This window comes from Phyllostomus hastatus, unplaced genomic scaffold (genome assembly GCF_019186645.2).
Source record: "Phyllostomus hastatus isolate PE091 unplaced genomic scaffold, TTU_PhHast_1.1 phas_contig_29, whole genome shotgun sequence".
Lineage (NCBI taxonomy): Eukaryota > Metazoa > Chordata > Mammalia > Chiroptera > Phyllostomidae > Phyllostomus > Phyllostomus hastatus.
Window position 1 is genome coordinate 9,477,562 of NW_025333835.1, and position 72,089 is coordinate 9,549,650.

The 72,089-nt window shown below is 33.9% G+C and overlaps 2 pseudogenes; both read right to left on the reverse strand.

Annotated features, from left to right (window-relative positions):
* Positions 1-20,959: 20,959 nt before the first annotated feature.
* Positions 20,960-21,075, reverse strand: LOC123818969 (annotated as a pseudogene).
* A 672-nt stretch (positions 21,076-21,747) lies between these two features.
* Positions 21,748-28,263, reverse strand: LOC123818687 (annotated as a pseudogene).
* Positions 28,264-72,089: the final 43,826 nt, after the last annotated feature.

The window sequence follows — 72,089 nt, forward strand, 5'->3', positions numbered from 1 at the left end:
ATAAAGATCAGGAGACAGAAATGTCTACTTTCACCACTCTTACACAACATACTACTGGAAATCCTTACCACAGAGAGCAGACAAGAAGAAAAAAGTCATCTAAATTGGAAAGGAAGAAATAAAACTGTCATTATTCACGGGTGAAATAATATTATATGCTGAAAACCCTAATACTTCACCATGAGACTACTAGATGTAATAAATAAATTAGGCAAATTAGCAGGATAAGCAGGATACAAAGTTAATATTCAGAAATTGGTGGCAATTTTTATATACCAACAGTGAATTTTCAGAAGGAAAAAAATTATTATTGCAACCAAAAAATAAGCATCTAGCAATAGTTTAGAATAAGTGTAACCAAGAATATAAAAAAAAATCTGTACTCAGAAAACTGTAAAACATTGAAGAAAGAATTTGAGGAAGAAGCAAATAAGTGCAAGTATATATCATGTTCAGAGATTGGAAGAATTAACATCACTAAAATATTTGTACTACTCAAAGAAATCTACAGATTCAAAGCAGTGCTTATTTAAATACCAATGGAATATTTCACAGATATAGGACAAGTATTCCAAAAATTACTCAATCAGGGCACATGCCTGGGTTGAGGGCCAGGTCTCCAGTAGGGGTTGTGATGTTTCTCTCCTTCTCTTTCTCCCTCCCTTCCCCTCTCTTTAAAAATAAATAAATAAAATCTTTAAAATATATATTTGAAAAAGGAGGCAAGAACATAAAATGGAGTAAAAACAGTTTATTCAATAAATGGTGTTAAAATAATTAAACAAGTACAGGCAAAAAATGAAACTAGATTACCAATTTAGACCATACAGAAGAATAAACTCAAAGTAGATAAAAGACTTAAAAGTGAGCTACAAAACCATAAACATTCTAGTTAAAATTAAAAAAAAAAACATATTGAAACCTCAAACATCTCTTGTAGCAATGTTTTTGCCAATCTATCTCTTAGCACAATGAAAACAAAAAGTAGACAATGGTACTACATCAAATTAAAAAGCTTCTGTACAGCCTAAGGAGCTGTCAACAAAATGAAAAGGGAACACATTGGATGGGAGAAAATATTTTCCAATGTGACATCTGATAAGGAGCTAATTTCCAAAATATATAATGGGGACATCTGTAATAGTGTAAACCCTAAAAATAAAGTATAAAAAAGTGATATTTGGAAACTTTAATATCTCACCCAATTTATAACTGTATATATATATTTAAAAGAAGATACCAAATTAACAACCAAAACTTCTACCATAAATGCCGAGGGGAAAATAAAAAAGAAGAAGAGCAGACTAAGCCTAAAGCAAACAGAGATGAAAGAAGAAGTAAATATTAAAATGGAAATTAATGAAATATACCAGGACCGGTACTGGTTTGTGGCCTGTTAGGAAATGGGCCACACAGCAGGAGGTGAACAGTGGGTAAGAGAAGCTTCCCTTGAATTACCACCTGAGCTCTGCCTCCTGTCTCCCTGCCATGGTCCCCCACCACCTGTGGAAAAATTGTTTTGCACAAAACTGTTCCCTGGTGACAAAAATGTTGGGCTGAAATATAAAATATGAGGTCTGTCCAGAATGTATCCAGCCATGTGATATGAAAAATAGAGACATTTATTGAAGAAGATACCAAATATAATAAACAGTGTATATAGGACAATGAAACTTCAGTCCCTTTCAAAGTAGGCACCTTGGGACCTTACACAGTTCTCCTAATTGCCATTAGCTGCACTGTCATATTTTCCGGAATCTCATAGATAGTCTGAAATCTCTTCCTTTTCAAAGGTGATTTTAGTTTTGGAAAAAGCCATAAGTCACAAGGTGGTCAAACCTGGGCTGTTAAGGGGGCTGAGTTACCTGGGTGATTTGTTGTTTTGCCAAAAAGCTCTGCACAAGACATAATTCATGTGTGGGGATGTTATCATGATGCCATTACTGGTCACCTGTTGCCCATAGCTGTGGCCTTCTGAAACATCTGAGTAGTTTGTTGAAGCTTAAAACAAAATTTTAGGCATATTTGTTGCTTTACCCACTCAGTCATTTTGAATGGGACAGCCTCTCAGTAAACATGCTTGCTCAATGACATCTACTGCTCTCAACGACTAGAAGAGTAAGGTCATCATTGTTCACACATGCACATTCCAGTCCACTCTTCTTGGCTGCCATGTTACATGGATGTCATACAAACCATTTTCATTATATTAACAATGGCTGGACTTTTTCTGGGCTGACCTCATATAGAAACAGAAAATTTAAAAAAATAAGTTGAATCCTTTAAAACAGTAAAAGACAAATCTTTAGTTATAGACAGACCAAGACAAACAAAAATACATTGAATTAATTTAATTCTACAAAGACAAAAATCAGGCCTAGATTACTTCCTTGGTGAATGATATCAAATATTTAACAAAAATTTAAATAGAAATAGTTTCATTCTTTACAAATTCTTCAAAATATAGAGTAAAACAACAGAAAAAATCCTAAGTTCTAAGAGGACAGTATTATTATGATGTCAAAACCAAAGATATTATGAAGAAGGAAAACTAACAACCTTATGGAATAAAAAATCCACACAGAATATTAGTGTACCAAATCTAGCAACACGAAAAAAAGGATTATGCATTGTGAGTAATTGCAGTTCATTCCAGGAATGCTATGTTGATATAACATCCAAAAATAAATTACTGTAATAAATATATATTACACTGATATAAATAAAAATAAATAAATAAATGAATACCATTGAAATAGATACAGAAAGCATTTCAACAATATGTAAAGAACTTTTATGATAAAAAACATTTTTATGTTCATGAACTGGAACACTTAATATAGTTAAGAAGGAGATAATTCCTAAACTGACCCACAGATTAATAGAACTCCCAGCTGGCTTTTGCAACCACCTTTTATGAGAGTCCAGAAATGAACCCTCACATCTATGATCAATTGATTTTTTTTTACAAAGCCAAGATAATTCAATTCTTAAAGAATAGTCTTTTTAACAAATGATCCTGGGCACTACTGATATCCACTTGCAAAGAATAAAGTTGAACTACTTCCTGACCATACACAAAAAATAACGTTAAATATATAATGAACTTACATTGTTATTTATATAATTTTAAATTAAAATATAGAAATAAATCCAGTCATCTTGATTTAGGTAAAACCTTCTTATATACGACACCAAAAGAAAAAGTGGCAAGAGAAAAATAAAATGAATTGTATTTTGTCAGCATTCAGCAAAGATGTGCTTTAAAATACAAGAAAGTGAAAATACAAAACAAAGAATGGAAGAAAATATTTTCAAATCATATTTATGATAAGAGATGTATCCAGGACATAAAAAAATCATTTACACTTTTAATAAAAAGACTTTTCAATTTCACAAAAATGTGTAAAGCATCTGAATAGACATTCCCCATGGGAAATATGCAAACTGAAGTTAACACCTAAAATTATCCTCAACATTATTAACCATTAGGAAAATGAAACTCAAAATCACAGTGTGATACCACTTTACACAAACTAGGATATTGATAGTTAAAAAAGACACATGTAAGAAGAATTGGTGGGAATGTGGAGAAACTGAAAACATTATAGACTGTATGTAGGAATGTATGATGGTGTTCTTTTGGAAAAATATTTGCCAGTCATTCAAAAAGACAGTTAGTGTGGAGTGGAGGGAGGTGAGAGGTGGTGGACCTAAGCAAAAAAGGAAAAAAAAGGACTCATAGACGTGGTCAACCGTGTCGTGATTGCTGGGGGAAGTAGGGTATATATGAGGACTAAATGGCAATGGAAAATATATAATAAAGATTAAATTTTAGAATTCAACATAAAGCTACTATATGATCCAGAGGTTTCATTCCTATGTATGTTCTAGAGAAATAAAAACATTGATCCAGTCCACCCAAAAACTTGTATAGCGATGTTATAACTGAATTGTATATAATAGCCAAAAACTGAAAATGAACCAAATGTTCATAATCTTATGAAATAATAAATATAACAAATTTTCATGAACAAAATAAATAAATTTCTGATACATACTACAGCATAAATGGACCTGAAAACATGATGCTAGAAAAAAGAAGCCAGGCACAAAAACTGCATAATGTATGATTCTGTTTATACGAGATGTTCAAATAGAAAATAAAGACAGAAAGTAGATTACTGATTGCATCATTGGTCTGGCGGGGCTGCACTGTGTTTCTGCCATCTGAGCCACCACTTATAGTGGAAAATTTGGAATCCTGTTTCACCCAATAGTAATTAGGTTTTCCTCATCCAGTCAGAACTTCCAAGAGTGACTCGATTCTGACCAATCAGGACAGTGTCTTTTGGACCAAGCTGAGAGGAGTCCAAATATGTATGAGAGGGAACAATGAGGAACCAGAGGTGTGGACTTTTGTCCCTATAAGCCAGCTCTCCACCAAACACTGGAGACTGGTTTCCCCAGCTAAGGATGCTAGGACTAGGGATGAAACACCAAAGACACCTCACTCATGACAGAGGAGAGCAGACCCAGTGCCAGAACAGAGAGGCGGATCAATGCAGAGTGGCGCAAAGCAGAGTGGAGCAAAGGAGAGGAAAACGGAGCTTCCTAACTGGAGAGGTGCCTGGTGCCCGGACTGCCTCACAGCTCTGCTGTTTTCACAGCTGCATTTTATTACGTTTGAGCTTTTTGCATTGAATAGTGTCCTTCCTCACAGCACCCCGAATTAGAGATTGCTGTTGACACTGAATTGGCACCAATGAACATCCATTGATACGTTGTAGGCTTTATCTTTCTTAATCCTAATAGAACATTCAGACAGGGAAAGATTTTTTTAGGTCTTTCATTATTCCATTGATATTTTTCAAGAGCATAAAAATGTGTAGCTTGTAGTAATAGTACATTCAGAATACCTTCTTCAGAATATAAATGGGGGGACGATGATTTTACAGGGAGAATTCTAACCAAAAAAAGTTAACCGATTAAGGTGAACATAATCAAAGATGAGAATGCTCTACTCAGCACATGTGATATGATGCACTGAGAATCATTTTACAGTGCTCTGTTAAAGGGTATTGCCAAAGTCTGCTCTTGAGAAAGAACTGCCATAAACAAATGGAAGGTCGTTCTGCAGAATGGCAGGCTTGTGTTGTCTGTTATTGTCAAGAACACAAAAGACAAGGAAAGACTAGAGAGAAACATTCTAGAAACTAGTAGATTTAGAAGACCTAACAACAATATATAATGTATCTTCTTGGCTGGGTCTCAAAACAGGGAGGAAAAAAGACTTTGTTAAGATAGTTGTTGGGATTTAAATGATTTGAGATGGTTTTCTGATAGAGAGTTTTGCATCATAGTAGGATTGAATCCTTGGTTCTTTGAGTATGTACTTCATTTAGTACATAAGTATGAGATATAGCATCTTATTTAAAATATATATTCTACTTCCACAACTCTTTCTATGTTTGTACTGTGAAAGGAGAAAGGAAAAAAGAGAACAAGAAAGGAAGAGAGAGAGAGAGAGAGAGACCAATGTAGATGGAGGGATAAATAGGTAGATAAATGATAGAGGAAGAGAGGTAAGAGAAAGTGGTAGAAAACAGAGAGACACAATATATTAACAATTGTGGTATCTGGGGTACAAGTATTGTAAGTGTTCTGTTCACAGTTCTGGCAATTGTTCAATAGGTTTGCAACTATTTCAAAATGGAAAAAAAGTAGGAAGTAACAACATTATTATATGATAAATTATAATACATCATGGAGTATAGATATGGGAGTGCAAATAGACAAAGTGTTTATCATATAATTAAACACTAGAGTGTTTAATTTTATAAGAAGTTGAAAATATTAGATATCTCAAAAAAGATGTGCATAAGAGAGTTTTCTAGTACATGAATGTGATCGAAATTGCCAAATTCTACTAAGATTTCAAAAGTGAAATAAAATCTGTGCAGGTAATAACTTGATATAGTTCATCTGCATTTCTCTTTTATAATTTGAGTTCTTAAAGTGCTTTATGCTCAAGAATCCAGGAATAGAGAAAAATTAAAGGAAGTTCTCTAATATTTCATCATAAAAGAGTATTATCTGACAAGTGTTCTTGAAAACTAGTACTACTGTGTGATATCTTTTATTCCAAAAAGAGTATGAGATAGGGAAACTTGATTAAGAAAGATGATATTTTTTTCTTTTTTACTGTATCATTTGTTTAATTAGAGTGTCTTTCTGACATATTTAAAAAATTGGAGTTCCTTCCTTAAAGAGAACAGAAGCAGAACCATTGTCTTTCTTTTTGTTGTTGTTGTTTAATCAACTTTTAGTTATCTTTTAATATTTAACTTACATTTCTCTTTCTCAATATTCCCTGGTATAGTCTGACTGAGTTCTGTATGTGCTGCCCTACTTAACCTGCATCTACCTCAGTAACAGCTCATACTTCATGGTTCTGACAATATCCGCACTTGTACATTGTAAGTTTCTCAAACACAGATAACAGAGACAAGCTCAGCTCAGAGGTTAGAATATGAGTGAAGATTTGTAGATATTGAAATCTCAAGGGATGAATACAGAAAAATGAATAAATTTAACACAATGCTCTGTTTGTAGCCTTGATCAAACCAATAAAAAAAGATGTTGGCTATATATCTGCACAAACAACTGAGCATATATAAGAGAAGGAAAAAATATGGAGACCTACTTCTTATTAATCAGGGCTTATTTAAACTAAAACAAGTTTTATGAAGTGTTAGTTGCACTTCCTAGTGTTTGATAATTCCTTCAGCCATAGACAGTGCATAAAAGAAGAAAAATAATGTTTTAAACAGTTAATGTATAATTTTGTGAATATTATCTTCTAACAGTGTTTCTAATGGTACTTCCAGGATTTGAAGTTATAATTTAGAATATACTGTAATAGATCATTGGGATTTGAATAAGAATGGCCTCTATGGTCATGAATATTCTGTATTTTTATAGGATTGTGGAATTCCATAGTCCTATAAAAATACAAAATATTCAGTTGCCAAAACTACTAAAATATAATACTTAAGATCTATGCATTTCATCTATGTAATTTATTTTTAATAAGCCCACAAAATATAACAAGAAAAATATTTTAGAAATTTGACCTTTCTCAATTCAATGGAGTGTATATCACATTCAGTGATAAAAGTTCCCACACATCTAACTTATGAAAGCAGGGGTGATAGATTCTTGTGTTTTTTTTTAAGGTTTCATTTATCCATTTTTTGGAGAGAGAGGAAGGAAGAGAGAGAGGGATAGAACATCAATGTATGGTTGCTTCTTGAGTGCCCCCTATCAGATACCTGGCCTACAACCCAGGCATTTTCTAATAAACTGAATTTTTTAAATGACAACACAATATATATTGTGTATTGTGTATTAAAATATATTTTTATTTTATATATTTTGTGTATTAAAATGCATACACCCTACATGTGATATATTTATTAGAAGTACATTTAATTAGAATCTTGATGTATATAATTTCAACACTCTAGAAGGTGAGATTGGTATTATAACAAAAGATAAATGAATTTTTAGATGTTTTCACTTTTAACTCTTATATTCAAAGCCACTAGAAAAAACTCCTCCATTAAAGATAAAATATGATAACATGAGATTATATTAGAAATTGAGATACAGTGCAAACATTTTCAGTTTTGTTAAATATTTGCATTAGGTGTCAAAACAATACCAGCAAAAAAAATAAATAATGAACACTGTAGTTCAATTGTTTCCCAAAGGAGAGTGTTAAAGAAATACAAATGAATTTCCTTTGAGAATAGAGTGCTACACATTTAAACAGAAAAAATCATCAACATATTCAATGTTAATGTTATCTCTGTAATCTCATGTATCATTCTGATAGATGGCAAAATTCCAGTCTAGAAAATAATATCATAAAGGAAATTAAAACAAGATGCCTTACTAAGGCTGAAAATTAGCTCTCAAGAATCCAAATACACAAAACTATTACAGAATATATTTTATGTAAGTAAATAGAAATAAATTAGAATGAAGTAAAATTTTGCTATTTTTGTCATAATTGTGAAAAGGTCAATTGAAATTAGTGGGTGACTTCAGTCATACAATATGTGGCATTTTCAAAATCTAAAAACTGTAATTTTAAAATATATCTTTTGATCAACAAATAGTTAATTACTTAGTTTTACAGAGAACCTAAAACTGTAGATGTTTAAATCTATGCAAATGCTTGTATTTTGTTGGTTAACTGGGGAGGAACAACAAAAGAAATTAGTCAGACATGTATTTGTATCTTTACCTTTTACTCCTTTATGTTTAGGCAAATTATTTTTTTTAATCTCAGAGACTCTACTTTTGATTACATAAAATGGAAATTGCAATTTTTATTTCACATGATTGAACAAAATATCAAATGAAAAATATACAGTTTTAGGCAAGTGCCTAGCTAAGAGTGGTAGATTAATAAATGCTACTTTCCTTTGCTCTTGCTATTTTTTTTGAAAATGCATAATAATGTTTGAAAATATTTATCTCACAAATCTTGAATATTGTGAATATGACTAAAATAATTTTATTTAATATTGTATTTATAGTTTTAAATAAATGTATTATAGATAATACATGTCAGAAGGACATGTCATAAGATAATACATGGAAAAACAAAGCTAAGAGACATTTATGTAGCATTTGCTTATTTGTATTCTATTTCTTCATTACATATTCATGAGTTAGTTCTTTTATCAGGAAACAGGATGATTAAAAAGGCATAAAATAAAGTTATGGCCTTTCATATCAACATTCACATTTAAACATTGACACAGTAAAGACAAAATGGTTTAATTCATGAACAAAAATACCAAAGTATCTAATATTATACATTACCAAGTTATATTTTCAGGGCCTCTGGTAATTTATTTTATACATTTTTATGGTTCCTTGAAATTCACTTCTGATTAATAGGTGCAACAAACTAACTTATCCTACTTGTTTAAAAAAATATTTTATTTATTTATTTTTAGAGAGGGAAGGGAGGGAGAAAGAGAGAGAGAAAGAAACATCAATGTGCACTTGCTGGGGGCCGTGGCCTGCAACCCAGGCATGTGCCTTGACTGGGAATCGAACCTGCAACATTTTGGTTCACAGCCTACACTCAATCCACTGAGCTACGTGGATTGTGATTATAGTATGTGATGGTTTGAAACTAGCATTTCCCACAGACTCATTTATAGAGAACTGGTTCAGTAAGGTGCATTTATATAAAATGTGCATTTGCTTTAGTTGATTAAGTAGTTGAATATAGATTATATCCTTTTATACAACTTCTATTTTCATTTGGAACTGAGATTTGCTGAACCAATCAAGGAATACTATTTAGGTAGAAGAAAAAATATTCAATAGCAAATACTCATATGTAAAAATGAGTTTATATTTCCACTGATACTTCTCTTGTCCAAATAACTAGTCTTGACTAACCCCTTTCTCCTCCCAAAATGTCTTAAAGTTGAGCATTTTGAGATACACAGTGTATTCTAAATAAATTCATCATCTCCAATCCTCTAAAATTTAACTATGTTTACTTTGAAAATCATAGAGATTTTCTTATTCAATTTGTTATTTTCATTTAACTTTTGAAACATGCAGACTGTGATAGCTTTCTTAAAATATGTGGATACTCAACTGATACCAAAAAAGTTATAGTTATATTCTTTGGGAATATGAATAAAGACTATTTTTGTTGAAATTTATTATTTAAAATTGCTTTCTGCAGAAAGATTACCAGAAATATTATATAAAATGACTGACTTTCTTTTCAATACATATATGCAGATAATGTTAAGAGTCATCATATATTTGTTTTTTAATATTTTCAAACATAAGATGATTTGACCCATTACAAATAGCATTAATGTGACAAATGATATGATACACTTAGCCTTCTTAATTCCAAGTTATGTTAGCAGAACACAATATTCTCCTGGAGTAGTGTATGTAAAGAGAAAACAAGCTGGAGTTTAATGAGCAAATATAGATTTGACTTCCCACATAATGTGACTGCATCACGTACATCAAATTTACTACCTCAGAGGTTAAGTTTTCTGCTCCATAAAATGTAGATTATGCTACCTATCTCTACTAGTTTATAGGAATACCAAAAAAGATAATATACTTAACACATTCCAAAGTGCTGTGCATTTGAGAATTAATGTAAATAAAAAGTCATGTTCTTTTAATATTCAAACACACACACACACAGAGATATTACACAAGTGGATTCCAGTTTAAACCTAAATTTACAACTGATGTGTCAGGCTTTCATATGCAAAATTTTCTGAATATATTCCCTATTCATGTTGAAGTATCCTAGCACCAGGAATCCACTGACCAAGAATGTAAAGGAACAGTAATCCAAACACATCAATCATTCTTAGTTTGCTATGACCTATGAATAAATAGAATTTTATCTTGTCTTAGGGTTTAATGTTATTATCAGTCTCTCATGCTTTTGCAAACAGCTAGCCACAATGATTATAATGATTCTGAAACCAACTATTGCCTTAGGAAAAATTAAAAAATTCCGCCATTGTAGAACACAATATTTGGTACCAAGAAGGACACAAAATTATTCCTATGGTGAAACATTATATCAAAAAATCATAGAAAATTGAAATTTCACAATGCAAATGTGGAAAATTAAGCCTTTTGAATAGTATAATAGACTACATACTAAAAAGCATTTTATTAGAACTAAAATAAATTATTATATTTATTTTATTACTTGCATTCAGTCAATCAAACAAATGATTGATTATCTAAATTAGATTTAGGGACTACTAAGTCAAGCATCACAGAGAGTTTTTCCTCTAGTTCAGTGATTTTTTAACTTTTTCTTCTCATGGCACACATATATTAATTACTAAAATTCTTTGGCACATCAAAAATATATTTTTTGCTGATCTGACAAAAAATAGGTATAATTTCAATTTATTCACATTGGACAGCTGTTGTTGTATTGGTTGTTGCCATTTTTTGAATTTGAGAATCTAAGGGAAAAGAGGTTGGTGCCCCTGACTAAATAGTCAGGTATTGCATGTTTTAAAAATTCTAGTGGCACACCAATGTGTCACAGCACATGGGTTAAAAATTGTTGCTCCAGTTCAATGGAAAGGGCAACCAAAAATCATACTAACAATGAGGCAAGGGATTTGATGAAAATGTATTCAATATCTGTAGGAGCAATGAGGAATAACTTCTTCATAAAAATAAAAAGATCCAAAACATCTATTCAAAAAGCAAACAACCAAAAAGCAAGTTTTTTATTTGAGTTTTAAATAGGAAGGATGCTGAATTAGAAAAAGAGGAGAAATCAAAGACTTAAACTTGCTGGAAAGAACAAAGGCTTGGCACAGATTGGTAAGTTAAAAAATGTTTTTTTATTTTTTAATATTCATGTTTGTTTCATTCTTTTCTGTTAAATATAAGAGAATTATATTTAATACCTCTAGATATATTGTACATAAGATGGTTATCATTCAGATATGCATAAGATATTTTATTTTTTTAATAATTTATCTGAGCTCACAAAAAGCATAAATCAATATTCTACATTGTAAAAACACAACAAAACAAAAAATCAAACATTACATTATTAAAAAAAAATACACAGGTTCACTGATATTGTAACCAAAAAAAAAGAACAAAGGTTTGGTTGTTTGTTGCCATGGAAGTCAAACTTGTGAGACAGATGCTGGTGTAAAAGGAAAGAGGTTTTATTCAGTCAGGTGCTACATAGTCTGGGAGAACAGTGGACTCCAATTTCAAAGTCTACCTTCTCCACAAGACCAAGACAAATGCCAGTATCTAGACTCCCTGCCAAATTTAAAGAGTAATCTTTCAGAATCCTCAAGTAGCATAGTCCACAACCAGGTAGTACAGCTTATCCTGGCTGTTGTTCATTTCAGGATCCCTTTTGGAAACTGCATGTAGATCCCACATGGCCACTGGGCCATGCAGCTGCCTGCATTGCAAGGTTGCATACTCTTGGAGGATAGCATGCAAACTCACCAGTAAATACATCACCAGGTGGGTGAGGGAGAAAGAGAAAGAGAAAGACTCCCTCTTGGAGGTCATGGGCCATGTGGCTGCTAAGGTCAGGTAGCCCATGGAGGGAACAGCATGCTGTGCAAAAGCAGGTCATGAGCAAGCAAGCCATGAGCCAGAAACCAAAAGAGTGTTTCTTTGTTCTGCTGGGATTATATTTTCTTGGGTATAGCATGAACCAGGTGCTTTTCCAAAATGATAAATTAACTTCCCAAATTTATGCATGCTATCAGTGGGTCCACCTCCCAAACAATTTCTTCTTTCCCCAGGCTAAACTAACAAGCCTCTTTGGTCTAATACTTCCCCCATAATGCATTTTGAGATCTATGGGGCATGTACTGGCCTTCTTCTGGCCCAACCTCCAATTTGGTAATGGGGGAGGGCATTTTTCCTACCCAATTATCTTGCTAAGTTTTTATATGATCAATTCAAAAATCTCCCTTTGTTTCCATTTTGACTGACGTGGGAGTCTCCCTGGCACTCCACACAGACTGTCTACTGGTAACAATATCTACCGGTAACAGAAATGGTGGAAAAGGGGGCTCCAAGATTTCTTCCTTCACTGAAACAAATTTTAGATAGGCAAAAACTGATAAAAACAATTTTGGTATGTCAAAATCTAATAAAAATTTATAGCCACTAAGGGAGTGCTTACTAAATAAACAACAAGATTAAGTTTAAGTAAGCAACCATTGTAACATATACGAGGTCTGTCCAGAAAGTATACAGCTACACAATATGAAAAATAGAGTCACAAGATACAATAAATAGTGTACATAGGACAGTGATGCCTCGGTTTCCTTCAAAGTAGGCTCCTTGGGATCTCATACAGTTATCCCAGTTGCCATCATCTCTCCTGTTTATATATATATATATATATATATATATATATATATATATATATATAAATATAATATTATATATAAATATATATTATATAAAATATAAAATGTATTTTATATATATAAATATATATATATTTTAAGATTTTATTTATTTATTTTTAGAGAGAGAAGGGAGGGAGAAAGAGAGAGAGAGAGAAACATCAATGTGCAGTTGCTGGGGAATGTGGCCGGCAACCCAGGCATATGTCCTGACTGGGAATCAAACCTGCGACACTTTGGTTCACAGCCCACACTTAATCCACTGAGCTACGCCAGCCAGGTTCCTGTTATATATTTTTGAATCTCATCAACATTCTCAAATCTCTTCCCTCTCAAAGGTGATTTTAGTTTTGGGAAAAGCCAGAAGCCACAGGATGCCAAATCTGAGCTGTAGTGGGGCTGAGCCACCTGGGTGATTTGATGTTTTGCTAAAAAACCCTGTACGAGACGTGATGCATGAGTGGACATGTTGTCATGATGAAGCTGCCAATCATCAGTTACCCATAAATAGCTGCAGCCTTCTGAATCATCTGAGTAGTTTTCGCAGGGGAATGTTCAAGCTTAATGTAAAATCTGATGTAGATTCATCACTCTACTCACTAAGTTATTTTGGATAGGATAACCATACAGGTTACATGCTCACTCAGTGGCATCTACCACCTGCCCCTGACTAGTACAGTGAAGTCATCATTGTTCATGCATGCGCATTTCAGCCCACCCTCTTTGGCTGCCAGGTTACATTGATGTTGAGCAAACCATTCTCATTATATTAACAGTAGTTGGACTTTTCCTGACAGACCTCATATTCACAAAACAACAGAGTCTCATATATGAAGCTCACATTGTCAGAACTAAATAAAAAAATAGCTTACAATAATAGTTAGAATACATCACTTTCAGTAATGAAGAGAAGATGTAGCCAGAAAATCAATAAAGGAATTAAGGGTTTGAACAGTATTGTAAATGAACTAGACCTAAGAAAACATACATAAAACTTTCAATTAAAAAATAGAATATACATTATTTTTAAAGGCACATGAAATGTTCTCCAGCATAGACCATATATCATTAAGCCACAAAGCAAGTCTTAATAAATCTAAAAAGATTTAAATCATATAAAGTGTTTTATAAGACCATAGTGACAGGAATCTAGAAATTGATTACAGAAGGGAAATTAGAAAATAACAATAAACCATTATTAAATAATGAATGGGCCAAAGAAGATATGACCAGGGAAAATTGGGCAGAGACAAATGAAAATTAAAAACACACCATACCAAAACTTAAAGGATACAGTGAAAGCAGTATTCAGTGGGAAATTTAGAATTGTTAATGCCTACATTAAAAGAACAATAAATTAATTACCCAGGTTTGCACCTTGAGAAACTAGGAAAAGAAGAACCAACTAAATCCAAACCCAGGAGATGTGGAAAAATAATAAAGATTGTAGAGAAATTAAAGAGATAATGCTAAAAAAACTGAATAAATAAAACCAATAGTTGGTTCTTTAAAAAGTTAAGAAAGTTAATAAAACTTTAGCTAATATGTCAAAGAAAAATAAATAGAAATAACTAAAATCAGAAATGAAAGTAGGTATATTACTACCAAATTTACAGAAATAAGATGCATTATAAACATTCTATAAACAGTTGTATATTGACAAATTAAATTCTTAAATGAATTGGATACATATCTGGTAACACAGACTCAAGAACAAATAGAAAATTTCTGTATCCTGTAACAATCAAACAAGTTTAATAGGTAATCAAATATATCAAAACAAAGAAATGTCCAGGAACAATGAAATGTTAACACTGTTAAGTACTATAAAAATTTAAAGACAAGCCCTGGCTGGCATAGCTCAGTGGATTGAGCACGGGCTGGGGACCAAAGTGTCCCAGGTTCAATTCCCAGCCAGGGCACATGCCTGGGTTGCAGGCCATGACCCCCAGCAACTGCACATTGATGTTTCTCTCTCTCTCTCTCTAAAAATAAGTAAATAAAATCTTTTAAAAAATTAAAGACAAATTAACAATTCTTAACCTCTTCAAAATATTGAAAAAGAGGGAATACTTGCTAACCCTTTGAGGTCAGCATTCCCCTGCTAACAAGACACATAAAAAAATCATAGGAAAAGACAATTTCAGAATAATATCCTTTATATTTATATATGCAAAAATCATCAAGACATGTCAAAATAAATTCAAATAGATTTTACAAAGATTATACATAATGACCTAGAACTATTTATTCCAGGAATGCAAGGGTAGTTCAACATAAGAATATAATCCATATAATATACCACATAGATAGACTCAAGGGAAAATACACATAATCATCTAAATTGAGTCAGAAAAGACATTTGGTTCTGGCCAAAATGGAGGCAAAGATATACACAATTTGCCTCCTCACACAACCAAAAGAAGTACATCAACAAATTCAAAAACAAAAAAAATAACCAAAACTGCCAGAAAATTGAACTGTATGGAAGTCCAACAACTAAGGAGTTAAAGAAGAAATATGCATCCAGACTGGTAGGAGGAGCAGAGACATGTAGCAAACCAGAGGGGACTCATGGCAAGGTGACAGCTGGAGAATAGGGTCAGGCAAGTCATCAGCTGGTGGTCCCACATTTGCATGTGGATACACCAGGAGGAACAATGAGGGAGCGAGATAGACCAAGCAATCCAGGATTCCAGGGAGGGGAAATAAAGACACAGATCCTCTGACTGAAAGAACCTGTGGGGGTTGAGGTGGCAGGAGAAACTGCCAGCCTCATAGAAGACTTCCTGGGAGAGACCCATAGGGTCCTAAAATGTACACAAAACCACCCACCCAGGAATCAGCACCAGAAGGGACCAATGTGCTTGTGGGTAGTAGAGGAAGTAACTGAAAGCAGGGCAAGAGCTGTTTGGCATTGTTCCCTCTCTGACCACTCCCCCACCCCCCGCACACAACACCACAAGGCAGCAATGTGGGTTGCTCCATCCTGGTGTATATCTAAGGCTCTGCCCCTTACAACATAACAAGCACACTGATACAAAAAAAAATATGGTCCCAATGAAAGAACAGATCAAAGCTCCAGAAAAAATACAACAAAGCAATGAAGGGATAGTCAACCTATCAGAAGCACAGTTCAAAACACTGGCAATCAGGATGCTCACAGAAATGGTTGAGTATGGTTGCAAAATAGAGAAAAAAGTGAAGGCTATGAAAAATGAAATAAAGGAAAATACACAAGGAACCAACAGTGAAGGGAAGGAAACTAGTACTCAAATCAATGGCTTGGAGCAGAGGTAAGAAATAAATATTCAACAAGAACAGAATGAAGAAACAAGAGTTTGAAAAAAATTAGGAAGGGCTTAGGAAGCTCCAGAACAACTTTATAGGCTCCAACATCTGAATCATACAGATGCCAGAAGGAAAGCGGAAGAGCAAGAAATTGAAAACTTATTTGAAAAAATGATGAAGGAGAACTTACCTAATCTAGCAAAGGAAATAGACTTCTAGAAAGGTCAGGAAGCTCAGAGAGTCCCCAAAAATTTGGACCCAAGGAACCTCATAATTCATTTACCCAAGATTAAAGATAAGGAGACAATCATAAAAGCAGCAAGAGAAAAGGAGACTGTTACCTACAAAAGAGTTCCCATAAGACCATCAGCTGATTTCTCAAAAGAAACCTTGCAGGCAAAAAGGGGCTGGCAAGAAGTATTCAAAGTCATGAAAGGCAAGGACGTACATCTAAGATTATTGTATCTGGCAAAGCTATCTTTTAGAATGGAAGGGCAGATAAAGTGCTTCCAAGACAAGGTTAAGTTAAAGGGACTTATTTAAGAAAAAGAAGATTAAAAATATGAACAGTAAAATGACAACAAACTCACAACTAACAACAACTGAACCTAAAAATCAATCAATCAATCAATCAATCAATCAAGGAACCCAGGAAACAACTAGAACAGAAAGAGATTCATAGAAATGACAGAAATGGAGATCACATGGAGGATTATCAGCAGGGACGGGGAGAAGGGAGAATGGGAGAAAAATTGCAGGGAATAGGAAGCATAAATAGTAGGTACAAAATAGACAGGGAAAGGTTAAGAATAGTATGGGAAATGGAGAAGTCAAAGAATTTATATGTACAACCCATGAACATGAACTAAGGTGGGGGAACTATGGTGGGAAGGGAGATACAGGGTGAAGGGGAATAAAGAGGATAAAAAAAATAGGACAACTGTAATAGCATAATCAGTATAATATATTTAAAAATAAATTATTTAAAAATATGCCTAGGCTCATATCAAACTATTTACATTTCTAGATGTTCTAATATGTGATGCTGAGAAAGTGTGAATAGGTAATAATATAGTTTATGTAAATATGTAAATAAGTCATGCAATGTATATAAAGCATACATCTATCAAATATTAAAAAAAGAAAAAGGAATTTGATAAAATTCAACACCATTCACAATGAAAGCACAGAAAGCTAAAGGACTTACTCAACATGATAAAGGAAACATGAAAAATATGTAACTAACATCATGATCAATAATAAAAGATTGAAAGCTTTTTCTCAAAATCAAGAACAAGAATAAAATGCCAACTTCTAACTCTGTTATTCATCCTTGCACTGAAAGTTCTAACCAGAATAATTCAGCAAGAAAAGGAAATAAAAATATTTGAACAAGAAGAAATAAGTAAAAATATCTCTATTCAAAAATATTCTATGTATAGAATATTTTAAAGAGTCAACAAAAAGATACTACAGATAATAAAACAATTAAAGTTGCAAAGTTCAAGATCTACATGAAAATATATTGGATTTGAGTTCACTCACAATAAACAAAATTGAAAGGATGTTGAATAAACAATTCCATTTACAATGGTATCTAAAGAGCAAAAATAACTGCAATTATATTTTTAAAAGTTGGTTAATACTTATATAAAGAAAACTAAAAAAAACACTGCTGAAAACACTTTAAGAATAAGGTCTGGCATAAGCAAGATGGAGAATTAGTAGTTTGTAACTCTCAAACCCCTAATGAAAGTCTATTTTAAGAAATACCCATGGGTAAGAATATCTTCAGGGAAGACTGGGACTCCATGTGAAAGTTTACAATACCCCATGGAACAAAAATAAAAATGTACACATATATGTAAATATACAGATACCATATGTATATATGATATTAAAGAGGATGAAAAGAATACTTTTCCTTTAGATGGTTTACCTTCTCCTAAGGTGGCAGAATTTACTAGCAAGAGAGGCCTCATGGCTTGCAATTTCTCCCACAGGATAAAGTAAAAGAAAAGTGAATTCCCAGCTCCCCTAGGCTTATGGAACACAACCCAACAAGCCTCTCTTCCTCACCCCATAGACAGCACTGAGTTGATTGGCACAACTGAATAGTCTGAGACCAGATAAGATCAGGAAAAAGGCTCAAGAGGTCGCAGCATGTGGTGCATGGAGCTCAATGACTGGCTGCAGATTTTAATAATTGGCTCATGGACTCCACCAAGAGCCCTGCCCCAAACCCAAAGGATGTCTTAACAGCAGAACTAGCTGCTGAGCTCCCTCAACATTCAGCAATAAGGAATTTAGCCTTTAACCATCCTATTATAATGGGTAAAATTATGTCCTCTCCAAAATTCATATGTGGAAGTCCAAAATTCCAGTACCTCAGAATTTGACCTTATTTGGAAATAGAGTCATAGATGTAAATTAATTAAGATAATATGAGCTTATATCAATATAGGTTGAGCCCCTGTTGCAATATGACTGGTGACTTAATAAAAAGGAATATGGATTCAAACACATTTCATGTACAGGGAAAACACCATGTCAACATGAAGACAAAGATTGAAGTGCAGCTTCTCCAATCCAAGAAACACCAAAGAAACCAGCAAAAATCACCAGAAGCTACAGAAAAGCATTGAACTGTTTTTTCCTCATAGCCCTTACAAAGAAATAATCCTGCTGATAACTTGATTTTGGGATTCCAGACTCCAAAAATGAGACAATAAATGAGTTGGTTAAGCCATGTAGTTTGTGGTAGCTTGTTACTGAAGCCCTAGCCAACTAATATAACTATAAACCACCCAGGTATTACAAACATATATTACATATTCCATCCAGTTATAACAGAATATACATTTTTCTAAATATTCAAGAACATTCTCCAGGATAGATCATATGTTAGGCCAAAAATATTCTTTAAGATATTTTAAAAGCTAAAATATATAAGTCAAAAACAAAAGAAAATTTTAAAAAAATCACAATCAGTAATTAAGAAATAAAACAACAGAGTACAAAGGTAAAAGATGATTAAAATCATCTCAGTTAATAGAGAGAAACATTTGAAACAATCTGAAGTGCTTCTGTGACAAAAACATTCAGAAAAGTGGGAAATGAAGGAAATGCCTTCACAAAGCTAAATGATCTTATGAACAAAGGAACCCCAACAATGTGAACTGTGAATTGTACAACATTGTGAAAATATAAAATATACTGAATGTTCACTTAGAAATGAAACCTTTGTTATATGAATTTCATCTCAATTTTAAAAACTATGAGGTAAAACTTACATTTTTCCATTTATCTATATTGTCAAATTTATGAGGTTTATAAGTGTTGCAGAAGTATAATATTAACCAAAACATTCAAATGTAGTATAAATGACTTGTGATGAAATGTAGGAAGCTTCTAATAAGGCACCTCTTCATTTATATGATAATGTACTTATTTCCTTATCATTTGATCTCTTCATTCTCATAAATCTGCCTTCTGAGTAAGAGTTCTTTAGAGCACTCATTCTCTTATATTTCTCTGATCTGTGTATCATCTATCACTTTTGTTGATATGTAAGAGAAAGATCATAGGTACTCTTATTTGATATATATGAATTGCACAAGTGTGTGTCTTTGATAATCAGGTGCTAAACATGTTGGGCAGAAAACTTTTGATTTAACATATACTGAATGCACAGATTTAATGATTTACTAAAGAAAACAATGTTTATGTTCAAATTAGTTATGAATGATGAGAAGCAATGAGCTTCTGGGAAAAAAAATCTATTCAAATAGTTATCCTACAAAGACGGTAAAAATAAAGGAAACCATTTAAAATGATGTTGCAAACCCTTCAAGAGGAGGTTCTTGTGCACAGACCACTCACTGCAGCCAACATAACCAACAGGAAGAAGAAAAAGAATGATTTTGAAAAGGAGAACATTTCTCATGTACAAATTTCATCTCCTGCTTAAAAAAAATACAAAAAAGGAGGGAAGCACTCTCTCTGCTGCAGCAGCAACACACTCACCACAGCAGGCAGCCAGCCTGAAACCATTCCAACCCCGTATTCTTGTTTCCTCCAATGAACTTTTGTTCATTAACAACCCTCCCCACTTTCCTTCTAAAACCTCATAAAAGCTAACCTTCCTTTTGTCTCTTTGAACTTTGCCCGTAGCATGCTACAGTTTGCCAATCCTGAATAGCAGTTTTTTGCTATTCTTGAATAAATTCCGTATGCTGGTAAAATAACTAGCTATTTTCTTCATGAGGTGACAAGTCACCTTTAGGTGAGCAACCTCCTACTTTTCTTGTTTTTTTTTAATCTGTCTTTCTGTTTTTCCTAATGAGTGTTTCTGTGTTATCTGATATGTCACTATCTAGACAGATGGTAGAAAATTGGAAGAAAATGGGAAGATAGTTGAGTGATATAGTCTCAATGATATGAAGACTGTTCAAGTGTCCTCTCCTAACTCAGGTTATATAGAAGATATAAATTGCTTCATTGATGGTGGTGACAAGTTATCAGTAAAAATATTACAAAACTCTATGATTCAAGTTGTTCCTTGCCTTCTCTGTGTTATCTTGGATGCCATGTTTGAGATTAACAGCTTAATTAATTATGATAGAAACTTACTCTTCACTATAAATATGTTTTGTTTCATTGTGGAATGTGTAAGGTAATAAATATAATAATGTAGATTCACCATATGAAATAATTCAGGGAAAACATTTTAAACTGATAAGAACAGATACTATACTTGATCTTAGCCAAAAGGCTGAGAAGCAATGGGAAAACACTTTATTTTATATAAATCTATATATGAACATATGTTTTTATCTATGGGAGAACTTGGTAATTTACATACAATATAGTGATAAAATATTTTAAATCACTTAAAACATTTATTAAAATTATTTTTAGGAATGGCAATAAATATTGAAATGCAGATTTTAACTTGTTCAAAAACAGGGAAAATATAAAAATATAAAGCATATGTACCCTTCACACATTTAAGTAGAAATGGGAAACTAACTTACACTTTTCTTTTATATGTCAGTGTTTAATGTTTCAGATCATATCTATCATAGGAAAAAAAGTCATGAAACACTAAAAAATATTAAATTAAAATGTTCATTCCTGCACTTAACAATTACTTCAGTGAAGAAATTTGCATTTTCAGTTGAAATGCATGAAGCATTTTGCAAATGACAACTTAAATAAAATACAAATGTCCTGAAGTAATTGTTTGGTTTCATATGAATGAACCACCTAGTGAATAGTTATGTTTTTTGTTTGGTTTCGTTTTATATTTTGTTTTTGTTTTTTTTGTTTTTTTCATTTAAGACAGGGGATACTTTATTCAAACCCATCAGAGAAATAGATGAGGATTTGTAACAAGGTGATGTGTTTTAAAGCACAGGCCAGTAAGTGTACATGAGTATATACTGCTACATGCAAACTAACTGATCAGACCAAAAATTTCAACATTTAAAACAGAATAAGCTTCCATGTAAAAGCAGCACTGCTGTGACACTTTAACTTCGGTATTCCTCTCTCCCTTCTCACCCTCTCCTTCAACAGAATCCACACCAACCTCCTCATAATTCTTCTCCAGGGCAGCCATGTCCTCATGGGCCTCAGAAAACTCTCACCCATGTACCAGTGGATAAAGACACACTTGGTATACAACAGGTCAAACTTGTGGCCCAAGTGAGCAATGTCTGTGGTGTTGCTCAACATGCACAGAGCTCACTGTATGTTGGTCAGGTATCCACCAGGCACTACAGTGGGAAGCTGGTAATTAATGCAACTTGGAAGCTATTGGGGCACCAGTCCACAAACTGGATGGTACACCTGGTCCTGATGGTGGCAATGGCAGCATTGACATCTTTGGGAACCACATCACCAGAGTACAACAGGCAGCAACCCATGATTCACCATGGCAAGGGTCACATTTCACCATCTGGTTTGCTGGCACAAAGCACACATTCATGATCTCTGCTACAGAAAGCTGTTCATAGTAGGTTTCTTCAGCAGAGAGGACAGGGGCATATGTGGCCAGAGGGAAGTGGATGCAGGGATAGAGCAACAGGCTGGTCTGGAATTTGGTCAGATTGACATTCCCAGCTCCATCAAATCTGAGGGAAGCAGTGATGGGGGACACAATCAGACCTATCAACCTATTCAGGTTAGTGTATGTTGGGTGCTCAATATTGAGATTTCTACAACCGATGCCGCAGATGGTCTCATTGTCAACCATGAAGGCACAGAGTGCCCCAGGGTGGTGTGGGTGGTGAGGATAGAGTTTTAGGGCTCAACTATAGCTGTGGAAACTGGGGGGGTGAGTAAATGGAGAACTCTGGAATTCTCACCATAATCGACAGAGAAACTCTCCAGCAGCAGAGAGGTGAATTCAGAACCAGTTCCCCAGCCAAAGCTGTGGAAAACCAAGAAGTCCTGAAGACCTGTGTACTGGTCAGCCAGTTTCTGAATTCAGTCCAGGAAAAGACCAATGATCTCCTTGCCAGTGGTGTAGAGTCCACAGGCATAGTTACTGGCAGCATCTTCCTTTTCTGTGACCAGCTGTTCAGGGTGGAAGAGCTAGAAGTAAGTACTAGTGAATAGTTTTTTATGCCATCTAAATTTTGAATATAAGACTTCAAAGGTAATGCCATTAAACAAACCCCAATTTCAGCATCATTTGAGTGATGAATTAAAGAATAAATTTCATGTGATATATGAGCAAACAATATGAGGAAACATTCATAAATACACATACAGAAATACATACACATGTCTATATCTAGCACGGTCACAATGTTCACAGTAGACGTGCTTCCTTCATGCTGCTTAAGGTTGTTTGCCCCACTCATTACCTCCACTGTGTCTCAGTTCTGCAGTTATTTTCTGTTTTCAATATTTATTTGCTTCATCTCCAATGACTGCTTTCCTAAGGCTGATAACATGAACAAATACTTTATAAAAACTAAGGACCTAATAAAATTGATTCAAATGCAAAACAAACAATGTGTGACACTTCATCTCCCTCTAAGGTCCATAAACATTTTCTCTATTTCTTCTCCTCTCATCCAGTTCTTGAACCATCAGAATTTAGAAATCAATGTTATTTAATATTGTCATTGTAATTTCTTATATAAGTGAGAACTGGTATGTGAGATAGAATAAACATACAAATTTGAAAATTTTCTCAAACATATCTGTCTTACCTATGATCTATCTGTTTACATACCCAAATACTTACAGTGTCAGATCTTAGCTTTTTCCTAGGATTTCAGGGGTGGTAGAAAGGTAAAGGTATCTTTTCTAAAAATAGCTGCATAATGAAAATACTTGTGTTCTTTTGGACTTCATATAAATGTTTAATATATTTTATAATTGAAAAGAATTTTTCTATGAAATTATTTAAAAGTATTTAATGTATCAAAATCTCCACATACAGTATCAGCTTTAATAAAGCATTTTAAGATTTAACAAATCTCAAATTTCTCCAATATATTGGATAATTTAGGTAGGATGATCTGTTAAGTTTTTTTTAGAGAAAAAACTTTGAATCTCATGCTGTAAAACTGGAATTTAAATGATATGTTTGTATCTGGAAAAGTAATGGCAGGGTTGTTCTTTGGGGCAATAGTTTAGCAGGTTTAAAAATGAAGTTGTGTATGTCTTTAATCATATCTTAGGAAGCTACATATAAATAGACTTAAATCAATGTAGTTTATTTAAAAGATGAAAAAAAAAAGATGAAAAAAAAGATGAAAAAAAATGTATGTTGAAATGAATCATTTATGCCAAGTAATCGGAAGATATTTTTCTTAAAACAAAGTTACTACATTTTGGTTGTACATCGAGCCAGTAGTTCTCAAGGTACATAACTTTTAAAATATTAACTGTCTTATATGACTAGAATATGTGAATGAGTAATTTATTTTTTACCAGGGATGTTTTGGTACTGTGTGTGTTTTTACTCAAACCACTGATGTATGTACAGATACTACTGGGTCTAACAAACTGAAGACTGTAGTTATTGAGCATAAGATATTATGTCTCTTAAATTTGTGTGTATAGAGGTCAGTCTTATTTTAATGGAAATAAATATGACTGCAGTCATTTTTTTAAATATTAAAGGTTTGAAGAGATATTACGTTGGTGAGAATGGTAATGTTCAAACTTTTCATTATGTCTATGTAGAAATAAAACATTTATTCAACCTATCACAAACCATTACTTTAAAAAACTATAAAAGGAAATCATAGAAAAATAAAAAAATGAAAGACATATATAATAAAATATTTTATTTCATAGTTGTCAACAAACATAAAATTGTCCTGTTAAATTGTTATCAAAGCATATAAATTCTTACTCTCAGTGTCTTGTGACTCTCAGTCTACTTGTGTCTTTAAATATGACTGAACAGTTTTCATAGCAGAATGGATACAATAATAGCACAGTCCAGGCATTTTTTTTCTAATCCAGGAGATATTACACCACATTTTAGGCCATAAAATAAGTTTTGATAAAATTAAAATAATTGAAAACATAAAAGTATGTGTTCAGACCAAAACTAAATTAAATTAAAAATAATAATTGAAAAATATTTGGAAAATTCACAAATATGTAAAAATTAAACATATTTATAGATTATTTATGAGTTAAAGTAGAAATCTAAAATACAATTAGGAAATAATTTGAGATGAATGAAAATGAAATGACAACATACCATAATTTATGGGATTCAACTAAATCAGTGCTTAAATGAAAGAGTACACAATCTTGAAAAAGAACACAGCTGAGAACCCTGTGATCTTACTTTGCTATCACTTTATCCTGTGGTATAAAACCTAGATGATATGTGTATAATGGTTGATTTTACTATTTTCTTTACTTTTGCGTTTGAAGGTGTTCATGATAAAATATTTTTAATAGGCAAACCCTATGACATTTTTTAATGTAAAAGGAGATTACATCTTGAATTCTGTATTTTAATAATTGACAATATATTTGTTTCTATAACGATTAAGGGTGTCTTTCTATGAAATGTTTAAAGAAATATTGTTACAAAATAAAGCCAGTAAAATCAAAGTGGGGTAAAGTACCATATCCTAACCTTGCTCATTTCTAAAACATGTATGTACAGTGTACCTTGGAAAAACAGCTTTTAAAATAGTGATCTATCTAGTCTTAGGTCACTGACTTTAATAGCTTATTCTCCATACCCAACAATATCGTGTTTTGTTTTATAATACTTTATACAGAAGTACTGTTTGTAGAATTTTCATTTAAATGCATGGTTGTCTTAGACTTAACACTTCAGTTTTGTGTCTCAGTTTTCATATTTGTTCATGACAGGAATATTCTAAAAATATGAATGCAATTTAAGGGCTAATGACAGTTATTACTTCCTTTTCAATATTATTTCCTGATATTTAGTGAGGTCTCAAAATATGCCTAAATTTCTGTGACAAGCTTTGAAATAAATATATAAAGTATAAGTCAAACTGTTCTTTCATCTTGGAAAATGGCTTTTATTAAAACACACTAGTTTTTTAAGTATTAAAGTTCTGATTTCTAGAAAAAATATTTTATCATTAAAGTAGATGTTCAGGTGTTAGCATGAAACTATGCATGATGTTCTCTTCAGGAATGTCAAGCAATCAAAAGAAATATTTACTTCTCTCAAGTGCTGCAAAAGGCTTATAACTACTTTCTTTCTGTGCCTTTCTCTTGAACTACCATTTTTTCTTGTTATTAGTTTCTCTTCAAATGACATCAAATGAACTCTTCAAATGACATCAAATAAACCTTTTTACATCAATCAACCACAGCAATCAGACAAGAAGAATAAATAAAAGGCATCCAAACTGGAAAGGAAGTAGTAAAACTGTCATTATATGCAAATAACATGATACTGTACCTACAGAACTCCAAAGATTCCACAAGGAAACTACTAAAACTGATATATGAATTCAGGAAAGTAGCATGATACAAAATTAAGACCACCTTTTTACACCACACAAAGTAACAAATTCAAATTGTATCAAAGACTTTATATGTTAGGCCCTAAACTATAAAAATCTTGGAAGAAAACATGAGCAGCAAAATCTTGGACATTGCTCATAGCAATATTTTATTAGATATAAGTCCCCAGGCAAGGGAAACAAAAATAAATAGATAATTTGGATTACATTAGACAAAAAAGCTTTTGCAAAGCAAAGAAAATCATCAACAAATAAAAAGAAACAACTCACAGAATGGAACAACATATTTGTCAATACATCTGATAAGGGGTTGATAACCAAAATTGATTAAAAACCTATAAAACTCAATACCAAAAAAAGTAAAAATATGAACAAAAGGGCCTGCATGATGTGGTTCAGTAGATTGAATGCTGGCCTGCTAACCAAAGGATAACTGGTTTGATTCCCAGTCAGGGAACATGCCTGGGTTGTAGGCCAGGTCTCCAGTTGGGGGTGCAGGAGAGGCAACCACACACTGATGCTTCTCTCCTTTCTCTCCCTTCCCCTCTCTCTAAAAATAAATAAGGAAAATATTTTTAAAAAATGGGCAAAACACCTGAATAGACACTTCTCCAAAAGGACATTCAGATGACTGATAGATATGAAAATCAGATGCTCAACATCACTAATCATCAGAGAAATGTAAATTAAAACCATGGTGAGATATCATCTCACACTTGTCAGAATGACTATCATCAATAAGTCAACAAACAACAAGTGCTGGTGGGAATGCAGTTTGGTGCAACCACTGTGGAAAACAGTAGGGAGATATTTCAAAAAAATAGAAATAGATCTGCCTTTGGATGCAGCTCTCCCATTTCTGGGAATATATATGAAAGAAACTACAACACTAATTCAAAAGAACATAACCACCCCTATACTCATTGCAGTGTTATTTACAACTGTCAAGATATGGAAGCAGTGCAAGTGTCCATCAGTACATGAGTGGGTAAAATAACTATGGGACATTTACACAATGGAATATTACTTGGCCATTAAAGAGGGAAATTTTATCTTGTGCAAGAACATTATACTAAGTGAAATAAGCCAGTCATAGAAAGACAAATACCACATGATTTCATTCATATGTGGAATCCAATGAACAAACTGAACTAATAAAGAAAATAGGGACAGATTCAGAGATAGATAGCTGGATGACAGGGGGAAAGAAGTTCAGAAAGTTGGGGGATAGAGTAAAATAGAAAAAGGACTCATGGACATTGAGAGCAGTATGGTGATTACTGGGAGGCTGGGAGTATAAGGGGACTAAATTGTAATGTAAAAATACAATAAAAAAGAAAACACAGAGAATAAGCCAACTTTAATGCAATGTTTATTCTTAGATTAGATTCTCAAAGAGAAAAAAAGCAGCTTATAAGGAAATTATTCAGACTCTTGATTCTATTGCAATATAGACTATATATTAGATGATATTATATCAATAAGATTGCTCTTAGAAAATCCATGAGAAAATATATAAAGATAAATGGGTAAAATTTCTGCAAAGCACTCTCAAATAGTTTATGAAAATATGAGATCTGTCTGGAAAAACTCCAATCATTGTTAATATAAAAAGAATGGTTTTTACAACATTGATGTAACCTGGCAGCCAAACAGAGTTGGCTGGAATGTGCATCCATGAACAATGACAACTTCACTGTATTAATCAGAGGAGGTGGTAGATGCTTTGGGGTGAGCATGTATACGGTGTGCCCATTGCATTCACAATGACTGAGCAAGTAGAGGAATGAATCTGCATCATATTTTGCATTGAGTTTGAATATTCCTCCATGGAAATTATTCAGATGATTCAGAAGATGCAGCTATAGACAACTGGTATTTGTCAATTTCATCACAACAATGCACTTGCTCATGTATCACATCTCATATAGAGGGTTTTTTTTTATGAAACATCCAATTACCCAGATGACTTACCCCATTATAGCTCAGATTTGTCAATTTGTGAATTCTAGCTTACCCCCAAACTAAAATCACCTTTAAAAGGAAAGAGATTTCAGAATATCAGTGAGATTCAGGAAAATATGACAGGGCAGCTGATGGCAATTGGGAGAGCTGTGTGAGGTCCCAAGGCGCTTTCTCTGAAGGGGACTGAGGCATCATTGTCCTATGTACAGTTTCTTGTTTCTTGTATCTTCTTCAATAAATGTCTCTATTTTTCATATCACATGGCTGGATACCTTCTGGACAGACCTCACATGTATATATCTAGTTCTATAATTCTATAGATCTCTAAGTCTATTTGTCTATCATAGATCTAGGTAGCTGGCAAGCTATAATCTATCTAGCTATCCATATTCCTAGAAAATGAGGCATATAGGAAAAAATGTAAAAAAAAAGAATGTGCAAAGTATATATAGATTTCTTGAAATATTATTGAATTTTCTATATTTAATATTATATCAAACAAAAAGTTTTCAAAACAAGAAAAATGGAAAGTTTTTCTAAAATACTTATAGCCTTGCCCTATGCTATTATTATTTTTAAAGATTTGTGGGTACATGTCTATTTCTTTGTTTTCTAGAAAAAGATACTGAAGACCATACATGAAATCCTGAGACAGTGAGTGAAAAATGGTACCAGCAAAGAACTGTTACCATATGTCCCCCTGTGATGTAATGTCTCATCACTAACCCTTCTCACAATTGTATACATTATTCACATTGTGGTTGTTTTATAAGATGGTTATGCAATATATTTATATTCTAGACAGTAGTATGTTGAGCAAAGAGAAATGGAGTGGGTCATAAAGAGATGGATTGGCCTGGCTGGTGTAGCTCAATGGATTGAGCACAGGCTGTGAACCAAAGTGTTGCAGGTTCGATTCCCAGTCAGGGTACATGTCTGGGTTTCAGACTATGACCCCCAGCAATCGCACAATGATGTTCTCTCTCTCTCTCTCTATCTCCCTCTCTTCCCTCTCTAAAAATAAATAAATAAAATCTTTTGAAAAATTATAGGCAATAAATTATGAAAAAAAAAGAGATAGGTTGGGGGGGCTCCGCCTGCAGGGTACCCCTGGCTGCCACAGATTAAAATAAGTCTACCAGACATGATCTGCTTGGAGAGGAAAGGTGGCCAGTTTCTCAAAGGAGAAGGGCCAAGAGCTTTTTCCTCAGTGGGCTTTTATTGGGTTCATTTTCCACAGGAATACAGGTAAAGCTCATTCATCATTGTCAGGCAGTAAGGATCAAACAATAGATAACAAAGAACTCTGAGAGCCTATGCTGAGTCAGAGTCTGTTAGCTAAAGGGCTATAGAACTTTGGGAAACAAACTCATTTCTTGCTCGGACCCTTATCATTTAATTAAGAACATTCTTAGCAAAGCAGGTTTCACAGGATTTTATATATTCTTTCTCAGCCCTGATCACCCAGGGAGCCTGTCCTTTCCAGCACAGGGATGTACTGCCCTCTGTCATTGTTTCAGGCTTAAGTCAGGCAGGGGAAGTAAGGCACCCAAGAGATTAGGAGACTTCTTGCAGACAGAATGAGGACTCAGGCTTTGTCAAAGCTGAGGAGTGAGTGTCCATCACCGCCTTTTGCTGTAGCCCCCAAATCCTTTGTTGGGGCCTCCATATGACCGTGCCTATCTTAGATTGTTCCCCCCTTGGGGAATCTTACCAGTCATTGGCTAACCAACCAAGCATTGGGGGCCAGTTATGGATGAAGTAAAAGGAGCAGAAGCAGCTCACTTGCCAGGGAAATAAGCTTTGTCTTCTTAGTGGCTTCTGGTCCAAAGGTAGCTCCCTCAGCCTTAGCCTTGTTGGGGGTTACAGCTTTTAAAACCAGGCAGGGCAGTTCCTAACAATGGGTAACATATTTTCATTCTGGAGGAATAAAAACTCTTAAGATGACTCAAAATTGGGAATTGTTAAACATTATGTAATGATATCAACAATGTACAAATTACCAAAATAATTAACTAAATTACAAGTAAAGCATTTTCTTGTATTGTTAGGAAATGGTATTTATTGATATCTATTGTTTTATAAGTAAAAAAGTGATAAAATAAAAGACATACCTCAATTTTTATTTTTTTAAATGTTTGAATTTGGATTTCGTTTGACTTTGTGGTGACATCTACATGTACATGTTGTATCAGTTTGAACAGTTACTCCTTTCTAAATATGTGTATGTTCTTATTACTTTTTCTAGCATACAGGATGAGGAAAAAGTAGGTTTATGTAAGTACATGAAACACTTTATTCTTGTATAATTATTTATGAAATAGTGTATTATTTTCCATATGAATTAAAAACCTACTTTTTTACCACCCTATATAACAACAACAACAAATCTAGAATTATAATGGGTTGAAGAAAATAGAACTTTTTCTTTTTGATGTAAAAACATCCTGAGGGTTTCAGGCCAGTATAATAATTCTATGGTTTCATTAGTCACCCAGGATTCAAAATTTGCACCAACAGTTTTGGAACTGACTATTAAAACCTGAGCGGTCTAGCAGAGTTTAGAGAGAGCATGAGGTAATGTGGAAGGTTTTAATTATTTTAAATGAAAAATAGTACTTAGCATTAAACATAAATAGAATCATTATTTTTACCCATATTTAAAGATATTGTAAAGCACTTAGATCAGTACTGGGCATATAGTAAGCACTATGTAAGAAACTCTTTAAAAAATTAAGTTAAGGATTTATTCAAGAAACCCTTTCTTCAATTGTCTATAATTTCCATGAATATAGAGCCTAACATTTATTTAGGCTTACTAAGTGAGGTTGACATGGCTAGTTAAATGAGTGATAAAGGTAAACATATATATAAACTCTACTGACAAAGGAATTGCAATCCAAAACTTAAAAGTTTAAGAAAGCAACACCCCGATGTTTATAGCAGCACAATTTACAACAGCCAAGTGCTGGAAGCAAACCTAGTGCCCATCAGTAAATGAATGGATCAAAAAAAAAAAAGGTATATTTACACGATGGAATACTATGCAGCAGAAAGAAAGAAGGAGCTCCTACCCTTTGTGACAGCATGGCTGAAACTGGAGAGCATTATGCTAACTGAAATAAGCCAAGAGGTGAAAGATAAATACCATATGATCTCACCTTTAAGTGGAACCTAATCAACAAAACAAACAAGCAAGAAAAATATAACTAGAGACATTGAAATTAAGAACAATCTGACAGTCACCAGAGGGGAGGTGGAAAGGGATAATGGGGGAAAAAGGGAAAAGGGATTTCAGGGACAACTATAAAGTACACATGGATAAAACCAAAGTAGGGTGGAATCAAAGGAGAGAAGTGGGGGTGGCAGGGGTGGGAGCAGAATGGTGGGGGGCGGAAATGCAAGCAACTATACTTGAACAACAATAATTTTTTAATGTAAAAATATTCATCAAGAATTGACAATAAATATAAATAACCTCTTTCAAAGATTCTGAAATGTTGACTCATATCACAAAATCTTTTAAGGGAAATGTCTTTTAAACATTAAATGTAAGTCTTCCAGGGATCTTCACAGCTTTAGGCATTATCGGGGGAAAAAATCTTTGTATCTAATCTTTTATCAATTCAAGCATCCAAAAAAGAATAAGGAATAAAAACAATGTAAAATACTTTGAATTAATATACTTACATTTAGTATTAATTAATTAATATTAAATATGTATTGCCAACTTTGTCAAATAGTCATTATCTATATGTAGTTGTTTGCATTTACATTTAAATGATTACTTTAAATAAATTTTAAAATTTAGTTTCTCAATAACATTATGCACAGTTTAAGTGCTCACTAGTCAAATGTGGCCAGTGGCTTCCATATTGCACAATACACATATAAAACATTTGCAGGAAGTTTTACTGGACAGCACTGGTTTAAATCAAAGGTCAGTGAACTATGATCGACAGATTATTACTTATTTTCATAAATAAAATATTGATGAATACAGCTATGCTCATCCACTTATGTACCATCCACAGAAGCTTTCACACTCCATTGGCAGAATCACATAGATGCAGCAGAGACCATATGGACTGCAACTGCAAAGCCTAAAATATTGACAATTGCAACCTAAACAATAGTCTGAACAAAATAAAACATAGATTAAATATAATAACTACATATAAACATTTCTTTGAGAAAAGAATGAAGCAAAGTGCTTTCTATTGTAAAAATTAAAAATATTTTATCAATAATTAGAATCATAGTATATATTTTTATTCATTAATGTTCACAGTAATCTGCATAAAAGTTACAACTTTATATTCAGAATATACAAAATAAATAAGATGAACTTCAATTTAGACATATATAAACATAACCTTAGTTTTCTGTTAGAATTTGGCATATTTCACAAACTCATTTTGTATGTATTTGTAAAGTTTTGGTATTTGCCAAAGGTATTGTTTTTATAGTATGTTCAAAAATGATGTTTTATATTGCCAATCTTTAGGAATAATACTAATTTAAAGATAATAATTTTGCACCTGCTAAGTTTCCATATTTGTAGCATATAAATTGATTTGGATGAATAGTTTTATCCCTGTGAAAAAAACATAGATCTTTCCTGTTTCCTGAATAATCAAAAGTGTCATATAATCAGAAAAGCTGATTAAAGTGAAACTGACTTATACCCACCAATGAGGTATTTTAGGAATTTCTAAAATTACAAGAAATATGTTTTCCTCAACTCCTATAATTTTGACACCAAGTTTTTCTTAGAAGCTAAGATCCATTTTAAGATATGTTTAGAAGTCAGTATATGCATGCAAAGTGGAATAGGAAAGAGCCAGAATGTGATAAAGCATGAGAAGAATTACCATTCATTCAACACCTCTTTAGAAAATATGATGTGCTGATTACAGTCTCCAGTTTTTCAATCAAACTTCTGTGTTTTGAGTTTTCATTTGCACTTCTCTCACTAGCTGGGTAAACTAGATCAATACATTAGGCTACATGGTAAGATATGGTAAAAAAAACATAAAAAAAAACATTGCAGTGACTTAACTAAGAATAATGATTATTACTCAGTTACAGAATATTCTAGAATTGAGCAGCACCAAGCAGAACATATGAAGACATATCTGCTCAATAAGGTCTTTCATGGTACCAAGATCTTTTTGTTCTTTTATCCTCATTGATACTGTCACATTCTTTATGGTCAAAACTGGACTTGGTATAGTCTGCTTTTTAACTTGCAGAGGGAATTAGAAAGAACAATGGGATGGTAAACAACTTCCTTTTAATCAGGTGTAGCATGTCACTAATAATTACATTCCACTGGTTAGAACATAATTACATAGACATATATGTAACTGTTTTCAAAAAGGATTGGATTCTACTACCTAACTAAATGTCTAGTTTGGGAAGCTTATATTAGAGAACCATTGTTCTATGTTCCACAATTTTCTCATCTTTAAATTGCATACTTATGGACTTGTTGTAGCAAGTGACCATGCCAATATATACAAAATTTTGGAAAAGTGCTTGACACACCATGAGCCCTCAATAATTTTTATGTCTTATTTTTATTTATATAATTCTTTTATTCTGTGTGGGCTGCTTCAGTATTGCAGAGATTATAAGTAGAAATAAAAATTTGTTTAAAACTGTATTATAAATTTTTTGTAATAAAAATAAATAACCAACCTGGCTGATGTGACTCAGTGGATTGAGCACAGGCCTGCAAACCAAAGGGTCACTGGTTTGATTCCCAGTCAGGGCACCTGCCTGTGTTGCAGGCCAGGTCCTCAGTAGGGTTGCGTGAGAGGCAACCACATATTTATGTTTCTCTCCCGCTCTTTCTCCCTCCCTTTCCCTCTCTGAAACTAAAAAAATAAAATCTTCAAAAAATAAAAATAAATAATCACTGATAAAAATGAATAATCAACTGAATGACTAACACTGAAATCCTTGTTTGGAAGAATATTGTAGAATTTTTAGTTTAGTAGATTTTTAAAATGGCGTTCCCATGTATAACATATGTGCCTTTTTAAATATTGTATTGTTGGGGAGCTTGGTCCAGAAGAGCTCCCCTGGCCACTGTGGATGAGAATAAGGGTACCAAGGCATGATCTGCTTTGGGAGGAAAGGTGGACCAGTCTCAGAGAAGAAAGGCATCAAGTCCTTCTCTCAAAGTACTTTTATTGAGTTTAGCTTGCATAGGGATACCTATCAAAGAAAGGATCTGTTTACAGATAACATTTCTGGGATCACAGGGGTCCTTCTGAGTCAGGGTCTGGTAGACAGGGTGAGACTAATTGGCTGCAAAATCTTGGGAAACAAACTTATTTTGTGCTTAGGCCCTTAATTTAAATTAAGGACATTCGTAGCAAAACAGGTTTCACAGGACTTTATGAATTCTTTCTTAGGTTTGATCATCCCCAGCTGGGAACCCCGGTTCCAACCCAGGGCTACACCCACCCCCGCCAACGCTTTGGCATTGTTTCAGGCCTGAATTAGGTGGAGGAAGCAAGGCAGCCAAGAGATTAGGAGACTTTTTACAGATAGAATGAGGACTCAGGTTACATAAAGCCGAGAGGTGAGGGTCCTTCTCCACAATCCCATAAGTCCTTCCCTGGTGGCCCCTTTGTGACTATGCTTGCCTTAGTTTGTTCCTTGAGGAGATTCCTTGAGGAATCTTACCCATCATTGACTAGTCAGCCATCCTCCAGGGGCCAAGCAGGGTGAAGTAAAGGGGGCAGATGCTGTGTCCCTGTGGGGAGGATAAATTTTGTCTCCTTAGTGGCTTATGGTCCCAAGGTCTCTTAGCAGTGGGGACTTTTCACCTGCTGGCAAGGTTATAACTCCTGATACCAGGCAGGACAGTTCCCAACATTGTATTATGAAGGAATATTTAAGTTAACTGGGAGATCATGAAACCATTTTAAAAAACATAGGTAAAGTACTATAAGTGTTTTGAAAATTCTAGGTGAGGAGGATAAAAATAAATAATTTTAAATCAAAATTTGAAAATAAGTTTAAATAAGATGAACATAGAATTTCATTTTATAAAACCAATAATTTGTGGCAATAAAATTTATCATTCTGCTACCAGAAACCTTATTTAGTATACTAATGAAATTTAAATCAAGTGTTCAAACATATTATTTGAGCATCTATAGCTAAGCAGCTCATTTCCCCAGGCATTACCAGGTTCTCATGTTAAAAAGCAAAGAAAAAAATCCTCTTCTTTGGGGCAGAGGAGGTGTGGGGGAGCAAAAGCCACCTTGAAATAGTTCTAGAGTATTCTCTATAACAAAATCCTAATCAGCAAGAGCAAAACTTACACAGAATCTTAGTCAACCTAGGTAAAAGAAAATTATCCTAGTCCAGTGTATGGTAGCTTCTTTTTTTCTTTTTTATAAAATCCACACCCAAGGACATGCTTATTGATTTTAAAGAGAGGTGAAGGGACATAAACAGCTATGTGACAGAGAAACATCAATCAGGTTCCTCCTGTATGCACCCTGACCAAGGATTGAACCTGTAACTTAGGTATGTGCCCTGAACAGAAATCGAACTGTCAATATTTTGGTGCACAGGATGACATTCCAACCAATTATCCATCTCACAAGTGTGCCTTTCTATTGTAACTAAGGCAATAAACAAATTACATGAAATATTTGTGAAGGGAAGAACTCAGTAATACCAACCACTAGAAGATGGAGACTTAATCATAAGATTATAGAGCACTGCATTTACCCACACAATTTACTAGAACATGTATAGGGCTTCAGTATAACTGGATTACAGTTAAAAGATCTGCAAGATGAATATTCTATCTGAGGAGGCAAAGGAATTAGGAAAATTGCCCCCAAAAAGGGAGATTAAAAAAATCAGAACACAGGGGGGAGATAAGACTCTGCCACCTACAGATATAATCAACATTATACACAATCCAACTCAGGCCACTTCTGGTCAAAATTTCAGAGTAGGTAACTACTATACTCACCTCTTCTCATGACCCCATCAAAATTACAATTAAATTATTTAGAAAAATGTGAGAACCACCTGAGGACTAGATGAATATAACTTTAATAACTAAGAACATACTGAAATTTGTAGGAGGAGTGTAGATGTGAAAAAATGCTGGTCCTAGATCCAAATGTGGCAGTTGAGAATTTGGAGTGGTATCTCAGCCACAGAGGTCCTCCCTCAGGGGAAACAGGTTCCAGCCTACACCAGGTTCCCCAGTCCAGAACACCAGTGCCAGGAAGAAGATTCTCGGTGTCATCTGATTGTGGAAATCAGTGGGGACTTGTCTGGGTGAGATGGAGGGCAGCTGGATTCTTGGGATTTCCTCTAGAAGGTCCCACTTATGGACTTATTTGCTGATTAACTTACTTGCTCTGAGTTCCAGTGCTGTGGCAGCAATTTGAAAAGTGCCAGGGATATACAAGAAAGAACTAAATGTTCTAGCTTTCATGACGATGGTGGAGGACAGTTCTCTCAGATTAAACTGCCAAACCCTCTCCCCACCCAGCCAGCAAGTACAGAAAGGCGCTAAATCCAAGTTTTCATTAAATTTGCCCACCCTGCTGATTCCTGAAAACCTTCCTTACCCAGTCCAAACACTGGCCCAAACTTTTTTAAGTTGCTATTCCTCACAAGCCACCTGCATTGGCCCACGCTGTGAATTTCCCTAAAATCTCTCAAAAATCCCCCAACACCAAGCAACAGCTGGCCTTGGCATGCCCTATACCTCTTTCTAAGCAGCCCCTGGTACAAAGGGCATTAAGTCTTGGTTTGCAGCAAAACCATTCCCAAGCACCAAAGGGTACAGCAGAGGTAATAGCCAATTGCAGGTCCTACCAGGTGGTCCCAAGTCAAGCACGAGCAGTAGCTGACATGGGCCTGCACCTAAGTGCCTCACAAGAGGCTCCAGAACCAATATACCAGAGGCTGGCTAAGAGCAAACAAGAGCACCAGCCAATTAACTCCACTATGATACCCCTGAAGTGTGGAGATGGCAGACACAAAAGTCCCACTACAGCGAATCCCATTCTGTGATGTCAGACCCTATGCTACAGCTTGTCCATTTTGGTTATGACAGTCCTCACAGCCAGTCAGTCTCAGGGTCAATCCCACTCACTGATATGCCAAGAGCAGTCAAGGTTTATTCCTACAGGAAGACACATAAAATCCACACAAGATATAAACCTGGAGAACCCAGCTGAGGTGACCAGGGGCATTGTGCCACTTGGCCCCACAGAACACCTGCTACATAAGACCACACTGCCAAGACTAAGAGATGTAGTAGAACTCAGTAAAAAACGTGTACTCAGTAGTAGACTAGATGAAGCTAATTGTCTATTAGCTATGTCAGAGGACCGAATCAACAATTTGGAAGAAAAGGCAACAGAAATTATCAATAAGAATAGCAAAAAGAAAAAAAAAAAAGAATCCAAAATAAAACCAAGCATAGTGTAAGGCGATTATGGGATGTCATGAAATGTACCAACATTCTCTTCACAGAAATACCACAAAAAGTGAGAGAACAAGGGATTTAAAACTTATTTGAAAAAATAATGACTAAAAACTTCCTTAACCTGGTGAAGGAAATATTCACACAAGCCCAGGAAGCACAGAGAGTTCCAAACAAAATAAACCCAGAAAGTCCAACAATAAGACCAATGAGATGCATCATAATTAAAATGCCAAAGGTTAAAGACAAATAATCTTAAAAGTAATGAGAAAAGCTGTTAGCTACCTACAATGAAGCTCCTACGAGACTTTTAGAAGATTTTTCAACAGAAATTTTTCAGGCCAGAAAGGATTGGCACAAAATATTCAGTGATGAAAAGCAAGGACCCATAACCATGATTGTTCTAACTAGCAAAGTTATCATTACATCAAGGGAAAGATAAACATCTTCCCAGGTTAGCAAAAGCTAAAGAAGTTCATTATCACCAGATAAGTATTATAAGAAATGTTAAAAAGACTTCTTAGGGAGAAAGAAAAGATAAATGTATGAACAATGCGATGGCAATAAGTACATACCATGAATAATTACTTTATGTACATAAATTAAATTATCCAATCAAAAGACTTAGGGTGACAAAATGGAGAAGACAAAACCCATACATATGATGACTACAGTAGACCCACTTCAGACCAAAAGATGCATAGATACTAAAATTAAATGGCTATAAAAAGATCTTATGCAAATGGAGTGAAAAAAACCTGGGGAAACAATACTTATGTCAGATTAAATAGACTTTAATACAAAGGCTATAACAAAAGACAAAGAAGAACATTTCATATACAATAGCCAAGATATGAAAGCAACTTAAGTGCTAACTAATAGATGATTGGATGAAGATGGTAACATGGACATGTATAATGGAACATTGCTTGGTAATAAAAAAAGAATTAAATTTAATAATTTGCAACTACATGGGTAGACCTAGAAGGTATGCCAAGTGAAACAAGTCAGAGAAACACAAACACCATATAATTTCACTTACACATGGAGTCTAAATAAAAATGAATAATTAAAACCAAAACAAACATGTAGGATGGGGGATTAGGGAGCTAGGTGAAAAAGGTAAGTAATTAAGAAGTAAAAATTGGCAGCTAAAAATAGTCACATGGCCCTGATCTGGTACTCAGTTGGTTAGATTGTCATTCCCATAGGCCAAGGCCAAGGATTCTATCTCCAGTCAGGGCACATACAAATAATCAACAAATGAATCCATAAAAATTTGCAATATTTTTTAAAACACGCAACCCAACTATTAGCCAGGTTAAAATAAAAACCTCACACTAAGGTAATGTCAGTCAAAATCCCTGTAACTTTTATTTATTTATTTATTTGTTTGTGGTTTTAATTATCCTCACCTGAGGACATTCTTATTGATTTAGAAAGAGGGGAAGAAAAGTAGAGAGGGAGAGAAACATTGATGTGAGGGAACAACATTGACTGGTTTACTCTCCCTGACCCAACCACATACTAAACCCACAACCCAGGCATTGAATACTTTGGTTTTGGAGATGCCACTCCAATCAACTGAACCACACTCACCAGGGCCTTGCTTTGCTTTGCTTTGCTTTGCTTTTCCCTTCCCTTCCCTTCCCTTCCCTTCCCTTCCCTTCCCTTCCCTTCCCTTCCCTTCCCTTCCCTTCCCTTCCCTTCCCTTCCCTTCCCTTCCCTTCCCTTCCCTTCCCTTCCCTTCCCTTCCCTTCCCTTCCCTTCCCTTCCTTTTCCTTTCCTTTCCTTTCTTCTTCTTTTTCTCTCTTTCTCTCCTTTCTTTTTCTTTCTTTCTTTCTTTCTTTCTTTCTTTCTTTCTTTCTTTCTTTCTTTCTTTCTTTCTTTCTTTCTTCTTTGCTTTCTTTTTTGATACAGACAAACTGAATTTGAAGTTTATATGGAAAAACAAAAGATCCTGATGTCCAACACAATGTTGAGAAAGAATAACACAGTTGAAGAAATGATATTACCCAACTAGAGGATTTCCTATAAGCCTACTCTAATCAGACAGCTTAGTATTGGCAAAATAATAGAGAAATAAATCAGAGGAACAAAATAGAGAGGTCAACAATAGAATCACATTAACTGATCTTTGAAAAAGGTAGAAAGGTAATTCAATAGAATATGGATATTCTTTGCAACAACAGTACTAAAAAATTTTGCTTGTAACTCCATATGCAAGAAATCAATCAATTTAAGCAAAGGCCTTCAAGCTTTCACAAAAATTAACTTGAAATGTATCAACAGATTATAGACTTTATTTTAAATTCAGTGTTATAAAATGAACAGAAAAATATATAATATCTAGAGACCTTGAGAATGGTAGTAAGTTTTAGATATATAACCAGTATCAAAATAAATTATATGTATATATGTTTACATTGGTTTCTATTAAAATAAAAAAATATTCTGTTTTTGAAAGACATTGTTAAGGAAAAAGAGATAACTAGAGTCTGGGAAAAATATTTGTGGTAGGTGTTTGAAAATTACATATATCTAAAATATAAATGGATTTCTTAAACCTCAAAATAAGAAAATATAAAACCAATTAGGAATTAGACAAAAGATCTAAACAGACACCTAAACAAAGTTAATTTATTGATTTTTAAGTAAGCCTATGAAAAAGTTCTCAGCATTTCTTATTATCTTGGAATTACAAATGTTTCTAAGTAAAACAACAATCTGATACTACTTTGTTTCTATTAGAATGGCTAAAAAAATCAATATGAAATGATGATTAGGATGTGGAACAAAAAAACTCATTCATTGCTGGTTAGGAAGCAAAATTTTACAGCCACTTTGAGAGCTACTTTGGCAATTTCTTACAACGTTAAGCAGTCTTTTCATAAAATCCAGTGAAAGTATCACTGAGTATTTATCTGGCACTTTGAAACTTATGTTCACACAAAACCTGCATGCAAGTATAAATTCTGGTACATATATTCATAAATGCTGGAATTGAAAAATTATTTTAATAGATGATAGATGGTGGAAGCTAAGTTTCTAACTATTAGAGTGGGGGGGATTTACAGATAAGCTGGAGGAGGAGGGTACAAAGATCCATATGGCAATAGATTAAGTTTGAGACATTAGAAAAAAAGCATGATTGGCTTAATCTACACATAGTTACATAAATACATGTTTATAAATATATGCATATACATGGTTTAGTACACACACACACATTTCTGTGTTCTCTCAACTAATAGGGTTAAAAGAAATGACACTCCAGTAGCAGCAAACACTGCTAAAGCTTATATTTTGGTTTCTAATGAATCCTCCAATGAAAGAAATGTGTTCCTCACAGAAGTGGCTTATTCTTGAACTGGGAAAGGAAATACATATGATGAGTGTTTATCATCTTACAGTGTCAGAAAAAAGGAAGTGCTCAATAAAGAAAACACACATATTGACACACACAGATGGGAGCAAGTCAAAGGGGCACAAGCACTATGTGAAACACTTGATGATCAAAGCTCAAAAAATTTGAACAAATATACAAATAAGTAGTGGATTGTTATGCAAAGTATAACATAGCTATTGATGTGTCTATACTGATATAAATATATATACATACATATTTTATATAATACCTAACTTTTAAATTACATGTAAATATTGTAGCTTTTAAATTTTGAGAAAAAATAAAAAAGTATATAACAATATAGTGTCGCAGGTTCAATTCCCAGTCAGGGTACATGCCTGGGTTGCAGGCCATGACCCCCAGCAACCACACATTGATGTTTCTCTCTTTCTCCCTCCATTCCCTCTCTAAAAATAAATAAATAAAATCTTTAAAAAATATTTTTAAAAAGTATATAACAGTATTTGAAAGGATAACACATGATAAACTTGAGGTTTATCTAACAAATGCAAAGTTGGTGTAACATTTTAGATTCAAGCAAGATAATAATATTAGAACATAAAAATATTAAACCATATGATCATTTCAAATATATAGATTAAATCTTCTCCTTGGGAATCTGTTACAGTACATTTTATTGAGCAAATTTTGGAATAAAGCATGTTGCATATCCTTTGCATCTCTAAACAATAAATAAGATTTGCAAAGGTGGAAGTCCTCTTGAGATTGCTGACAAAATTCAGGTTATATCAGTCCCCACATGTTGTTCTTTTTTTTAGTATTGTTTTATATATTGTAAGCCTTTTGCCTTCCAATGGAAACTTTAGATTCAATTTGTCCATACCTACAAAATAATTTTCCTTAATATTGATTACAACTGTGTTAAATCACTAGATGAATTTGTGAATAACTGACACCTTAGTAAATCAATTCTTTCCATCCATGCACACAACATTTCTCTCCATTTATTTACATAGTATAATCCTTTAGAGTTTTATAAAATTTTAAAAATAATTCATGAACATATTTGTTAGCTTTATACATGAGTATTTTTTCTTGTATTTTTGGTACTGAAGTTTTTTGTTTTTTTTTTTTAGTTTTAAATTCTAACTATTCATGCTAGCATATAGAAAAGAAAATGATATTTTTTTACTTTAACCCTGAATTCTAACTGTATAAAAATAACTTATCAATTCCATTTTTTTATGATTTGGAATCTTTTTTCTTAATTTCAGCCATTGCTCAAAGTCAAGTTAGCTTTTATTTCTTCCTTAAGAGAATGTTCTTTTTTTAAAGATTTTATTTATTTATTTATTTTAGGGGGGAGAGAGAGAGAGAGAAATATCAATGTGCAGTTGCTGGGGGTTCTGGCCTGCAACCTAGGAATGTACCCTGGCTGGGAATCGAACCTGGGACACTTTGGTTCCCAGCCCGTGCTCAATCCACTGAGCTACGCCAGCCAGGGCTGGAATCTTATACATAATCATATTATCTAGAAATAATGTCATCTTATTTTTATCACCTTGCATTAGCTAGGATTTCCAGGGCTGTGTTGAACAAGAGTGGTGATAGGGACCATCCTCTTGCCCTGTTCCTGATTTTAGGGAAAAAAATCTGAATTTGCTCATCATTAACTATGCAAGCTATAGTTTTTTGAAAAATCTTTAAGGTTAGTACAGTTACTTTAAATATATTATTAATGGTTGTTGGGAACCACCCTAACTGGTTTCAGAAGCTGTAACCACCATGGCTAAGACTGAGTGAGAGACCTTGGGACTATAAGCCACTAAGAAAACAAAGCTCATCTTCTTGGTAGGGGTGCCACCTCTGCCCCCTTTTAGTTCACCTTGCTTGGCTCTGAGCAGATGACTGGTTAGCCAATGACAGGTAAGATTCCTCAAAGGAGGGGCAACCTAAGACCAGCACGGTCATGATGGGGCCTTCAGGGAAGGAATGAGGGGCTATAAAAAATGGGAGAGATGGATCCCTGCCCATTGGCTTTGACATAGCTTGAGTCCTCATTCTGTCTGCAAGAAGTGTCCTAATCTCTTGTGTGCCTTACTTCCCCTGCCTGACTTAAGCCTGAAATAATGCCAGAGGTGGCTGTGGCCCTGTGCTGGAAAGGGCAGGTTCCCCAGAGTAAACAGGCCTAAGGAAGAATGCATAAAATCCTGTGAAGCCTGCTTTGCTAATACCCTCAATTTAAATTATAAGGGTCCAAGCATAGAATGAGTTTGTTTCCCCAAAGTTTTATAGCCCTAAACTATCTGACCCTGACTCAGAATAAGTCCTCATAGTTCCTTGAATGTTATCTATTGTTTGATCATTACTGCATGATAATGACTGATGAGCCTTACCTCTATTCCTATGCAAATTGAACCCAATAAAAGCCCATTGAGAAACAGGCTCCTGGCCCTTTTCCTTTGAGAGATTGGCCACCTTTCCTCCTCAAGCAGATCATGTCTTGGTAGACTTATTCTATCTGTGGGGGCCAGGGAGGATCTGCAGTCAGAGACCCCCCACAAATGGTGTTGAATTTTTGTCAAATGTTAAAGCTGATAATCAAATCAAATTAATAATTTGGGACATAAGGTAGCAAAAAAACAATAAATTAAGACAATAATAAGAAAAAACATCCAAAGAAAATGAGGATAGTATAAGCATCTTCTGGAACAGCTAAAGAAGTACAACATTCATATCACAGGGGTGCCTGAAGGAGATGAGAAAGAGTAAGAAATTGGAAATCTATTTGAAAAAATAAATAATGAAAGAAAACTACCCTAATTTGGTGAAGGAAATTGTCATTGCAAGTCCAGGAAGCACAGAGAGTCCCAAACAAGATGGGTGCAAAGAAGCCTGCTCAAAGACACATCATAATTAAAATGCCTAAGGTTAAAGATAAAGAGAGAATCTTAAAAGAAGCAAGAGGAAGGATGTTAGTTACCTACAAAGGAGTTCCCCTAGGACTGTCAGCTGATTTCTCTAAAGAAATTCTGCAAGCTAGGAGGGACTGGCAAGAAATATTCAAAGTCATGAAAAGCAGGGACCTAAGACCAAGATTGCTTTACCTAGCAAAACTATCATTTAGAATCAAAAGACATATAAAGAGCTTACCAGAAAAGAAATTAACTGCTCTTCATCACCAAATCATAATTATATGAAATGTTAAAGGGACTTATTTAAGAAAAATATCAAAAATATAAACAATAAAAGGAGAATCAATACATACCTGTCAATAATTGAAACTAAAAAAAAAAAAAAAAAAACTAAGCAAACAAGAAGAGAGACAGAATCATGGATATGGAGAGTGTTTTGATGGTTGCCAAATGGAAGGGAGCTGTGGAGTATTGGGTGAAGAGGTGAGAGGATTAGGAAGTACAAATAGGTAGTCACAGAATAGCCATGGGGATGTAAATAAAGTACAGTATAGGAAGTGGAGTAGCCAAAGAACTTACATGCATGACTCAGGGACATGACATGAACAATGGTGAGAGGATTGCCTGAGGGGATGTGGAGGGGCCTGGGTGGAGTGAACAAAGGGGAAAAATAAGGAAAACTGTAATAGCATAATCAATAAAATATAACTTAAAAAGATTTTAATTAGTTTATCATTTGATATTCTGTAGCCTGTCAAGGTAATAAATTATATTAATTAACTTTTAAATGTTGGCCACCCTTGATTACCTAGATTAAATCCCAAATAGCTGTGATGTACAACAATATTATATACTGTTTGATTCTACTTGTTAAAATTTTCTTGATTAATTTTGATCTGTGTTTGAAAGCATTTTTGTTGCATAGTTTTTTCTTTCTACAATTTTTTTCTGGTTTTGGTATGGGAGTTTGCTAGCCACATGGAATGTTAAGAAGAGGTTCCTCTACTTCAGTTTCGTGGAAAAGATGATAAAGAATTGTTATTTCATCTTTAAATATCTGGTAGAAGTCAACAGTGAAAATATCTGGGGCTGGTGTTGCATATTTTAAAAAGTGATTAATTGTTGATTTGGTGACTTAATAGATAATGGAATATTAGAATATTTACTTATCCTTACGTGAGTTTTGGTATTTTAGGAATTGGTTCATTTCATGTAAGTAATATGTCTTTCTTTTCTTCTAGTTAGCTTGTGTTGATAGTTATCTATGCTATTGACTTCTTTTTGGCAAAGAATTTTTAGCCTTGGCTGAGGTAGCTCAGTGGTTTGAGTGTGGGCTTGTGAACCAAAGGGTCACCAGTTTGATCCCCAGTCAGGGAACATGTCTGAGTCACTGGCCAGGTCCCCAGTTTGGGGTGTGCAAAAGGCAACTGCACATTGATGTTTTTCCCTCTATTTCTCCTTCTCTCCCTCCCTCTCTTTTAAGTAAAGACTATTTATTTATTTACTTGTTTATTTATTTATTTATTTTTAGAGAGGGGAAGGGATGGAGACAGGGAGAGAAATATTAATGTATGGCTGCCTCTCATATGCCCCTGCTGTCAACGTGGCCCATAATCCAGGCATGTGCCCTGACTGGGAATCGAACCATTGAACCTTTCTTTCCCAGGATGGCACTCAGTCCACTGAGTCACACCAGCCAGGGCTCTGCTATTGGTATTTTTAAATTTTATATTTTCCATTACACTTTACATCCTCTTCCACATCCACCCACCCAGTACCCTCACCATCATCACTCTGTTGTTGTCCATGTCCATGGGTCATTTTCCTTTTTGCTCAATCCCTCAACCAATTAACCCGGCCTCTGCTCCACAGCTTTCATCCTACTGTCTATCTATGAGTTTATCTCTATTTTGATGATTAGTTCAGATTGTTCATTAGATTCCACATATGAGTGAAATCATATAAAATTTGTCTTATTTTGATTGGCTTATTTCACATAGCATAATATTCTCCAGGTCCACCATGCTGTTGCAAAGGGAAACATTTTCTTCTTTTTTACAGACAAGTAGTATTCCATTGTGTAAATGTACCATAGTTCTTTTATCCACTCATCTGCTGCTGGACAGGTTGCTTCCATATTTGGTGATTGTAAATAATGCTGCAATAAACATAGGGATGCTTATGTTCTTTCAAAATAGGGCTTTGTTTTCTTCAGATAGATTCTCAGAATTGGAATCACTGGGTCATAAGCACTTCCATTTTTTAAATTTTTTGAGGTATCTCCATACTGCTTTCCACAGTGGTTGTGCTAATCTACATTCCCCCCAGCAGTGTAAATGGGGTCCCTTTTCTCCACATCCTCACCAGCACTTGTTTGTTGATTTATTGATGATAGCCATTCTGATCTGATTGGTGTGAGGTAATATCTCTTGTGGTTTTAATTTCCATTTCTCTAATGATTAGTGGTATTGAGCATTTTTTTCATAAGTCTGTTGGCCATCTGTATGACCTCTTTAGAGAAGAATCTATTCAGATACTTTGTCTATTTCATAATCAAGTTGCTTGTTTATTTTTTGGTATTGATTTTTATAGGTTCTTTATAAATTTTGGATATTAACCCTTTGGCACATGTATGGGTGTATATATTCTCTCATTATTAGGTTATTTGTTTATATTATTAATGATTTTACTTGCTGTGCAAAATTTTTAGTTTGCTGTAGTCCCATTTACTTCTTTTCTTTGTTTACTTTGCCAAAAGAGATATATCAAAAAAAATATTGCCATGAGCAATGTCCAAGATTTTATTTCCTGTGTTTTCTTCTAGGATTTTTATTGTTTTGGGTCTAGCAGTTAAGTCTTTAATCCATTTTGAATTTATTTCAATGTGTGGTGTAAGAAGGTGGTTTACTTTAATTTTTCTGCACATATCTGTCCAATTTTCCCAACACCACTTATTGAATTAACTATTTTAGCCCATTGTATACGTTTGCCTACCCAGTCAAATATTAATTGTCTATAAAGGTATGATTTTTTTTTCTGAATTCTCTCTTCTTTTCAATTGATCCATGGTCTATTTTAATGGCAGTACCATTTTCTTTTGATTACTATGGCCTTATAGTATAATTTGATATTAGGTAATATGTATCTTCCAAATTTCTTCTTTATCAAGAGGTATGTTGCTATTCTGGGCCATTTGGGGTTCCGAATAAATTTTTGAAATATGTGTTATAATTCTGTGAAATATGTCATCAGCATCTAGATAGAAATTGTGTTGAATCTGTGGATGACGTTGGGTGGTATGGGCATTTTAATTATGTTAATTTTTCTTATCCAAAACATGGTATGTGCTTCCACTTATTTGTACCTTCACTAACATCTTTCTTCAGTGTCATAATTTTCCAAGTACACATCTTTTACATCTTTAGTTACATTTATTCCTAGGTATTTTAATCTTTCTGAAGCAATAATGAATGGGATTGTTTTCTTAATTTCCCCTTTTGATAGTTCATTATATAAATTGCAGCTGATTTCTAGATGTTAATTTTGTATCCCAATACTTTATTAAATTAATTTACTAGTTGTAGTAGTTTCTTGGTAGAATCTTTAAGGTTCTCTATGGATTATATTATATCATCTGTAAATAATGGCAGTGTTACTCTTTCATTTCCAATTGGGATGCTTTTTATTTCTTGTTCTTGCCCGATTGCTGTGGCTAGGACTTCCAGTGCTATGTTGACCAAAAGAGGTGAAAGCAGACTTTCCTGTCTTGTTTTCTATCTTTGGGGTAATAATGCTTTTAAGTTGTTGTCCATTGAGTATGAAGCTGACAGTGGGTTTGTCTAATATGTCCTTATTATGTTTAGGTATGTTCCTTCTATTCCCAGTTTGCTGATTTTTTATCATAAATTAGTGTTGGAATTTATTAAATCCTATTTGTTGCAACTATTGATATGATCATGTGGTTTATATCATTCATTTTGTTTATGTCATGGTACACATTTTTGCTTATTGACAAATGTTTTACCAACATTGCATCATCAGAATTATTTACAATTTATCATTGTATACAATCGTTTTGATATACTTCTGATTTTATTTATTTGGGTCCTCTATCTTTTATCTTGATGAGTCTGGTTAGTTCTTTGATCTTATTTATCTTTTAAACAAGATTGAAAAAAATGGATTTAATAAATCCAAAGAACAAGCCTTTGGATTTATTGATATTTTCTATTTTTGACAATTTTATTTATTTATGCTCTGATCTTTATTATTTCCATCTTTCTACTCACCTTGGGCTTTATTTTTGTTTTGTTTTCCAAATTTCTTTAAGTGTAAAATTAGATAGTTTATTGACCTTCTTCTGTTTTCTTGAAATAGAGCTGTAATGCTAAGAATTTCTCTCAGGATTTCGTTCCCTGTGTCCCCCACATTTTGGGTTATTGTGTTCTCAGTTTCATTTGTTTCAAAGTATCTTTTGATTTCTTTGTATGTTGGGTACATATATGTTTACTAGGATTAAATCTCTTATTGTACTGTCCCTTAATATGCAGTATCTTATATATGCGTATGTATGTGTGTGTATATATATGTATACACATACACACTATATATATCCATTCCTCTACATATGTGTATTTATTGGAGCATTTAAGCCATTAACATCTAAAAACATAATTGAGAGTTACATATTTATGGCCATTTTATTTTTAACTATTTTCCTCTGTTTTTCTTATTAAAGCAAGTCTTTTAACATTTGTTGAAATACAGGTTTGGTGATAACTAACTTTTTTAGCTTTTACTTGTTGGGGAAGCTCATTATTTATTTTTCAAATTTAAATGATAGCTTTGCCAGGTAGCCTAGCCTTGGTTGTAGGTCCTTGCTTCACATCACCTTAAATATTTCATGCCAATCTCTTCTGGTCTGAAATGTTTCTGTTGAGAAATCACATGACAGTCTAAAGTGCACTCCATTGTCAGTAACTCAATTGCTTTTCTCTTGCAGGTTTTAAGATTCTCTTCTTGTCTTTAAGGTTTGCCATTTTAATTTTGATGTGTCTCAGTTGAGGCTACTGGGTGCATCTTGTTTGGGAATCTTTTCTTTTCCTGCACTTGTATGTTGTTTTTCCTCACCTGATTAGGTAAGATTTTATTATTTCTTCACATAGGTTCATGATTCCTTGCTCACACTCTTCTTATTCTGGTATCCCCATGATATGGATGCTGTTATGCTCCACGTTGTTCCAAAGGTCCCTTAAACTCTTCACTTTTAAAAAATTCTTTTTTTTTCTGTTTTTGCTGCTCTGCTTTGGTGTTTTTTTCCCCTATCTTATATTCCAAATCACTGGCACAGTCCTCTGCTTCATGTAATGTACTATTTTTTCTTTCTAGTGTGTTATTAATTCCAGAGATCTGCCTTTGTCTGCAGACTCTCTGTTAGACTTAAGCCATGAATGTGCCTCCATCTGTACTCTTCAGCAGCCCAGCTTTAAGTCCATAGGGTGGGGCATAATAATTCCTGTTGGCAAGGCTATTGCTTCCCTTCATACTGATGCCATTTGTAGAGGAGTGCTCTGACTGAGAGAGGTGGTTCTACAATATGAGGAATAATTAAGCACAGGGTTCCTGGTGGCTTTAGTTCTCTCCCCTGATCCACCAACACCAGAGTTTCCTCACGTGGCTCTACTCTGCTCTGCCCTCCCTCTACTGGATCCCAGAGTATCTACAAACAAAATGTTTTGCATTGGCCTTTTAATTGTGTCTCTAACAATCTCTTTTTGGTGGACAGAAATCCCACTGCTTGTCATAACCAGATATTATTTGGGTTCCTTTCACAGTTCTGGTAGTCTAGGCTGGGGAGCCCACCTTAAGGTTTAGACTCCATGTTTCTCAGGTGAAAACCCCTGGCTGCAGAAATATCCTTCTGGTCTTTAGCTGCTACTTGTGTGAACCCAGCCAGTTTTCTTGAAGCTTCACACTTCCTATCAGTGTTGATGTTGTGATGTGGTTTTTTTTTTTTCTGTAAATTCTTTGTTATAAGACTTCTCTCCAGCTAGTATTCAGTTGGATATTCAGGATAATTTTTGCTATAATTTAGTTGTAATTCTACTTTGTTCCTGGGAAAAGGTTATTGTACCTTCTACCTACCTACTCCACTGCCATCATGCCCTGTCTCATGCTATTGATTTTTTTAAATGTTCAGACTTTTGTGTTATTTATTTTTTAATGCTTACTCAAGCATATTTTTATTGATGTTCAAAAGAGAGGAAGAAAGAGAACAAGAGAGAGACAGAGAGAGAGAGACAGAGAGACAGAGAGACAAAGAGAGAGAGAGAGAGAGAGAGAAGAAAAACTTCAAAGTAAGAAAAACATTGATGGTTGAGTCCTGTACATGCCCAGACTTGAGACTGAACCTGTAATCTAGGTATGTTCCCTAACTGGGAATTGAACCTGCAACTTTTTGATGTTCAGAAACATGCTCAAAATTACTGATCCACCCTGCTGGGGCATATTTACTTTTGATATTGACTTTCTATTTTTAATTTCATCATTTTATTATGTTTTCTTATGATTGCTTTATGCTCATATTGTTGTTCGTATGGTTTCATAAGGTAAAGCTTAGACTATTGATTTTAAATCTTTCTTTTTTCTAATATACGATTCAATACAATAAATTCCCATTAGGCATGCTTTCATTACATCCCACAACTTTTAACAGCTTTTACTTTCATTTTCCTTGATTTCAAATTAATTTTCATGCATCTTGAAACTTCTACTTTGACTCATGTGTAGTTAGAAATGTTTAATCTCAAAGTATTTTCATATTTTCCAGGTTTTTTATGTTTGATATTCTGTTCATTCCTTTGTGGTTTAAGAGCATGGTTTGTATAATTTCTATTTTTTAAATTTGTTAGGTTTGTTTTTTTTAAGCAAGTATATGGTTTATTTTGGTGAATGTTCCATGAGAACTTGAAAATAATTTGTATTGTGCCATTGTTTGATAGAAGAACTATTCTAGAAATGTTAATTAAATGCAGTTCATTGATGGTTCTGATCAGTTTCACTATATATTTTTTTGTTTTTATTTCAGTTGGATCTACCAATTAATTATGTAGGGCTATTGTAATGTTCAATTATAGTTCAAATTATATATGAACATTTCTTCTTGAATCTCTCAGTTTTTATGCTCTCATATTTTGATGTTCTGTTGTTAGGCGCCTACATGTGGAGGATTTTTATATCTGCTTGGAGGACAGACTCTTATTATATTTATGTTATGTTTTTCTTTATCTTTATCTTTATCTTTTCTTTATGTTTTTCTTTATAATAATGTTACCATAGTTTCAAAGTCTGCTATTTCAGAAATAAATACATCTACTCTAGCTTTCTTTGATTTGTGTTAACATGATACATATTGTATTCTCCATCCCTTTAATTTTGAGCTGTGCCTTTACAATGAAAGTGGGTTTTATGTGGGCAATATAGTTGTGTCTTTGCTTTGTTTTGTTTTCTAAAAATTTATGCTGACAAACTCTGTCTTTTAATTGGTATACTTAGATCTTTCAGCTTTACATTATCAAACAGTTGGATTAAAATCTACTGTGCTTATAATTGTGTCTTTTGTTTGTACTTATTCTTTGTTTCACTTTTATCCTCCCTCTTTTTATGCCTTCTCTGGTTTAAATTAATAAACCACTTAAATTATTTTATAAGATTTTATCTTCTAACACCTTAGTGTATCAGGTATACTTTTTATTTTTTTTGTTTCCCTATAGTTTGCAATATACATTTACATGTAATATAACATCATTTTCAGGGAACACTGCAAATCTTTATGGTTAATGTAGTTATCTAATAATAGATTATTCACAATTTCTCTCTCCATCAGTATAATATTGCTGTAATTTATTTTACTTATCAATATGCTATGTTCACCCTAGACATTTTTGCTCTTATTACTTTAAAAATTTTTTATGTGTTCAATTAATAATAAGAAAAATAAGGATCTTATTTACATTAATTTATTCCTTCTCTGATTCTCTTCCTTTCTTTATGTAATCCAAGTTTATGGTAAATTTCATTTTTCCTTTTCTCTGAATAACTTAACATTTCTTGCAAGGCTAATATACTTGTGACAGTTGCCCTCAGTTTTTAATTTGTCTTTACTTTTGAAGGTGGACTTTGCTGAATAAAGAATTCTATGTTTGTGTTTTTTTCAGTATTTTATATATTTCATTCCACTCTGTTCTTGCTTATGTTGTTTCTGATGAGAGTCCGGTATAATTCTTATCCTTTTTCCTCAATAGATAAGATGGTTTTCCCTTTGTAGCTATTTTCAAAATAATCTCTTTGCCTTTGTTTTCTGCAATGCATTACAATGTGCTGAAGTGTAGAGTTATACTATGTATCCTTATTTTAATTCTACAAGCTTCTTGAATCTGTGAATTAACATGTGATTAATTTTGAAAATTCTCAATCCTTAATTTTAAATATCTCTTCTCCTTTTTCATTTCTCCTTCTGGTCTTTCTAGTAAAGCATGGCATACCTTTTGTAATTATTGCATATTACCTTGAAGAAAATTTTTAAAGACTTTTAAAAATCTTTTTAAAAGAAATTTTTGCACTTCAGTTCTAGAAGTTTCTTTTTATTGTTTTTGATGTTATCTTTTTAAAGCCTTAAAAAAATTGTTCTTCAAGTATAGTTGTCTCCATTTTCTCCCAACCACTCTCCCCCACCCCAGCCACCCCCACTTCCCACCTTTGATCTTACCCCTTTTTTGTTTTGTACATGTGTCCTTTATACATGTTCCTGAAAACCCTCTCCCCTTTGACCTCCATTATCCCCTCTCACCTCCCTTCTGGTTACTGTCAAGTTGCTCTTAATTTCAATGTCTCTGGTTATATTTTGCTTGTTTGTTTGTTTTGTTGATTAGGTTCCAATTATAGGTGAGGTCATATTGACCTTATCTGCAATCCCGTTGGTTCGTTACTCAGCCCTGTTCTGTCTACTAAGGGTCCATCAAAAACATTGTTTATTTCTGTTAAGATGTATTTTGTCTCTAGAATTCTCTTTTAGTTTTTTTTTTTCTTTTGAAGTGGTGATAACATGCTGAGAGTAGAAATATTCTTTAATCTTATGATTAAACTTAAATTTTAGGTGCACCTGATTTTGTAAGCCCTGACCTTTGTCTTTCTTAGCCATTTCCCTTTCCCTTTCCTTGAAATGGGCAAGTTAAGGTGACTGGAATTGTTTAATCTTGCTCCAGTAGTGGTATCTGGTCATGGAGTGTCACCTAAAGGGGAAGTCTTTGTGGAGAACACTCTAGACAAATTTAAAAATAGTGATTTTTCTTTTCTGTTGCTTTCCTAGCACAAGATGATATTTTTCAAGTCCTCAACATGAAAACCTGATTCATAATAGTTCATAATGGTGAAACTTTGTAAAGTTTGGGGCACCCTGAATACTGGTTACCCAGGAGATTTTTTAACTCTCAAAAGAGACTATACTCATTTTCCAGCAATTTGTCAAATTACCACTTAGTGTGACTCCAATGGCTTCCTTAAAATAAGCTGATCTCAGTTCTGAGTCTACTTCCCTGCCTCCTGAGATTTCTATTTGAAGTGACTTCAGTTCTCTAGATGGAAAAAATAATAGTTCTTAATTTTCAATTGGCTAAAACTTCTTTTTAGGATGAGTGACAATATCCAAACTATTACAGCTAAATAAAACCAGAATTTCTTTTGTATTTTACACAAATTATCAACATACCATACACTCTGTGCATTGCTTTCTGTAATGAATATAGTCTAGTGTTTCATGTTTAAAGTTTATACAGTCATCTAACACATGAATTATTTATTGTGTGGGTTTATAAAAATAATACTAAAGATTCTCAGTAGACATACATATTTAAAATGAGTATTGCTAAAGTTGTTATGGTGTGTTAAAATACCTTAAGTAATTCACCCTGTACACAGAGCTAAAGATAAAAGTGTGGGGGAAAATAAAAACTTTCAAAATCTCACAAAGGATGCAGCACCTATATTATTAATTTTGGAAGGATATAACAAAGAGAGTAATTTCTCATTTATATGAGAAGTGATACTAAAGATATGATGAGGAAAGAGTCCCATAGAGTAAATAGGTTGTTGCTAAGCAGAATACTGAAAACAATTTGTCATATATTGATGCATACATACTCTGTTTCAGCAAATGGTAATATATATTTACTTTTTCTTATTAAATCAAAGAACATGGTAATTATTTAATACATTTGCAAGACATATGTTTCATATAAATACACATAAGACATATATTTCATATAAACTCATAAGACATTTCATATAAATACACATTCATACACACTTGCAACATGATTTTTGATTCTGAACTATAACTTCAATATTTTAAATAATTTATGTACAAACTCAGCAATGAAATTACATATATTTTGGATTCATCAGTGTATGTATATGTACATAAAATATGTTGTCTACACACTAAATAGTTACATCATTATAGGAGGAAATAAGATTATGGGAGTCAGTATTTTCCCTTCTATTTTCTTACTGCTTTACATTTTCAGTAAACTTTTATTATTGAGTAAAACATATTAACATATGTTATATTAATATAAGCAACTCTAAATTAAATCTATGGGGAAAATTTTTGTAGTGTGTATTGGAAATCTTAATCATGTTTTAATTAATGACCAACATTTCTACATTTATTAATCTTTGTGTTAACAAGAATATTTAGGAACAATTGATAGCTAACTGAATATTAGTGTCAGCACATGCACAGAATAAAACCTAATCAATGGTATGTAATATGGTCAGTATTTAATATTAAAATTTAAAAAAACATATAAAACCAATAAAACACAAGTTTGTTTTTAATACTATACTGCTGAAAAAGTATAAATGGGAAAAGATAAAAAATTTGGAGTAATATGTAAAAATATTTTTCCAGTTTTGGGCTCTCACAAATAATACTCAAGAATATACAAGTATATGTCTCATGAATATACTTACATATGTGTGAATTTCTTCTGTTTGTGGTTTATTTAGTAGTGGAATACCTGTGTCATAGGGAATGCTATGTTTGACTTCAGTACCCACTCTTAGCTTTCCAACATAGTTGTACTAATTTATGTGCTTACCAGTGGGTTGTGAATGTTCCTATCACTTTACAATCTTGCCAATACTTGATAATGGCAACATTATTAATCTTAGAGTTGTAAGTTCACTGGTGGTCTTTTTTTCATATTTATCTTTTATGTTCTAACATCTTGGAAGTGAATAAAAATAAAGATTATAAATGTAAGATAATTATATACTAAAAGGTATATGTATATAGACTTTTTACTGGAATTATATTTCTTAGGTTACACATGTAGAATTCATCTTATAAACAAGTTAACTAAAATTATTAGGATTAATTTAAAATATGTTGTCAGAACAAATTGTTTTATAACATGGGATAAACCATACTATTTTGTAAGGGACCTCCAGATGTGGCAGAGGAATAGATTTGCTGACTTAGGAGGCCTTTTGTGTCCCCAATGTGCCTGCCTCTGTGATGAGAACAGTCCTTTATTAATAACAGGGTTATTTTTCCTTAATTGGAATTTTCTTGGCCTTCTGCTCAGCATTTCTTTAGAAAAGTTAGCAAAAAATGTAATGCCACTTATGTTTATTTCATAAGTACTTTTGTAAACAATTGTATAAAATCCTGTTATTCACACTTTAAAAATAATGAATAAAGATTACCAATCCTTGTGAATAGGGCTCATTATCTTTAATCTCTAGCAGGAAGTGTTATAGAATATTATAGGGTATTTTGTTTTGTTTGCTGTTCTCAAAATAGATATGTGTCCAATATTCATATTTTCCTCTTTCTGGTTTCCCCCCATAAGAACTCTCTGAACAATTATATGTATATTAGCACACCATATATGGGATATGTCTTTGCGCTTTTCAGTTTGTTCCCTGGGATTTACATGTCTTTACTTAACATGTACCTTGTTTCTGTTATTATGCAAGAAATCATGCCTGATTAAATTCAGGCAGTTTGCAAGGCAGGGGGTTTATGTAATTATGATCATGATCTGCAGGCTTTTACTTAAGCAATTGTCATCGATTTTGAAAGTAGATTAAGAAACTTTTTTAAAGAGAGTGCTTCTCACCTGTTTGTTCATTTATATTAATTTAAGTTCTCTTTGCCTCTCTTTGTTAAAAATCTTCCACAAGAAAATTTGGTGAGGTCACTTTTTTCTGGTCCTATCTGCCTAAAGATGTATCACCTTTTAATATAGTATCATATATCTAATAAGCTCTCTGGCTTTTCTCAGATATATAGGATGATAACAGTGCCAGAATAAATCCACATGTCCCTTGTGGTAACTATGTATGCTCTACTAATCCATAAGAATTTATTTTAAATCATTTAAAGCATAAATATCTATAGAAGATGTTCTCAATAAGAAATAGTATATTCCTATCGGTCCATGGTGCTGCAAATATAAGTGACATCAGTTGAATCACTTTTTCCTCTCTAAATCAGACAATAATAGAAATTCAGTTTCTTACTTGCAGTCTAATTTTCTACATTCTATGTACATGACAATAAACACCACATTTGTTTACCTGTATTATCAATTAAACTTTATACCTGTAATTTCTGTACTGGATAGTTTGAAAAAAATACAATATGGTAACTGACCAAAAATATTAATGTTACTTATTACATTTTATTGTATAAATTTATTATTTCAATAAGCAACATCTAAAAATTTAAATAATTCTATCACTTATCTATCATTTATGCATGTAGGCATATAATTAAGATAAAGTATTTTGTGCTAAACAATAAGCATATTTATTTACTTATTTTTATAGGTTAAGACAAAACTTTTTTAAGTAAATTTTATTCACTATGCTATTACAGTTGTCCCATTTTTTTCTCCTTTATCCCCCTCTGCCCAATACCCCCATTCCCTCCAACATTCCCTACCTTAGCTCATGTTCATGGGTTGTACATATAAGTTCTTTGGCTTTTCCATTTCCCATACTATCCTTAACCTCCCCCCATCTATTTTATATTTATCAATTATTCTTCTAATTCCCTGTACCTTTTTGCCTATTCTCTCCCTTCCCTCTCCCTGGTAATAACCTTCCAAGTGATCTACATTTCTGTGATTCTGTTCCTGTACTAGTTGTTTGCTTAGTTTGTTTTTGTTTTTGTAATTGTTTTTATTATTATTTTTAGGTTCAGTTGTTGATAGCTGTGAGTTTGTTGTCATTTTACTGTTCATATTTTTTATCTTCTTTTTCTTAGATAAGTCCCTTTAACAATTCATATAATAAAGGCTTGGTGATGATGAACTCCTTTAACCTGACCTTAACTGGGAAGCCCTTTATCTACCCTTCCATTCTAAATGATAGTTTTTCTGGATAGAGTAATCTCAGATGTTGGTCCTTGCTTTTCATGACTTTGAACACTTCTTCTCAGCAAGGTATTTTGCCTTCTTGGCTGCAAGGATTCTTTTGAGAAATCAGCTAAGTCTTATGGGAAGTGCTTTGTAGGTAACCGTCTTCTTTTCTTTTGCTGCTTTTAAGATTCTTTCCTTATCTTTAATCTTGGGTAATGTAATTATGATGTGTCTTGATGTGTTCCTCCTTGGGTACAACTTTTTGGGGATTTTCTGAGCTTCCTGGGCTTGTATGTCTATTTCCTTTGCCAGATTGAGGAAGTTCTCCTTCACTATTTTTTCAAATAAGTTTTCAATTTCTTGCTCTTCCTCTTCTCCTTCTGGCACCCCTATGATTTGGATGTTGGAGCATTTAAATTTGCCCCAGAGATTCCTAAGCCTCTCCTCAATCTTAAGTTCTTGTTTTTTAATTCTGTCCTGGTTGAATGTTTATTTCTTCCTTTTGTTCCAAATCATTGCTTTGAGTCTTAGTTTTCTTCCCTTCACTGTTGGTTTCCTGTATATATTTTTCTTTATTTCACTTCTTCCTTTATTTTGTGGCAATACTCAATCATTTCTGTGAGCATCCTGCTTACCAGTTTTTTGAATACTGCATCTGATAGGTTGGCTAGCTCCTCCTCACTTAGCTCTTTTATTGTAGTTTTGATTTGTTATTTCACTTGGGCCGTATTTTTTTTTTTATTTTTGCACATCCATTAGTTGTAAGGGTCAGAGCCTTAGGTATCCACCTGGGTAGAGTGACCTTCTTCCCTGCCTTGTGGTGCTGTATGGGGGGGACGGGTCAAAGAGGGAACAATGATACTTGCTCAACTCTTGCCCTGCTTTCAGTCACTTCCCCTGCTACCCACAAGCAAATTGTGCCCTCTGAGGTGCTGCCCTGGTGCTGATTCCTAGGTGGGTGAGCTTGTGTACATTCTAGTATCCCATGTGCCCCTACAATGAACTCTCCTGTGTAACTGGGAATTTCTACCACCACTACAATACCCACAGTTTTACATCCAGAGGTCTTGAGGGTTGTTTTGCCTGGCATAGGAACCCCAGGTTGTGTGGTCTGTCTCTCTTCAGTTGTTACTCCCAGTTTATCTGGATAGAAATGTGGGACCATCTTGTTTGCCAGTCTCTGCCTTGCCTACCAGGTCCACCAGCCACCACCTTGGTGCACATCTTCTCTGCCCTAGATGCCCGTCTCTGCCCCTCCTACCAGCCTTGATGAATATTTATTTTTTAACTCTTTCATTGTCAGGCTTCCATAGAAGTTTGATCTTCTGGAAGGTCTGGTTGATTTTTGGTTTTAAATTGGATGTTATCCTTTTGGTTGTGCAAGGAAGTCTCCATCTTGGCTGGAACTCTAAATCACAAGCATATTTAAATCCATAGTATATTTGCATTTATTATCATTTCTTTATAATATTCTCATTGAGTCACTTCTAATGAAGGTTTTTGAGCATTGCATATGAAGAAAATTTGATTTTGTCAACCATATCTGCATAACAAATTAAAAAAATATTCTAAAAACTAATTTAAGTGACCAACTTAATAGTCAAAAGAATGTGTATTTGTGGACTATATACATGACTAAAAAAATAGATGCCCCCCAAAAGAGATTGATTATAACCTATTCTTATAATAGAATACTATAGTGGAATTTAAAATGTGTCATATAGTGTTTTCCTCTTTAAAATCTTTTAATTGAGAGTTAGAATATATAAAAAAATCCAGAAAATGTGTGAGCTCTGAAAATATTCACAAACAGAGAAAAAGTTTAACTGCCACAAGGTCAAGAATTTGAACCTCCTGTGTCCCCAACAAAAGTATAGTCCTGGTCTCTAGCATAGTCTGGTCCTGTATGTCTGTGAATGTGAGGTGATGAATGATATCACATAGTAAACACTCACATGAATCTCACCTCTTGCTCAGCTGTATGTCTGGACATTCACCCAATTTTCCGTGTACTTGTAGTTGTTGATTCTCTTGACTGTAAAGTAGTCAACCAAGTGAGCAGATAACATCATTTGTCCACCTTACTTTTGATGGAAATTGCATTTTGGCCGTGTTTTTTGTCTCTTGTGAGATGCCTCTGTGACCTTCAGCATGTGTCTCCTGAGGACATCTTCCACACTTGTGATGTACACATACCCAAGAATAGGCTGCTGAGTCCTGAGCTTACAGCCTCAGTAGATGCTGCCATCTTAGACTTTGACCATCACTTCCACTGCACTCTGTGTCACCAATGGCATTGCCAGTGTTACTTGTGTTTAGCTTGGTTGTTTTAATATAACTGAAAATGGTCAGCATTCTGTTAACTAAAAAGCAAGGGGCATGCCACTTTCATTATATTTTCATCATACATGTACATATAGTAGTTATTTTATGTGAGATTAAGTTGTTTTAAAACACATTTTGATGGTAGACTATTTAATCTTAACATGAGAGAAACATTTGTGTATCTCCATGAAATTAAAAAAAAATCACTTGTATACTCAAAAGCTTCATTAGAGTTTTAAATGTGTAGCATTGGCTGGTGTAGCTCAGTGGATTGAGTGCTGGCCTGTGAACCAAAGTGTTACCAGTTTGATTCCCATTATTGGGCACATGCCTGGGTTGTGGACCAGGTCCCCAGTAGGGGGGACTTGACAGGAAACCACACATTCATATTCCTCTCCCTTTTCTTTCTCTCTCCTTTCCCCTTTCTAAAATTAAATTAAATATTTATAAAAAGAGTTTTAAATGTGCAAAACTATCAAAGCCCAAACCAGGTAGTGCACTAAAACTTTATTTCAGAAAATCTGTTTCAAAGATATCATAAATACCAAGTCAAATGGAGAATTTAGAGAATTCCAGAGTTACCAAAAGCTGGAAGATACAAAGTGCCACTAACCTCAAAAGAATCTATGGAGGAGTAATTATTGTACCAAAGCCCAAGAAGTGGGGATGCACAGTGGGAGTCAAGACAATGAAGGGAAACAACCATTGTCAGAAAAACTGCTAGCAGCAGATATAGAGGGAAATACCCTAGGTTTTCTTTTCTTTTCTACTCCAATCTGATGCCAATACTTCTCATTGTCAAAACCTAAATGAAACCTGTTACCAAGGATTTGAGTAAAAATGTGGCTGGCAAATGGTGGTTTGGGGAAGCTATTAAAGAACAGAAAAAGCAAAAGACTAGCCAATTAGGTTCTACACATTATGTTAATAAGTGCATATTTTAACATTGCTACCCATGTTTACAAAGCAAAATTTGTACTTTTCTCTAACATAATTACATTTTCACACACACACACAGACAAAATATTATTTCATCCAATGCTCTGTTAGGAAAAAATAATTTAAAATAAAATCTCTTTGGGGAAATTTAAGATGACAACAGAGTAGGTAGAAGCTTCACAAATCTCTCCCCAAGACCAATCTGAAGTTACAACTAAATTATAGAAAAATCATCATGAATAACCAACTGAATACTAGCTGTAGAGAAGCCTTATAACCAAGGACTTAACAAAAAAAAACACAGCACCACATTGAGCCAGGTAAGAAATGCGAAGGTACAAGCTCACTGGCTGAAGTCCCAGGGGTATATTTCAGCATCCAGTGGGATTTGCCCTAAGAATGGTCATGCCAAAACCCCATGTTGTGATCCCCAACCTAGAGCACCAGAAAGTAACCAAACTAACATCTGGCTGTGAAAAGAAGCTGGCTTTCTGTCCACCAGAAAGAGGGTAAGAGACACAGAGAGTCTCTTAAAGAGCCAATGCACAAAATTTCATTTGCAGTCACATACCCTAGGCTATATACCATAGAGAGGATAGAGCAGGCTGGAGTCATATAAGGAGATTCTGGGGCTGGTGCCTCTGGGGAAAGACCTGAAGTGTCATCTGCTAGGAAACTTGTGATCAGTTGTCTCCCATACCTCCTGCAAAATCCATCTTTCTTGGTCAGAGTGCTCTTTCCATTAGGCATAAGCCTCAGGGGAAGCAATATCACCACCAACAGGAATACCTCACCTGCTGCAGGGTACAGCTGGAGATACTTTCACTGTTTAAACCTAAAACAATTATATAGGTGAAGATGGGTCTCTGGGAGCTTTGAGGCTTTAGCTGACCTTTCCTCAGGCCTGGTGCTGATAAAAGCCATACTTGGCCAACAGCCTGGTGGTTCTTTCTGCACAAACCCAGGCCCAGTAGAGGAAGCCATGAGCTGTGGTTTGCTTATAGCTCAAAACTTATCCCCCAAGGCCAGTCACAGACAACATCTGATTTAAAACAGCACCAGTCTTTGCAGATCTACCTAATACATAGAAACAAACACAAAGAGGCATCCAGAATGGGAAGACAAAGAAACAGGTCCAAAGGAAAGAATGAGAGAATTCTCCAAAAGAAGAATGAAATTTAATGAGGGCAAGCAATTTATTGCATATGGAGTTTAGATTAATGATTATAAGGGTTCTCAACAGCATGAAAAAGGACATAGAAACCAGAAAAAAGGACTAGTCAGAAATAAAGCAGGCAATATCTGAAATAAAAAACAAGCTGAAAAAAAAAGAAAAAGAAACAGTAAACTAGATGAGGCAGAATTGCCAATTGGAATAAAAGGGAAAAAAAAGCAGAGTAGCAAAAATAAAAAAGATGTCTTTTAAGTGAGGAAAGTTTAAGGAATCTTTGGGGCAACATGGTGCAAAATAACATCTACATCATGGGCTCCCAGAAGGAGAAAAGAATAAGCAAGAGATCACTAAACTATTTGAAGAAATAATGAAAAAATCTTACTTAATCTGATAAAGGAAAAAGACAGACAAGTCCAAAAAGCACAGAGAGTCACAAACAAGGTGGACTTAAAGATGACCAAAGCAAGACACATCATAATTAAATTTCCATAACTTAAAGAGAAGGAGAGAAACTTAAAGACACAAAAGAAAAGAAGTTAAGTTACAAAAATGGAGCTCACATCAGGCTGTCATCTGATTTCTCAACAGAAACATTTCAGATCAGAAAGGATAGGCATGAAATATTCAAGATGATGAAAAGTAAGCACCTACCACCAAGGCTAGTTTACCTAACAAAGCTATCATTTAAATTGAAAGAAAAATAAAGATCTTTCCAGACAAGAAAAGCTAAAGGTGTTTGTTACCACCAAACCAGTATTGCAACAAATGTTAAAGGGCTTGCTTCAAGAAGAAGAAAAAGAAAAAGAAAACAGCGGAAAATAGTTAAAAATACAATAGTAATAAATATGTATCTATTTATAATCACTTTAAATGAAAATACCTTAAATGTTCCAACCAAAAGACATAGAATAGTAGAATGGATAAGAAAACAAGACTCATGTATTTGCAGTCTCCATGAGGCCCATCTCAGAATGAAAGAACACACAAACTTAAAGTAAAGGGATGAAAAAAAAGATATTTCATTCAAAAGAAAAGAAAAGAAAAGCTGGAGTATATTTATATCTAACTAAAAAGACTTTTAAAACATGGCTATCATAGGAGACAAAGAAGGACACTACATATTCATAAAGGGAACAATCCAATATCAGGATATAACCATAGTAAACTTATATGCACCAAACATATGTACAAATGAATAGGTAAAACAAATCTTGATAGATATAATGGTGAGATGGAGAGAAATACATTCATAGTAGGGGATTTTAACACACGATTAACATCAATGGATAGATCTTCCAGAAAAAAGATCAACATACGAAAATAGTGGTCTTTCATGATACACTAGATCAAAAGAATTTAATTGATATTCTCAGAGCATTTACCCTAAAGCAGCAGAATATATACATTTTTCCACATGTCCATGGAACATTATCCAAAATAGACCACATGTTAGGAGACAAAACAAGTATCAATAAATTTAAGAAGATTGGAATCATATCAATCATTTCTGACCATAATGCTATGAAACTAGAAATCAATCACAAGAAGAACACTGACAAATACACAGATACATGGAAACTACGTAACATATATTAAACAATGAGATCAAGGAAGAAATCAAATGATACTTTGAAACAAATAAAAGTGAGAAGACAACAACCCAATATCTGTGGGAAAGCAATCATAAAAGGGAAATTCATAGCATTATAGGCATATCTCAAGAAACAGGGAACAGCTCATATAAATAATCAAAATTATATTTAAAGGAACTTTAAAAGGAATAACAAACAATGCCCAAAGTGAGTATAAAAAAGGAAATAATCAATATCAGAGCAGAAATAAATGAAATAGAGTCAAAAATACAAAATATCAATGAATCAAAGAGCTGGTTCATTGAAAATAAACAAGATTGATAAAACTTTAACCAGAATCACCAAGAAACAGAGAGAGAAAGAGAAAGGACCCAAATAAATAAAATCAAACATGAAAGAGAAGAAATAACAACTAACACCAAAGAAATACACAAAATTGTGAGAAAATATTATAAACAACTATAAGCCAACAAACTGGACAACCTGGATTAATTGGAGAAATCTTTAGAAACATACACTCTTTCAAAACTAAATCAGAAAGGATCAGAGAATCTCTATAGACTGATTGCATGTACTGAAATTGAAGCAGTATTCAAAAATCCCCAAACAGGCCCTGGGCTGGATGGCTTTACAGATGAATTTCACCAAACATTCTGAGAAGAAATATCACATCTCCTCAAATTATTCAAAAAATTTCAAGAGGAGATTCCCAAGATAAATTTTTGAGACCAGCAATATTCTAATTAAAAAATCATCAGCCATCAGTAGACACTACAAAAAAAGAGAAAATTATAGGTCAATATCTCTGGTGAACATAGATGCTGAATTCCTCCTCAGAAGTATTATCAAAGAGAGTACAGCAATACATCAAAAAGATCATTCACCATGATCAAATGTAATTTATTCCACTTATGCAAGTTTGGTACAACATTGCAAATTGATAAATGTGACAAACCACATAACCAAAATTAAGGATAAAAACTGTGTGATCATGTCAATACACACAGAAACAGCATTTGATAAAATCCAGCACTCACTTATGAAAAAAAAAAACTCTCAGCAAAGTGGGACTAGAGGGAACATACCTAGGTATAATAAGGCCATATTGGACAAACCCACTGCCAGCATCATAATCAACAAGCAAAAACTACAAATATTCTTAAGATAAGAAAGAAGGCAGAGATGTCAGGTTTTACCTTTTATTCAGAATAAGACTGGAGTCCTAGCCATAGCAATGAGACAAGACAAAGAAATAAAAAGCATTCAAATTGGAAAGAAGTAAAACTGTCATTTGCAGATGACATAATACTGAACATAGAGAACTTTAAAAATTCCACCAAAAAGCTACTATAACTGACAAATGAATTTACTAAAATAGTAAGATACAAAAATAATATCCAGAAATTAATTTCATTTAATGCCAATAATTGACTATCAGAAATGGAAATTAAGAAAACAACCCATTACAAGTGCTTTAAAAAGACTAAAATACTTAGGAATAAATCTAACCAAGACTGTAAAAGACCTGTACTTGGCAAATTCAAGACACTGAAGAAAGAAGTTGAAGAAAATACAAATAAGTTAAAGCACACATGGTGTTCATGGGTAGGAAGAATTAACATCATTAAAATGTCTATACTACCCAAAGGCATCTATATATTCAACACAATTGCTATCAAGATAGCAATGACATATTTCACAGAACTAGAACAAATATTTCACAAATTTCCATGGAACTGCAAAAGGTCCTGGAGAGCAACAATGATGTTGAGAAAGAAGGACAAAGTTGGAGGAATCACACTCTCTAATATGAAACTATACGATAAGGCCATACTAATCAAAACAACATGGTATTGGCATGAAAACAGACAATAAAACACATAGATTAATGGAACAGAATAGACAGCCCCCAAATAAAACCACATTATTATATCAATTAATATTTGACAGAGGAAGCATCACATACAATCGGCTATAAATAGTTCATTCAATAAATAGTTTTGGGAAAATTGGACAGATATGTGCAGAAAAAAGAAACTACACCATCTCTTACACCACACGCAAGAATAAATTCAAAAATGGATTAAAGATTTAAATGTTAAATCTGAAACAATAAAAATTGAAGAAAATCGAAGAAAACATAGGCAGTAAAATCTGGGACATTGCTTATAGTGATATTTTTTCTGGTATAACTCCTCAGGCAAAGGAAATTAAGAAAAAAATAAAAAATGACACTGCATCAAACTAAAAACTTTTGCATAGCAAAGGAAACTATTAAAATTTTTAAAGATCCCACTGAATGGGAAAACATATTAGCTAATACATCTGATAAGAGGTTAATATTTAAAATTTATAAAAAAAACATAAAACTCAACACACACACACATGCAAACAATAATCCAATTTTAAAATAGTCATAGGACTTTAATACACATATCTTCAAAGAGGACATTCAGATAGCATATATATATATATAATGCTCATCACTAACCATCAGAGAATGCAAATTATAACCAAAATGAGGTATCACTTTACTCTGGTCAGAATGACTATCATCAACATATCAACAAACAATCAGTTGTGGAGAAAGGGAACTCCACAACTGATTGCACTGTTAGTGGGAATGCAGATTGGTATAGCTATGGTAGAAAGCAGTATAGAGTTATCTCAAAAAGTTAAAAATGAAACTGCCTTATGATCCAGCAATTCTTCTTCTGGGAATTTATCTGAAGAAACCCAAAACCCTAATTCTAAATAATATATGCAGCAACGGGCCTGAAGAATATTACCTAAGTGAAATAAGCTAGTCAGAGAAAGACAAATGTCCTATGATTTCTCTCATACGTGGAATCTAATGAACAAACTGAGTAATAAGCTAATAGAGACAGACATAATAGAGAGCAGGCTGACAGCTGTGGGAGTGTGCTTGATAGATGGAAGCATCAAGCAGAAAATGAAAGAGTCATGGACATGAACAACAGTGTGGTGACTGCAGTGTGGAAGGGGCAGGTGAAGGTGGAAGACAGTATAAGAGGAATAAATGGTAATGGAAATACATACAATAAAAAAAGAATGAAGAAAGAAAATATGCTTCCAACCCAGAAAATCTCCCCACAAAAACAGAAGAGAAACAAAAACGTATGATTGGATATGCATTGAACCAGAATGTGAAGCATATCCCACACAATCTGCTAAAATATTGTAAAGATGGGAAGCAATCTCACCCTTTTAGGTATGCAGTCAAGCAGATACAACCTGTTACATGTGTTCAAGACAACACAAGATGAGCTGATAGCAAAATTTGTCACACATAGTTCATCCTAAAGTCACTTGGAAATTTCAGTGGCAATTTCTGTTTGTTAATTTAGTTTATTTAAAGAAAATAAGCTTCTCATATCTATAACAGGAAATAGTTTCTTCAACTTGCAGCAAGACACCACTAAGTTAGGCTCCTACCCACCCACTGAAACTGAGAGATACGGGTGCTCTCTGTTTTAATGTTTATATTTCAAGGAGATGAGTCCCAAGTCCTTGAGAAAGAGACACTCTGTTGGACTTCAGTACCCTCCACCACTTCCCCCAAACTCACTGGGCCTCTCTGGTGCCAATTCCCATGTGAGTGGGCTTGTGTACATTCCAGGACCTTGTGGGTCTCTCCAACAACCTCTCCTGTGAGGCTGGGAATCTCTCCCTGCGCCTCAACCCCCAAGGTGTTTTCAATCAGTGTCCCGAGGTTCTATTTCCTGGCACTGGGACCCTGGGTTGCACAGTCTGTCTTACTGCCCAATTTTGCCTCATTTGTGCATGAATGTGCCCAGACAGCCAGGTGCCTTGCACACAGTGCCTCACTTCACAGTCGCTGCCTCTCTGGGTCTCCCAGCCACCTGTGTGTCCAGGGTCTGCCCACTGCAGTCATGTGCTCGGGATGCCTAATGTCCCAGGTGCCTTACATGCCCACCTGGGTTGTGTTACATGTCTGGTACCACCACTTTTTTTGTGCCATGACCCCTCTCTGCCCAGCTGCCGGATTCCACCCCTCCTACCGGTCTGGATGAATGTGTATATTTTAACTCCTTGGTTGTCCGACTTCCATACAGTTCAATTTTTGTCAGATCTGGTTGTTATCTTGTTTCTAAATTGTTGCTGACCTTATTTTGGTTGTTTGAGGAGGCATAGTGTGTCTACCTACACCTTTATCTTGGCCAGAAGTCTCTCCTTGTGTCTTAAAGCTGGCAAGAGGCTTACAAAGATTTAAACAATTCCACATTCATTTCCAAGAAATTGAATGAATTTACAATTACAAATTTTCTAAAGTAAACATTATTTTAAAAAGGAAAGGGAGAAGCCAGTTAGTTCTCTTACTGTCAACAATGAAAATTAAGCATTTTATTTGCAATTCATATTTGCACCTGTATGCCCAAATAAGGGGAGATACACTGTCCCACAGGTCACTACAGCCTTCTCAAATTCAGGATCTTTATCCCTCCCTCCAGGCCTAAATATGGATGTTCAAGTTCTTATTAGTCATGAACTAAACACCATAAAGTTAAGTTCCACTAACACGTTTTGCCCAAAACACTACAGGCAGGGAAAGTAATTGCAAGGTGTGTGTAGACATGTGCACAGACAAGCTGTTCAGTGCTGTAACTGTCCTTCTGTAAGCAGATGTTCAAGAATAGAGTTTTTAATTGTATATAACCCTAGTGCTTTTTGAGTCTTTTTAAAATGGTTGCTCTGGGAAATTTTAGTCTCAGGACATTTCATTGTACATTTATAAATTTGTTGACTAACACTAGCAGGGTTATTCAGGCGTCAGGTCCCTCTTTGAATCTCTCCTAAAAAGGAACCTCAATCAAAGCAACCAAACTGTTCATGTACACTTAGGTCATATGGTTCAGTGAGCTATTTTATTTCATAACATGGGCTACATTAATAGTACTGATAATAATAATAAAGTTGCTTGACTTTCGTAAAACAATGCATTTGAGAATGGCAATACCATATAAATGGTCTCCAGTGATTTGAAAGTGGTAGATGGTTTGATCAGGCATCAGATTAGAATAGGAAAACACTTATTTGTTCTAGGATTACAGTTTCCAACCCAAATATATGATCTAGAAACATAATGTAGACACTTGTTTCATTCTGAGATCATCAAATTACCAAACATTTCATTATAAAACTTTCTTACTGACTTTTTAAATTTAAAATACAAACCTAAGTTCTTACTGCCATGACTGATGTTCTGAACTAGCTGTTATTAAGATCTCATCCAAATATCCCTAAATAGTCTGAATTATATAATTTTTTTCTCACACACTCATTTACTTATCACTGACAGAGATCTAATTTCTTCTCCTCATACTGAGATTTACAAAACGTTATTCTTACTATGTCATTTTGCCGTTATATGGGTATAGCAGCTACATTTGGCAACATTGATCACTCTTTCTCGAGTGTTTTTTTTTCCTTTTGGCTTTCAAAACTCTATACTAGGTTTATTTATTAACTAGTTAAGAATGATTAAGTAAGTCCAACAACATGTTCTTTATTTAATAGGAAAGAATAAGCTTTAACTCTGCTCCCTTCTCTTCTGTAAATGTTTAATATCCTTTATAAATGCCTGGGTGATGCTTAATATTGCCTGACATTGTTTTGGAGTCAGGAAGCCTGCATTTTAATTCTGGCTCTTCCACTTGTTAGTGTATGTTTAAGAAAAAAATCTGTGTGTCCTCCTTTTATTTTTAATAAAAGAAAGGTAATTTATTTAATTTTAGAATGTTTTCTACCATAAAGTTGCTTCTGATTCATTAGGATATTCCAGGATACAATGATACACTAAATCAAAGAAACTAAAACTGAGCTTGGCATATAGGAAGCAGGCTGGCTAAATGCCATGTGGACATAACTTTAGAGGACAAAATACTTCAGAAAGAATACATGTTTGCTGTTGTAAATGGCATAAGTGAATGAGTTTTTTTTTAAATTTCATTTTAAACAGGTCTTTATGGATAAGAAACTATAATCCACACATATGCTGTCAACAGAAACACACCTCAGAGCAAAATATCTACACAGGCTGAAAATGAAAGCATGAAAAAAATATTCCAAGCAAATGGACATGAATAAATGCTATGGTAGCAATATTTATATCAGAAAAAAAATAGACTTCAAAAGAAAAGCCATAACAAGGGACAAAGAGAGTCACTACATAATACTCAAGGGAAAAATCCATCAAGAGGACACAAACATTGAAAACGTATATGAACCCAACATAGGAGCAACTAAATAAAGACAGTCTTGAAGGACTTCAAGAAGGTGATCAACAGCAATCAATATAATCATCATAAGGAATTTTAACACCCAAGTGTTAACAATGTATAGATCTTCCAAAAAAAGAATCAGCAAGGATATGGTAGCATTGAACAACACTCTAGATAAAATGAGCTTAATTGATATTTACAGAACATTTCACCTGAAAGAAGAAAACCATATATTCCTTTCAAACACACATAGAACACTTTCAAAGATGGACCACATGGTAGGGCACAAAATAAGCTTCAACAAATTTTAAAAAAACTGAAAACATATCAAGCACCTTCTTGGATCACAGCAGCTTGAAGCTAGAGACCTAGTTCAAAGGAAAAAGTCAATAGCATTCAAATACTGAGATGGAATAACATATTATTAATTAATTAAACATTTAACAATGATATCAAGAAAGAAAGAAATCTGGAAACTAATGAAGAGGAACTCACAACAACCCAAAACCCAAAACAACCCAAAACAGAGTTAAGGCAGTACTGAAAAGGAAGTTTATAGAAATACAGATCTACTTAAAGAAGACAGAAAAATCTCAAATAAACAACCTAACCCTATAGCTAAAAGAGCTAAAGGAACAACAATAAACAAAACCCAGTGCAAGTAAAAGAAATGAAATAATCAAGATCAGAGCAGAAAAAATGGCATCGTCTTTAAAAAATGCAAATGATTGATGAATCCATGAGCTAGTTCTTTGAAAAAATACACACAATTGACAAAACGTTAACCAGATTAATCTAGAAAAAAAAGAGAGAGGGCTCAAATAAATAAAATCAGAAATGAAAGAGGAGAAATAACAAATGGCTGTAAAAAATTACTATGAACAACTGTATGCCAAGAAACTGGACAAACAAGGCAAACCAGCTAAACTTCTGGAAACATGCAATCTCATTAAAATGAAACAAGAAGAAGCAGAAAGCCTGAACAGAACAATAAAAAAACAATGAAAATTAAGCAGAAAAAAAACAAAACTCCTAGCATGAGCATGTGCGCGTGCGTGCACGTGCGCGCGCACACACACACACACACACACACACACACACACACACACACACACACACAGAGCAAAGCCCTAGACTAGATGGCTTCCAAGCCAAATTTTACCAAACATTCAAAGAACTAACACCTGTCTTTCTCAAATTATCCAAAAAAAATCAAGAAGAGGGAAGACTCATGAATTATTTTTACAAGGTCATTACTATCCTGATTCCAAAACCAGGTAAAGATACAACAAAGAGTAAAAAAATTACAGGCCAATAACTATGATGAATATATCTATACTAAAACCCTCAACAAAAATATTGGGAATCCATATCCATCAATACATTAAACACATCATGTACCACAATCAAATGAGATTTATCCTAGGAATGAAAGGATGGTATAACATTTGCAAATCAATAAATACAATACATAATATAAGCAACATGAAAGGCAAAAATTACATGGTCATATCAATAGATGCTAAAAAAACAGTTGATAAAATCCAGCACCCATTTATGATAAAAAAACATTCAGCAAAGTGGGAATAGAGGGACCATACCTCAACATAATAAAGGCCATATACAAGAAGACTACTGCCAAGATCATACTCAATGGGCAAAAGCTAAGAACATTTTTTTAAGATCAGGAAAAAGACAATGGTGCCCACTTTCACCACTCTTATTCAACATAGTATTAGAAGTTATAGCCACAGTGATTAGACAAGAAATATAAATAAAAGCCATCCAAATTAGAAAGGAGGGAGTAAAACTGTCATTATTTGCAGATGACATGAATGTGTACATAGAAAACCCAGTTGTCTCCACCAAAAAGCTACTCAACCTAATAAGCAAATTTGGCGAAGTAGTGGGATATGAAGTCAATATTCATAAATTGATGGCATTCTTGTACACCAAATATGTGGTGTCAGAAAGAGAATCTAAGAAAAGAATACCATTTATTAGATCTATAAGAAACATAAAGTACCTCAGAATAAACTTAACCAAGGATATTGAATACATGTGTCCAGAAAACTATGGAACACTCAAGAAATAAATTAAGGTAGATATAAATGAAAGCATACACTGTATTCATGGGTTGGAATAATCAACTTCACTAAAATGTGCATACTACTCAAAGCAATCTATATTCAACACAATTCCTATTAAAATACCAATGGCATATTTCAGAGATTTAGAACAATATTTCAAAACGAACAAAATTGGAGGGATCACAGTGCCTGGTATTAAACTAGCCATAGTAATAAAGACAGTCTGGTACTGGCATAGATGAATGTAAAAGAATAGAGAGT